Source organism: Vombatus ursinus, unplaced genomic scaffold, assembly GCF_900497805.2.
Source record: "Vombatus ursinus unplaced genomic scaffold, bare-nosed wombat genome assembly UNPS02014773.1, whole genome shotgun sequence".
Taxonomy (NCBI): Eukaryota; Metazoa; Chordata; class Mammalia; order Diprotodontia; family Vombatidae; genus Vombatus; species Vombatus ursinus.
The window spans coordinates 13659498-13728214 of NW_020954551.1; the positions used below are offsets into that span (position 1 = coordinate 13659498).

The 68717-nt window shown below is 39.2% G+C and overlaps 1 long non-coding RNA gene across 2 annotated transcripts; it reads right to left on the reverse strand.

Moving 5' to 3' along the window:
* Positions 1 to 27915: 27915 nt before the first annotated feature.
* Positions 27916 to 59246, reverse strand: LOC114044278. Of its 2 annotated transcripts, XR_003569206.1 has the most exons (4): positions 58885 to 59246; positions 45542 to 45673; positions 34536 to 34729; positions 27916 to 28422 (listed from the first exon to the last, which is right to left on the reverse strand). It is a non-coding gene; the product is annotated as an uncharacterized LOC114044278 (long non-coding RNA). The 2 variants fall into 2 exon arrangements; XR_003569205.1 differs by lacking the exon at positions 45542 to 45673.
* Between the last annotated feature and the right edge of the window lie 9471 nt (positions 59247 to 68717).

Here is a 68717-nt window from a genome sequence, read left to right on the forward strand (position 1 = left end):
GTATGTTAACCATTACTGTTGCATATAACAAATAGTCAATGGAAATTCCATGTATTCAAATGAGAGAGGAAAGAGCAAGACCAGAGAGAAATGAGGAAATGGGGATTTTCAAGAAATGGGAGTGGAGATGACATTAAGATAGGAGTAAGAATGTGACTGATGTGGGAGGCAAAAAGAGTGTTAGATTGAAAAATACAGTAGCTGGGGTCACAGTCCCAGCTCTATTACTTCCTATCTGTGCAACAAAGGGTTCATTAGAGTCTTAAATTTATGATCTGGTGAACTTTGAGAGCTAAATTCTCCTCAGGAGAGCTTCAGGGATGTATTAGGTCTTCAATCTCATTTCCTTTCTTAATTCCTCTGAATTTCCCAGCCATTGGTCATCTCTACAACAAGCCATCAGCACTCTGGCCATTAAATGCAGCTTTCCCCTTCTCCTCTCATGGGAAACTTGAACTCAACCCTTGTTACTCTAGGATCTGATGGATGAGTTTTAGGTCCAGAATCAGGTCTCAATGTCACTTTCTAACCATCTACACAGTATGCTGTTGAGTAAATACCATACCTATCTGTTCTCTAATTTCCAGCTCTCTTTTGTATGTTGTCTTACCCAATTAGAGTGCAACCTTCTTGAGGTCAAGGACTGTCTTGCTTTCTTGTATTTGTATTACCAGTGCTTGGCACAAGGTAAAAGCTTGATAAATGTTCATTCTCTCTCTCTCTCTCTCTCTCTCTCTCTCTCTCTCTCTCTCCATATATATATATATATATATATGTGTGTGTGTGTGTGTGTGTGTGTACACATATACATACACACACACACATATATATAGTCATCCTCATCCTCATCTATTTATCTACTATCTGACTTATACATGTCTATTAAATCACTTGAAAAGTGTTCAGTCGATAAATCCCTTATGTAGCAAATGGCCACATTACAACACAGTGAGCTAATCTTACTGAGTTGTATATCTGAAGATGGCACCTATTTCCCCAGAACATAATTTTTTTTGGAAAAGGAAATGATTTTTCAATCCTCAAATACAAAATCAGAAACCTACCTTATTGCCTATTTCCCTGCTAATTCTAATCCCAAGATTTAATGAGAAATAAGAGTTTTATTAGGCTGGAGCAGTTGGGCAATGTTTATTCATCTGAAACAGTCTGAGAAATGTAAATGATGAAACAATGGGCATGGTAGATTTGGGAAAATAAACAGGCACAGGGGGGGCGGATTTTTCAATCGGGCCATAAAACTTACCAAATGTGGGGCTGGGAAAATGAAAGATCAACAAGACATAATTATATGCCAGTCACAAAGAACTCTGTGAGGCACAGGCCCCAGCTCTCCAGGGCTATGCGAGGAGAACCTTCAGTGCTAATAATTAAGAAACCCGGCACTTGTTTTTTTATAAATATTTCATGACATGTCATCGGCTTCCAGGAGGAGCCATAATGCAGTACAGCCACTGCATACTTAGCAGCTGCAGAATGACACCAACCGGGCTAATTATGCTAAGATCTTACAAATTTAGAACCGAAGGCAGTAGAAGCTGACAGGCCATGTCAAGGGCTATGAATCTCGGTTAGACATGAAACTCCAGGAGTCAGCAATGTCAGCCTGCTATGAGGTAACCACCTCTTGGTCCACTCCCCATGGAGTGGCACCTTGGCCAAGGGGCTTTAGCAAACACTTTCTGGCCAGAGTAGCATTTGGGGCCTTTCAAAAATGAAGAGGTCCATGATGAAAGGCATTTAAATCCATACCCTCTCCCCAGATCAGTGAGGCATGGAAATAAATCATCTAATTAAGTTATTAAATCTAATGAAAGTGTTGAATGAAGGGCCATTGCCAGACAGGGCACTCAGGGATGCCCAGTTAGAAGTCCTCTCCTCCCCCAACTACTTGGAGATATTGAAGCAAAAGATTAGTCTGAGGATTCAGTGCTGTATGTTATTGCTCTGACTTTTCTGGAGCAGAGAGAGATGAAAACTTTTCATTTTGCCTCCTTAATCAGCTGCCCAGACCTTTTTCTTATATTGAATCCATGGGAGTGGGGAGTAGAAGCCCCAAGTTCTCTGTCTTTGGTTGACAGAGATGTCAGTCAATTTCTGACTAGTCAGTGATGAGAGAAAAAAATACTCATACTCATTTTTGGGTGGCATCATGTTTATTGATAGCTCAGCCACCTGGACATGGGTAAAAAGGAAAAGAGGAAGTAATTTCTTCCCTCTATATTTTTATATGACTCACAACTATTTATAAAAACCTTATTGATACAACAAAATCCCTGAACACAGTGCTGATCCATTGCCTACTGCATTCTCTGAAAAGGAACCTTACCTGAACATCATCTACTCCAATACATTTGTAAGTACATAGGGTCATAGATTTAGAGCTAGGAAGGTCCTTAGACTTCAATTTGTCCAATCTCCTCATTTTATAGATGAGGAAACTGAGGCCAAGAGATATTAAATGGCTTGCCCATAGTCAAATAATAAATAGGAGATCCAGGATTTGGACCAAGGATTTCTGACTCAAAGCACTTTCCACTGAGCCATACTTTTCAATTTTACAGATGAGGAAACTGAGGTCAAGACAAATGAAGTTACTTGGCCAAGGTCACACAGATAGTAATCATTGGATCTTGGGATTTAAAAGTCACTATTTAAAGTCTTGGGGTTGAGACTGGGGTAGAAATAAGTATAAACTATGTCCCTGACCTCCAGCTGCCTATGCTTCTGTTGGGAAGATGAGACTTACCTTGTGAAAAGTTTAATAACAATATAAAATATAAGAAAATAGAGTAAGACAACAGAAGAGTTATAACAAGAAGATACACAATTACCAAGTGTGTGGTTTAAAGTGTATATGAGAAGAACTAGGAGGATGGAGTTGGAAGGAGAGAATGAATGCCACTTACCTGCATGACTTTGACAATCATTATACTTTTGTTTCAATCTCTTCAGTTATGCCTTGGGCTAAACACTATGCTAAGTATTGCATCGGACAGAAAAATACCAAAGGGATGACTCCTGTCTTCAAAGAGCTTTCGTTTGAGTGGAGGGGACAACATATATAAGGAAATGATGCCCAAGGAAAGGAGTTGTGGTCCAAGAAGTTATAAAGAAGATGAAAGGAACAATAAGACAGTCTATTGACACACCCTGTTGAGAGGCAATCATGGTAGTGTTTGATTACAGTTCTTAGAATAGGAAGTATAAAGAAGGGAATGATTATGGAAGGCAGCAGGGCAGACAACTGTCCAATGAAGAAATGCTGCTCGGTCCCAGGGAATGACTGGGAAAATGTCTTATTGAGTTGAGTACTCAGGGAAAGAACTAAATTTGGAGGGAAAAACCACAAACCCTCTCTATGTGGAGTCAAATATCCATTGTTTCCTCCCCTGTACGTGTATCCAATTTGTCTTTTAGCTCTTTCTCAGAACATTATAGCCCGTATAATTCTGTGAAAATATAATTTCCCTAGGTTTCCTCTTCCTCAAATCTATTTTTGAATATTTTTGGCTCCCTTGTTTTTGTTTCTCACACATAGGCTCAGATCCCACATAAACAAGGTCAGTTTTGTCTTTATCGTGGCCTCTCTTCCCCCCTATCCTCTTTATCCCTTTCTAAATTTAGTCTTCTCATTTCTTCAAGAATCTCCCTCTTTCAGGACTCCTTCTTCCCCCTCCCTCCCCAAGTGCTGTCTTCTTGTTTACCAAGCCTCACTGACATACTCTGCTTAGGTACAGGGGTCTTATAACAGAATGCTTGGAAACAGACTGTCTCCAATGCTACCTCCTTGGCATTCTTTTCAGGCTAGGCCTGAAAGCTGCCATGCTTACCTCTCTTTGGGACAATCTATCCTTGCATATACTAGGGTAAGGTAAGGATAATTTCCTTGCTGCCCGGTTTTTGTTTTTGTTCTTTTTTTTTTTTTTTTGGTGAGTTGACTTGGGATCTCAAGGATGAGTGGGAGACAAAACCCCCCCAAAAACCCAAAACAAAAAACAAAAAAACAGGACCAAGTAGTATTGATTAAAGCTATTTTGTAATCCAAAAAATACTGCAATGGGTCTTTGATCTCATCCATATGAGTACTTCCTCCAGTGGTGAAAATGAGATAATAGAAGCAAAAGGTTTTATGTGTTTTAAAGTGATATGTAAACATTAATTATTATTATATAGAAGTTAAGTAAATAAGAATGAATGGACCAAGAAAGATATAGAGGTATAAGAAGGGAAATGAAAAGTTATGATTATCTTTTATTGCATTTTTTTTTCTTTTGGTCTATACCTGAGATTTCAAAAATGTAGAGAACTGTCAAGATGGAAATTCCTTCCACTAATGCTTACCACCATATTATCTATATCTGATAATCTTAGAAAATTACCTAGCACCGGCTTCAAACTTAAACAGAAATGGATCCCGACAAGTGACATATTGACTTAGAAAACTACAAATTAACATTATCTATGTTGTATTAGATTTTTACTTATTTTGCTAAACACTTGCCAATTTCATTTTAATTTGCTTTTCTGCTTGACAGGCTGCTCGCTTGACACCTCTGAACAGCATGGAGAAGATAAATGACTTCCCCACTGTCATATTACTAGGAGCTTGTCAGCCCTAAGATTTGGGCCAAGGTCTTGCTAACTCCAAGGCTGGCTCTATGTCCGTTTTACCATATTGCCAGCTTCTTATCACTGAAAGACAAGTGTTAAAATTAATTTCAATTAAACAGATATAAAGTAGGTTTAATTAGTTGTATTGAAGTTCAAAATTAAATCATTGTAAGCAATAACCATCAACTATATTATAAAATGTTAGGCAAATTAATTGAGGGAGCCTATTTTTTGTCATTTTTTATGGTTTTATTTTTTATATCATGATAATACTTCCATATTTTACTTCAACCTGCAAGCAGGGAAATTTTGCTTTTGATTTTAATACTTTCTTTGAATGTTGACTGGAAGTTACTTTGCACAGGCAGAATGACCAGTATCCTATATCTAAGAAATGAATAATCCTTGTTGGATGCCAATTTAAGGCCATATTTCAATTATCCATTTTTTTCTGGCAAAAATCGCAGTATTCTAGAGCTTATCATGACATAGTACTGTTTGATGGGAAAGGTGCCTCCTTAGACATAGAAGTCCTAGGCAAATCTCCATCACCATCATCATCATCATCATCATCATCATCATCATCATCATCATCATCATCGTAGCTATCACATGTATAGCACTCATTATTTGCCAAGCACTGTGTTAAGTACTTTAAACAAATTATCTCATTTGATCCTCACAACAACCCTGGGAGGTATGTGTTATACTTATCCCCATTTTATAGTTGAGGAAACTGAGGCAAACAGAGGTTAAGTGATTTGCCCAGGATCACACAGCTAGTAAGTGTGTGAGGCTGGATTTGAATTCAGGTCTTTCTGATTCCAGACCCAGTGCTCTATCTACTGAGTCACGTAGCTGAGTCTGACATAGGAAAAATGCTTCATATCAGGAGAATGGAATAGCCAGAGTCCCAGTGACAGAAAAACAAAACCAAACAAGTTATTAAGGAGTAGGGGTTATGAAGTTAGGGGGCACACTGAGCAATAAAGTTTGATCAGAGAAGAGGAAGCAGACACATAAAGATTTTCTCTTAGTCTGTCTAGCGATAGGATTGCTGTGTTATGGCTCATTTGGGATAGAGGAGTGGGAGAAGAACAGGCTATAACAAGGTCATGAAAACTTTCCCCCAAGAGTCCTTTAAAGTTTGTGAGAAATCCATTAGGATTTCATTTTCCCAATCCTGGAGTCTTTGCCATGGGGCCATCTAATAGGTGAATTGGCCCAAGGAGCCATTTGGGGCACTAAATAACTAAATATCTGTAGTTGGGATTCATAGACTCATGAAGTCTCAGCGTCAAAGCAGACCATCTAGTCCTATCCATACAGAGCAGGAATCCCCGCTACATTATACCTAATGTGTCCTTGTCCAGTCTTTGTCTGATGACCTCCAGTGGAGAGAACCTATCACCTGAGGGATGCCCATGTCTCTTTGGAATAACTATAATTGCTTTTCCTTAGATTAAGCCAAAATTTGCCTCTTTGCAACATCTACCATTGGTGCCTCATTCTGTCCGTTAGGGTTAAGCAGATTAGGCCAGCTCCTGTTCTACACAACAGCCCTTCAAATACCTGGAGAAAGTGATCATGTCCTCTCACTGCTCTCTGCCCCATCGTAAGCACCCCCAGTTCAGCACAAATAACCCTCTGTTAAATTCTACTCTATCACAAACAGTGTCATTGGGAGGTTTCAGCTTAGTAAATGCCTTTCTCATTGTTGATACTAGATATGGCATTTGACAGAATTCACTCATTATTTCAGTGAAATACCTGGTTTGAATGTTTTTTTTTATCCAAAAATTGACTCAATTGGACTTGGGTACGTAATTCAATTGAGTACAGTTCAATTCAAAAGGCATTTATTTGTTACCTGCTTTATTCTATTCAGTGTGCCAGGCTATGGATACCAAGGGAAGAAATGAAAATCAATGAGTTTACATTAGGACGCATGGTAGTAGAGCTTTGGGCTTAGACTCAGAAAAGCATTTTGTTCTCAAATCCTGCCTCAGACCCTTACGAGCTTTGCGATCCTGCATGAATCATTTATCTCTCTGAGCCTCAGTTTCTTCATCTGTAAAACAGAGATAATAATGTCTACCTCACAGGGTTTTGGGGGAACAAATGAGGTTATGTACATGTCATTCTTTGCAAACCTTAAGGTGCTACATAAATGCAAATTGTTGCTATTACTAGCGGCAAACAATAGGCATATGAGTGCACAAACATAAAATACATAAAAAGTAAATCCAATGTAACTGGGGAAATGCTTAGAACACTGACTTTTCCAATCCTCCCTTCATGCTAATGCTTTCCTTCTGTTGCTGATCTCCAATTTATCCTGTGTAGCTTGTTTGTGCATAGTTGTTTGTATGTCGTATTCCCCACCGGATTGTAAGCTCCTTCAGGGCAGGGACTTGGCACATAGTAGGTGTTTAATAAGTGCTAGTTGACTGATTGACTGATTGATTACTGGGGGCATCAGGAGGAACCTCATGTAGGAGATGGCTCTTGAGCTGAGCCCTGAAGGAACTGAGAGATTCTAAGGAGCAAAGATGAGAAGAAAGTGCATTTCAGGAGCTGGGGGCAGCCTATGAAAAGATATAGGCTGGGGATAGAATGTGTGATTCCTATGTCCATAAGCCTTGAGAAATGGGTCTTCTGAAACACCATTAATAATAATAACAAACATTTTTAAAAGAGTACTTTAAAGATTTGGAAGTGCTTTCCTCACAACAATATTGTCTGGCAGTTAGTACAATATTATTGTCCCCATTTTTCAGAGCCTTGAAGAAATGAAGTGACTTGTCCAGGATCACACAGATAGTAAGGGGTTAGAGGTGGGATATGAACCCAGGTCTTCCACTCTAAGTCCAGCTCGATCAACATTGTGGCTGGCAACTTGCTATCCATTCAGCCTCCATCTTCATGGTTCTACCTGTTCTAAGCAAAGAGAAACTAGATAAAGAATGGCATGGAAGGAAATGCACATTTTAAAGGGTAAACTGTGTACCTTCTCAGGCCTCAGTTTTCTCATCTGTAAAACAAAAGGGCTAGTCTAGATAGCCCCTGAGGTCTCTTCTAGTACTAATTTATGATGTTTTGGTATTTAGGAGACAGTGTTGTATATGGTTGGAAGAGCAGTGGAAAGAGGACCTGTGTTCAAATTCTGCCTTTGATGTTTATCACCAGTGTGACCAGAAACAAGTTGCTTAACCATGCTTGGTCTCATTTTCCTCAGTTGTAGAGTCAGGGTTGGGACTACATAGCCTTTGGGGTCCCTTCCACCTCTGAGATCCATGGTTAGCCCTCTGAGAGTTTATACTGACTAGCCAATGCCAATGTCTCAGATGGCTCATCTCAACTCAGACTCCCGACCCAGTAGAAAGATGGGACATGTTCTGCTTCTTCTGGGCCAGCCTCCTGACTTTCATCAAGCCTGCCCTGATTTCCTTTTTAGCCTTCATATCAGGGCTGCTGTTCACAGGGGAAAACCGATTGCAGATGAAAAACAATATCTAGTTGCAATGAGAGATTGGGGCTGATTAGCCTGAAAATATTTGTCCTCAAAATACAGCTTGTTCTATAGAAATGAAAGAGAAAATTCCTGGCTGGCCTCTGTGGAAGTTCTCTTGGCTTTCATTTGTAGAAAATTTATGGAGGATTTTGTAAGGGTTTGCAGCACCAGGTCGGTTCCCATCTCCTACTGGTGTCTGTGCTTTAATGGGCATTCAGGGCAGGAGGGGCTCCTGCATCCCTTCAATTATGTCTTCCCTGTGACATGTTCACTACCTATATAAATGGGCCAGCAATGGTCTTGAAAAAGCCAGAACTCTGCAGAAATGCCAGGATTCAATGACACTATCTGTCCACCTAACCTGAGAGTCTGGGAAGTGTCCATGTAATGAGATGAAGAAATAACATTGCTCAGAGGATATTACCCAATCTGCGATTAAAACTGTAGCTTTGGCTGGGCATCATGGTGCATGCCTGCAATCCCCACTTGCTAAGAAAGCCTGAGACTGGGCTTGATTGTGAGAGTTCTGAACTGGGACACCTTCCAACTTGAGCAGGGTGAAAACCAGCTGATTGTGTTTCCACACTAATTCTGTGTGTAATACAGTGAGCCTCCAAGAGTGGAGGGACAGCAAGCTATCTGCCCAGGTCAGGAAAAGATACAGCTTAACATTTCCTTATCAATTGATATTGGTTTAGGTCCATGAGCAGTTACTACATTCCAGTTCAAGTGAGATGGGGAGAGAGAGAGATAGAGAGGGAAATAGAGAGACAGAGAGACAGAGAGACAGACAGAGACAGAGACAGACAGACAGACAGATAGACAGACACAGAGAGAAAGAAAGAGAGAAAGAAAGAAAGAAAGAAAGAAAGAAAGAAAGAAAGAAAGAAAGAAAAAGAGCAGAAGAAGGGGAAAATGGAGGAAAAAATGAAGAGAGAAGGGAAAGGGGAAAAGAAGGAAAGATGGAGGGAGGAGAAAGGATTGAAAGAAGGCAGGAAGGGGAGAGGGAGAGAAGGAAAATAATTGTAGTTTCTGTTTATTTTCTTTTTAAATATATTTTTATTCATTTTGTTAAATATTTCTCAATTACATATAAAATTTTAATGTTCTTATTTAAAAATTTTGAGTTTCAAATTCTCTCCTCTCCCCTTCCCCCTCACTCCTCCATGAGAAGGCAAGCAATTTGATATTGATTATACATGTGAAGCCATGCGAAACACATTTCCATATTAGACATGTTGCAAAAGAAAACAGACTGAAAAAAAAACCCTCAAGAAGAATAAAGTAAAAAAGGTACGCTTCAATATGTTCATAAATTTTCCCCCCTTTGGAGGTGGATAGCATTTTTCATCATGGATACTTTGGAATTATTTGGATCATTGTCTTGATCAGAGTAGCTAAGTCTTTTCACAGTTGATCATCCTTACGATGTTACTGTTACTTTGTATAATGTTCTCCTGGTTCTGCTCATTTCACTTTGCATGAATTTATATGTCATTCTCAGTTTTTCTTAAACCATCCTGCTCATCATTTCTTATAACACAATAGTATTCCATCATAATCATATACCGCAACCTGTTCAGTCATTCTCCAATTGATGGTTATCCCCTCAATATCCAATTCTTTGCCACCACAAAAAGCTGCTATAGATATTTAAATATAAAATTTTTTGTACAAATAGGTCATTTTCTTTCTCTTTGGGATGTAGACCCAGTAATGGTATTGCTGTATTAAAAAGTATGCAGTTTTATAGTCATTTAGGCATAGTTTCAAATTGTTTTACAAAATGGTTGGACAAGTTCACAATTCCATCAACCATGCATTAATGTGCTGGTTTTTCTGCATCCCCTCCAACATTTGTCATTTTTTCTTTCTGTCATGTTAGCCAATCTGATAGTTGTGAGGTGGTATTTCAGAGTTAATTCATATTTCTCTAAACAGTAGTGATTTAGAACCTTTTTACGTGACTATTGATAGCTTTTATTTCTTCTTCTGAAAACTGCTTGTTCATATTATTTGACCATTTATCGGATGAGAAATGGCTCTTATTTTTATAAATTTGGCTCAGTTCATTATATGTTTGAGAAACAAGGCATTTATCAGAGTTGTAAATTTTTTTTCCAGTTTCCTATTTTCCTTCTAATTTTGGCTGCATTAGTTGTGTATGGATGTGTGTGTGCAAAATATTTTTAATTTCATGTAATCACAATGATTAATTTTTACTTCCTGTGGTCCTCTCTATCTCTTCTTTGGTCAGAAACCTGTTCCTTATCCATAGATCTGACAGGTACATTTTTCCATGCTCCCCTAATTTACTTACAGTATCATTCTTTACACCCAAATCATTTATCCATTTTAACCTCATCTCGATATGTGGTGTGAGATGTTGGTCTATGTATAGGTTCTGCCAAACTGCTTTCCAGTTTCCCCAGCAGTGTTTGTCACACTGTGAATTTTTACCCTAAAATCTTGGATCTCAGGTTTATGAAATACTAGATACTATGGTCATTTCCTACTGTGCATTGAGTACCTAATCTCTTCCACTGACCCACTACTATTATTTCTTAGCCAGTATCAGATTGTTTTGATGATTACTGCTTTGTAATATAAATTGAAATCTGGTATTGCTGGGTCACCTTCCTTCACATTTTTATTGATTCCCTTGATATTCACTTTTATCATTTAATTAAATTGAATGAAATTATTGATTTTTTTCTATTATTTGTTCTTTGGTCCACTTGTCCTTTAGTATTAGATAATTTAGTTTCCAATCAATTTTTAATCTATGATTCCACAACCCTTTACCGAATGCAATTTTTATTTCATTATGGTCTGAAAAGGATGCATTCTTTTCTGCATTTGGTTGTGGGATTTTTATGCCCTAATACATGATCAATTTGTATGTAGGTTCCACATACAGTTGGGTAAAAGGTATACTCTTTTCTATTGCCATTTAGTTTTCTCCAGAGGTCTATCATATTTAACTTTTCTAAGATTCTATTCATCTCCTTAACTTCTTTCTTGTTTATTTTATGATTAGATTTATCTAGTTCCGAGAGGGGAAAATTGAGGTCCCCCACTAGTGTAGTTTTACTGTTTATTTTTTCCTTTAATTCATTTAATTTTTCTTTTAAGAATTCACATGTTGTGCCATTTGGTGCATATATGTTCAGTATTTATATTACTTCATTGTCTATGGTGCCTTGTAGCAAGACATAGTTTCCCTGGTTGTCCTTTTTAATTAGATCTATTTTTGCTTTTGCTTTGTTTGAGATTATGATTGTTACCCCTGCCTTTTTTACTTCAGTTGAAGCATAACAGATTTTGCTCTAGCCCCTTTTTTTAACTCTGTGTATCTCTCTGTTTAGAGTATGTTTCTTATAAACAGCATATTGTTGGATTCTTATTTCCAATCCATTCTGCTATCCACTTCCATTCATCCCATTCAAGTTCACAGTTATGATTACTAACTGTACCTTTTCCTTCATCCTATTTTCTTCTGTTCCTCTCTCTCTCTCTCTCTCTCTCTCTCTCTCTCTCTCTCTCTCTCTCTCTCTCTCTCTTTCTCCTGTCTCTCCTCTAAAGTCTGTTTTGCTTCTGACCACTGCCTTATTTTATCTGTCCTCCCTTTTATCACCCCTCATTTCTATCATCCCCTTCCTCTCCTACTTCCCTGTTGTGTTAGGTAAGATAGATTTCTATGACCTCTTGAGTATGTATATACATTTTCCCGCTTTCAACCAATTTAGATGTGAGTGAGAGTCAAGTGTTGCCTATCCCCTATCATTTTTCTTCCACTGTGAAAGCTCTTTCTTGCTTGCCTGTTTTATATGACTTTTATTCCTCCAAGTCCCAGATGGGGAAGGTGAGAGTTTTACTGTGATTCACAATGCTCAGTCCATATCTGGGATGTACTGTTCAGTTCTGAGTGCCGTGTTTTAGATGCTCAGGAGAGAGCAACCAGGATCACTGGCTTTAGAGTTAGAGAACATGAATTCAAATTCCTCTTCTACCCAAAGGGTGACCTCATTAGACCAAGACTCTAGCCTTCTGGTTGTTCTCTCTGACTAAGTTTTGACATTATCCATCCATTCTGGAGCCAGAATGATCTGAAACAAGTCACAGAAGATGGGAAGGAGTAGCAGTAATGGGGTCATTTCCCATTTGGTGCCAACTCTGTTCTTCTGATGTTTAAAATGATATCATAGACATCATCATCATTATCATTATCATCATCATCGTTAACATTTATATAACACCTACTAAGTGCCAGGCACTGTGCTAAGCATTTTACAAATAATATTGAAGACTTAGTCTTCAATTAATTTCATTTGGTCAATTTGATCCTGAGACAGTATTAACATTGAATCTCCAAGGTTCTAAGGATGACAAGCCTTTCATTGTTGCCTAAAGATCAGATAACAATGGATATTATAGTATCTGCCAAAAAGCAAAGTAATGGACACGTTTTTAAACAATTTGAGGATTCCTTTGTATCAGAGTTATAACTAGCAATGTTGTGCCACAGGCAAAACTTTCCCTAAATTTGGTTTGGCAATGGGATAGAGGAAACCTGAAGATGCCATGAAGCCAGGCTAGAGAGTGGTACGTCTGGTGTGTCTACTGATTAGGTGGGACATCAGTGATGAAGCTGTTATCCAGTAGCTTTGTATTTTAACTAAGTATTCTAAATTTGGTTGTTTCTTTCTTGCTAAAGGAACAAAAGAATTGACATTAAACACCCTTCTCTAAATTTCAGTTCACTGGAGCAAAACCTTGGTCACCCACTCCAATTGCAATTCTAGCTAGAAGAAAATTGAAGGCTGAAACATCTGTCCCCAGTTAGTGGTATACTATATGTAACACCACAGCCTACCTGTTTGAATAATATTGCAGGAAACAAGCATGGATTAAGGAGCAGTGGATCCAAGAAGTCAATGGCAGAGTCCTTTTGTTTTTAAATGTCTTATTATTTATTATCAAATGAGAAAACCTATATAAAGCACTTTGTAAATTTTCATACTAGTAGTTGCTATTACTATCTTTTGTTTTTTACACCAGAATTATTTCCCCTTGACCCTGTCCCTCCTTACTGAATTCCTCCTCATAACTAAGAAAAACAGTTAAACAAAGGTAGTCTGTACAGTTCATCTGACAACGTTTGACACGTTGCAATATGTCAAGCCCATGTCTACTGGGCGGCAGGTATGCTGTTTCTATATCAGTTTGCTAAGATCATGATTATGCATTACAACTCATCAGAATCCAGCTGTCTTTTAGTGTTGGGTTCATTTACTTTATTGTAGTCATTGGGCATATTGTTCTCCTGGTTCTTCTTTCTTACTTGCTGCCATTTCATCCAAGTCTTCCCATGTTTCTCTGAATTCTTATTTGTTGTTTCTTATGGCATAATAAAATTTCATTACATTCATTACCACAGTTTTTCAGCTAGTCAACATTCAATGGGTACCTAATTTGCTTCCAGCTTTCTATTACCACAGAGTGCTGCTATGCATATTTTGTTATATATATGTTAAGCACTAGATGGCATTTATAGCCATTCACTGGAGGGAAGGGGGCCCATATAAACATTGGTGGTTTGTTCATGCCCCAGTGGGCAGAAATGCTCTTCAAGTGCTGTACTCTTTACTTTAACGCTTTTATCTTTTAGTTTGACCTCTTTGTTTGGGTGGTACTGAATCATTATCAAGGAGTGTGTGCCTTTGTGGATTTGTACAATTAGGCTTTACCTCTGACCCTTCACCCACTGGTGAGCCCTGCCTTTCTTGAAGTTGCAATACTTAAGTGACTGCTTTCTATAATGGAGCTGACCTATCTGGAAGCCGATAGGTAAGCTAAGTTACCATGTGAAGCATTGGTCTTAGTGTAGAAGTCCTAAGCAAATAAACAGTATGTTATAACAATATATAAAACATAATACATAATAAAACAATAAAACATCTAGCAAGCAGCTAGAGCCCCCAATCTCTTAAACCCCAGAAGCTGCCTTAGATCTAAAATTGACCTGGACCCAGGAATTGTAGAGTATGCAGTGTTTGAATTTGTTTGTACCCACTATGAGAAGGTAAAGGATTATAGATGACACAGTCTCCAGGTCCAGGAAGTTTGGCTCACACTCTCAGTGGGACCATTCATCAGAAGGAGAGGCAGGCAATCTGGAGGAAATATTGGGCCTCATGGAGGAACCTGGACTTTGGGATCCTGGGCAAATGGGAAGTTAGAGGAGTTGGTGCTTCTCTTGGTCACTGGTAAGGATGTCTGGTACCTTTTGGCCTCTGTTAATTCACTGCAGAACATGGAAGTAAATGATCTGTGCAGCCAGGACCAGGAAAGAACCATGCTACTTCTATTGGTCCTGGTATCCATCCTCCTCTGACCTTGGGCATAGCACCCTTCTGCCACAATAGCATCACATCACTTCTTTTCTTGCTTCCCAAGACCCTAATCCAGTCCACCCCGCCACCACCCTGGCCAAGGGAAAGGGACAGAGAGTATTATATCTAGGACAATTCTTTCTATCTCTGGGAGAGAATTTGGGTCCATACCTAGACTAGTAAACTACCTAGTGATAACTCTCTGATCTCCAAACTGCTCCAATGTAACTCCACCAATGTAAAACACAAGTAATTTGCCTTAACCAAATAGAAAATATTCACATCAGTAAGATGAATGTACATAGTTATTTAGATATTCTCTCCCCTATTGAAATGTAAACTCAAGGACAGGGACTGCTCAGCCTTTCTTAGCATCTTCAGTGCTTAGAATAGTGCCTGGCACATAGTAGTCACTTAACCAATGCTTTCTGATTGACTGATTGAGTGATTGCCAATGGTTCAGCCCATACAGTGCAGTGCCCCAGGCACAGTGTAGTGCCTGTCAAGCTTGAATTCTCCTTTCATGCACAGAAGAAGAGAGCTCTTCAGGGACTGTCATACATATGTGGGGTCTAAGGCATTCTTTCTCCCTATGCCCAGGGAGTCAATACTTACCAAAAACCAAACCCAAACAAAACATCTTAATGAACTGAGTTCTTTAAATTTGGGGAAAAAAGAAATCTTGCAGCCTTCACAGAGGCTGGAGTCATATCCAGGCTCCTCCTTGAATGGTATCCATTCAGTCATGAGTGACCACAGGTTTAATCACATAGCATTGCCATTGGAATGGCCCAGGAGTGACTGAGCAGACAAATAAAGGTGGGGGTGGGGGGAGAACAGATCTTTAAAAGCATGAGGCCCAATATAAAACCAACTGAAATGCCAAGGGATCTTCCTTGGGATCAACAGAGCGATTCAGCTAGATAGTGATTCATGGCAGGGGCTAGTCTCTCTTCTGCCATATAAACATTTGATACTGCATGGAAGAATTCTTTACTATCTGTTCTCAGCAGCTGGCACAAAGATGTAGTACAGAAAGGGAGCATAATTTGTTCATAAAAATGTTGTAATAAGTGTTGGTATATAACTGAAATGCCGAGTTTTTTTTTTCCTGTTGTTGTTTTTTGTTTTTACTATAGGCACCCACTCCTTTTACAACCAGTTAATATTTTTCTGAACTTCACAGTTACCTTCTACTCAGGTACCTCTGCAATATTTTCTCTTCCTTGTTTCCTTCCTTCCTCCTTATCTTCCTTCCTTACTCCCTCCCTTCTCTCTCTCTCTCCCTTTCTCCCTCTCTCCCTCTCTTTCTGTTAGTGCCACAAGAATCAAGGTGACAGATAGTATGTGAGGCCATCTTTCTTGTCTGGCAAATTGTCTAGTGGTGGCCATAACCTCTGAGCAGCTCCACTGTATAACATAAGTAGCCTGTCTTAACCAAACAGAATTTAAATATGCTTTCAATAATGTGATATCTGCAGGCACTTGGGCCCAAACAAAAGAAAATATATTTCCATGACATTTTTCCCCTTGCTCTGCTGGGATAGAGGCTGGCATTCATATTAGGCAGCCCACATACTGACATGCTTACAGTGATGTTATATAGCTTTGCAACAGGAATATCTTGAGATATTTGAACTGCAATAATAAATATGGCTGCTCCATGGGGAGGAGAGAAGCTGCAAGAAAATTCCCCCACAATGATTAAAAACTGAAGCAAGCTAATGGTGTACAGTAGTTAGGCATGGAATGTGACAGGGATTTATGATTTCAATTAATGCTGGAGAGCAATTTTAGAAAGCTATTAGCAAGCAACTGGCATTCCCAAAGATGGCTCATTTGTGTATTGCTCAAGATTAGTTGAGTCTTTTAGTTGTTTACAAACACACATGGTAGATTTTATTGAATCTGAGGAAGTGATTGTAACTTTACCTATTCAGAGATTTTCAGGAGAAAGACAGGCTGGCGCTTTGTAGGGTATTTTTTTGGTATTATTATTATTCCTGTGTGTAAGCAAAGGATGGGGGGAAAAAACCTTATTTGCAACACTTCATTCAGTTGGAAAAAATATTTTCCCCTACCTGTTTCCAACTTTGATGTGTGCTTTTAAATGAATAATTCCCCCATCCAGTGTACTATTCACATTTAAGAATTTTCAATGGCTCAAACAAATACTCAAAGTTCTGTCTCCTAGAATATGATATATATTTTAAAAATTCAACCAAATGGAATTCTTGGCACTGAAACTTATTCATCTTTAAAGCAGACATGTTCATATTTTTCTTTATCAATGCTATTAAAGCTTTATACAGGTACAAAAAACTTCCTTGAGCACATTCCAATGATGTGTGCATCACCGAGCCTCAAAAGTTACTGCCAAGCAAAAGAAACGGTGGGCACTGCCAACTCTAGTGCCAACTGAGACAAATGTCACCTCCTCTTACAGAGCTAGATCTTGCTTCAGCCAGAGTAGATGAGATGGAATGGGATAAAAGGTCATGTATCTTTCTGATGACACTTGCATGTTTCTGTTTAGCAGTCTGGCTATGAGCTAATCAATTCCAAGGAGAGGCTTGGGAGAGGGAGTTGAGGAGACATTTATAGTTTTAGTGTTATAAAATAACCATAAAACCTCATTTGCAATAATAAGATTATACTTTAAATAATAATAAGGAGAAAATGCTATTGTTTAGACCAATAACCAATGGTTATCAACTTTGATTCTGGAGAAGAAATAATAAAACAGATTTTGCTTGATAGAAAAGTGGGGAATTACAACTGCAGAATGTTGCATATCCTATCAAATGTTTTACTAATTTTCATTTTGTTAGCTGTTTTCCTTTATAACCAGGGAGGATAGAGTATAGATGGGAAGACATATCAGAATATAGCTATGGCATTTAAAAGCACATCAATGAAACTTTAGAATAGTTAAATAAATCTCTAAAAGAAAGTAACAATAGATTTCTCACACTGTTTTGTAGAAGAGAAAGAAGACAACTAGTTTTTGAGCTTGGGCAAGTCCCTTCTCATCTTGGGACCTGAGTTTTCTGTTTGGTAAGTAAAGGGATTTGCCTGGGTGTGCTTTAAGGTCCAATATTTCTTTTATTCTATAGCTTTAAGCATTAGGATATCAATAAGAATTCTAAAATCAAAATTATTAGAATTATAAATGACCTACTCAAATATATTCATCATATTAAAAAAGGAAAATGAAATTGACAAGAGAACCAAACTTTCCCTTTCAAGCCATCTTTGTGTTATCCAATAGACTGTTTATTAAATAATACTACTTGAATACTATTACTTCATAGGAATTAAAAGACAACAGCAGGTCCTTTATTACAAGTCATTGCTCTCTCTTTAGTAGTAACAGGTATGCAAAGAGGCAAGAAAATGACATCTGGGCTCTTCTGCATCTAGACCTTTCTACAGGCTGTGTCCCACCCCTGAAATACTTTCTTCTCTGCCTGAAGGATTCTCTCATCTTGAGTCCCATCCAAGACTTCACTCAAGTAAAATCTTCCACAAGAAATTTTTGTTGATTCCCGTAGTTGTCAATGCCCTCCCCCCACTCCCTGAAATTACTTTGTGTAACCTTGGATATGTCACTTAAACTCTTATATCCCCCAGTCAACTTTGACTACAATTTGCCAAGAACATGCTGACTTTTTTTGGCAAAGGGAATTTCCTTACCAGAGTTTTATCTAATACCAGTGAAATCACAATTTTAGTCTTTACCCTTTTCCATTACTTTGGTTATGTGGGAGAAGGTTGGTCTGTGACTAACTCCTCCAGTCCAGGATGTAATCACACACACACACACACACACACACACACACACACACACACACACACGATTAACTAAGGCATTAAAATAGGTGTACAGACTTGTCGTTCTTATTACCCTTTATACAGCATGAACAAATCGGGAGATTCTGATCATTGGATGGGAAAAGATTAGTTATCGCCCTTGGTGATCCTTAAAAATTAACTTGCTAATTCTACAGTCTAAGCAGGAGTCCAGTGCTTAAAATACTGCCTGATGCATAGTAGGTGCTTAATAAATGGTGATTGATTGGGGAAGAGCCCAGCCCCTGAGATGGAATTGCTTTTATCTCTTTGGCAGAATGAGGGGATTTCTCTACGTGACTGTGCCTGCTATGCCCTCCCTTTGACCATGGCACTTTGCTTTTTAGTTAATCGATTGGTCAGTGCTTTCAGCATGAGGCAATTCAAGAGACACACAGTTGAAGAGATGGTTGAGATGCTTCTAGTTTGGAGCAGAGACACATTTGATGGAGACACAGATATAGAGAAACGCAATATTCAAGGGAGGAAAGCTTCAAGTAATGAGGCCAGACTTCTGGCAGCATAAGAAAGAACTGGTTCTGGTGGTCAAAAGTTGAGCTATGAAGAGGAGCATCCCCAGGACATGTGGCTGAACACAGCAAAGACTGCCTAAAGGGTAGCATTGTGAGGAGTCCACAAGCAGAGCATGGACACTAGGGGCCTGCAGTACCCAAGATATGAATGGCCTTGGTCACATGTGTTTCCTACACAGATGTCTTACTACCAGTATCCTCTAAACTTCTACTCCCCCAAAAAACACTGTGTTTATTTGTGGGACAATGAGGTTTATGAGAGAAATATTTTGTAGTCACTGTCCTTACTGTTCTAATTTTATAAATGTATTTGTTTTTTGCTAATTGTATCTTGTAAGTTTTACCTTCATGGAATTTAAAGGTAGCTTTGGGAGGCTCATATACCGTAATGTTCCTTATGGTCCATGTGTCTTATGGAAGCTATGAAAGCAGTTAGCCTCCCCCTCTCCAAGGGGACCCAACTGGCAAACCTTTGAGGGCTAAATTGGGCAGGCAACCAAGAGAAACTATTACCCTGTAGGAACTTGTCTTTCTTTGCTGGAAGGGTTGTTCTGCTGGGCCCCAGAGATTTGCTCCCTCCTGCAGCTCAGCCTTTGATTGTCAGGACTAGTGCTCATTGAAATCATTAGTTATCCATCCTTAATGCTGTCAAGAATTTTCCTCCAAACTGCTTCCTAACTTGAATGCTGCTCCTTTCTGTGTCTGTCTGTCCATAGAAAATATATGTCTCTGCTCTTTGCTGGACATGTATCTACTGTGAGACTGTGCCTTGAATTACCCACTGAAGGGACTTGCTCTCTGTAAACAGCCTCTTGCCAGATGTCATATCTATACTAGATGAGGGGTTATACAGACACACACACACACGTTTATAAACATACCTATATCTTTGTGTGTATACATATGTATGCATCTACATATACATGTGGTCATGACATCATACTCCTCTCTGGCTTTTCACGACACTGCTTTTTCTTGGTTCTCCTTTTACCTGTCTGATCATTCTTCTCTGCTTCCCTTGCTGAATCATCATTCCTGTTACATCACCAAACTCTGGGTGTACCCCAGTGCTCTCTCTTGGGCCCATTTCTTTGTATTCTTCTTGGTTACATCATCAGCTCCCATGGGCTAAATTATTATCTCTATGCATAAGACCCACAGATCTCCATATGGATGAATGAAAAACCTGTATTAAAGGTTTACTATGTGCCAGGAGCTGTGCTAAGTGAAGATACAAATATAAGCAAGCAGGGCTGTCTAAGTCCTCAGGGAACTTACATTCTAGCAGAAAATGAGATTATGTAAGACAGGGGTAGGGAACATTTGTTTTGTGAAGTTTGATTTCATTCAAAGGGCAGCACGAGGACTTAGAGGGCCATATGTGGCCTCCAGGCCCCAGGTTCCCCATCCCAGATATAAGAAATTGGTTTGGACAGAGACAAATGTTTTGGACATGGAAAAGATAGTGATTGGAATCACAGGGCAATTGATTGACAGGTCCAATCAGGGAATGGCAGTATTGCTTTGATTAGTGTTTTCAGAATGAGAATCTGAAAGCAGGAAGAGAAAGAAGAGAGAAGGCTATGTCTGAGGTGACAGGGTATGAAGATTGCCCAGAAGTAACATGGTGGATCTGGGTGTGGCCTGCATATGACGAATGTTCACCAACCAAAAGCCCAGCATTACTGCTTGAGTTTTTGAACTCCAAAACTGCATCAACAACTGCCCTGGGGACATTTTGAATGGGAAGTCCCATAGGCATTTCAAATGCAAGGTGTCCAAATTTGAATTTGCTGTGTCCCCCACCCTAACACCCTCTTTTTTCAATTTTTTCTATTTGTGTGAAGGGTACACTTTCCACGTGTATGTGACTATGTGACGCTGGACAAGTCACTTAACCCTGTTTGCCTCAGTCTCTTCATCTGTAAAATGAACTGGAGAAGGAAAAGGCAAACCACTCCAGTATCTTTGCCAAGAAAACCCCAAATGGGGTAACAGAATTGGACATGATTGGAAAATGACTAAACAACTACTATAATTCCAGTAATCCATGTTTGCCACCTCTGTGCCAGCCACAACTACTCACACTGTACAGTCAATCTATTGTCAAAATATGCCATTTTTGCTTTCACATCTCTCACATCCATCCCCTTCCTTTCACTCACACTGCTACTATACTCATTCAGGTCTTCACTCTCTCCCACCTGGACCATATTGCAATAGCTTTCTAATTACTCTTCCTGCCTCAGGTTTCTTCCCATTCCATCCATTCTTCATACAGATGCCAAAGTAGCTTTTCTAAAACTCAGGTCTGACTATATCTCATCTTCTACTCAATGAACTCAAGTGGGTGCCCTTTATCTCTAGGAAAATCAAGCCATCTGACATTTTAAATGCTTTACAACCTGACACCAACCTACCTCATCAGTCTTATTAGACGTTATTCCCCTAGGTGAATACTGGTCTTTTTACTGTTCATAATACATCCCATCTTCTATCTCAGCACATTCCACTGACTGCCCCCAATGTCTGGAATGTGCCCCATCCTTACCTCCAGCTTGTAGAATCCCTGGTTTCCTCTACATGAGGCCTTTCCTGATCTCCACAGCTTACAATGCCTCCCCTGGGAAGTACCTTGTCTATGTATGTGCATATAGCCTCCAGTAGTTAGACTATAAACTCCTTGAGGGCAGGGACTATTTCATTTTTGTTTTTGTATACCCAGCACCTAACAGTGGCTGGCACATAGTAGGCATTTAATAAGTATGTGTTTGAGTAGGAGGTGCTAAGGGTACATCAAGGAGAAACTTCAAGTAATTTGGGCAGGACATAATTAATAGGAAGATCAGCAATTTCATTATTGGGAAGGTAACAAAGGGTTATGAGAAGCAATTTACCATAGTAGGTAGAGAGTGGGGTTTGGAGTTGGACCTTGGTTCAAATCATACCTCTGATACTTACTAGCTATGTGGCTCTGGCAAAGTCACAGCTTCTACGTACCTTAGGTAATTCCCTAGAAATTAACATTTGGAATTTGGATCAAGGTTCAAATTTTGTGGATCTGTCTATTACTATCTAAGTGACATTAGAAAAGTCACTTAACTTCTCTGGACCTCAGTTTCCTATCTGTAAAATGTGCAGGCTGAGCTGGATGACCTCTAAGGACCCTTCCAGTTCCAAAACTACTATCCTGTTATCTTTATGTCATAAAAGACAGTGATCTTGGCTGGTGAAGGACATTTTCTATGTTACCTCTCACAAGATCTCAGGTCCTTCAAGTGTTTCAAAAAGAGTGAAGAAGTTAGAGTCGTAGGATTTGATGATGAAGATGAGAAGGGAAGAAGAAGGAATCAACTGATTTTCTCATTTCTGGTTTGTGAATAGAGCTTATATGATCTGATTATTCATCAGATGCTCTCCCCATCAAGCCAGCTTCACAGAATCATGAGTGGAAGTGAAACTGGCTAGTCTACTCTCCCGCACTGGGCCAAAATGCTCTTCATAACATCCCCAGTCAATGGCTTGTCCAGCTGCTGACTTCTGTCAGATCAACTTAAATAGTGACTCTTATTTAATACAGTCCTTTCCTCCTAGGGAAAAAAATTCCATCCCAATAACAGCCACTCTTGGAAGATTATATCTTTAATAAGACTATTGAAAGTGGAACAATTCTGGGAGATGGTTTGTGGCCTATGATGGTCTTTCATGATGGATACCATATGCTACTTTGGACCTGGACAAACTTTTTCTATTGGATGGTAATAGTTTAAAGGGAGATTGTATTTGAGGAAGGGGAAAATCTCTGGTGCTCTCCCTTTTACAAGGAGACTATGCCTTTGTTGTTGTTTTTCATCCTTACTTCTGTTTTGCCAACTACATAGATTAATCCTCCCCTCCCATAGTCCTTTCCTCATTAGAAGGGCTCAGCTATCCAAATTGTGGTGACTAACCTAGTTATGAATTGTTGCCTCACCCTTCATTTTTGTCATATTTCAGTGGCCTGCCCAAATGGCCAAGCCCGTGCTGTTTCTGCCAGTCATATCAGTGCCACTGTTAATAGAGGGGTAGAAATGGAGAATGTCCATCTGACATTCACATGTCCCCCAGTGACACTGAGAAAAACAAACTTAAGCCAGCCACAGAAACCACGGTGATTCAGGGAGGAAAAAAAAAAGCCCTCACACCATTATGGGTTGGCTTTCAGAAAGTGCTACTGAAGAGGTCCAGAGGTTTGGGGTGCTCGGAACCCCAAGATCATGATGCCGGGCCCTGCCTGAATGAATTCAACTCAAATCTTCTTCCAGCTAGGGAAAAAGTTTATTAGAGATAAATCACAAGGCTAGGTGACACCCATAAGGACAAGTGGGCATGAGAAAAACTCAGCCTCTACGCATGAGAGATTCTCAGCCTTTGAATGGGGGCCAGGGTGGATCTTATATACACTAAAGTAACTTTGGTTGGCTAGAGGAGGGGCTAGGAAAAGGCTCTAGCTGAGAATTCCTATTGGAAGGTCTAAGAGATTGAATAAATGATGGGAATAGATGATGAAGGGAACTGGAAGGAGGAAGTTTGAAAGGCATCTGCATAAGATCAAAAGATGGGGCTAGAGCGTTCAAAGGGAGATAAGGGGAGTCGATAAGGAATCTAAAAGTTTAAGGGTGTTCCGGGGTCTGTAAACAAATAGGAGCCAAATTCCTTTTGGCAGAAAGGGACAAAGGTCTCGGCTTCTGAGACTGAATGATGGGCCCATGGGACCTCATCACTACTGGAGGGAATAGATACTAAGTCAAATCTCTCTACAACAAATGCTGAAACAACATAAAGGTCACTCTAAGAGATATATCTCCAATCCCCACCAAACCCCTAGAAGGAGCCTTTTGTCAGTTCAGTTACAATAAAATTCTCTCTGGGAAATAATCCACTGGTATCACATGATTTCTGCTTTGATTGTCCTTATAACAGCCACTAGTCAAAAGGAAAAAAAATAATAATGCTGAATCCTCATTTGTAGGCAGAAGACAGAATTCAATTTGGCATAAATTTATGAAGTGTATGTTACATGCAAAGCACCTTGGAAGGAAGGAAGGAAGGTGGGAGGGAGGAAAGAAAGGAAGGAGGAAGAAGGAAGGGACAGAGGGATGAATAAAGGAAGAGAGGAAGGAAAGAAGAAAAGAAGAAGGAAGGGAGGGAGGGAGGGAGGAAGGAAGAAAGGGAGAGAAGGAGGAAGAAAGAAAGAGATGGAAGGAGGAAAGGAAGAAGGGAGGAAGGAAGGAAAGAAGAAAAAGGAAGGAAAGAAGGAAGGAAGAAAAAGGAAGGGAGACAGGGAGGAGGAAGGAATGAAGGGAAGGAGCAAGGAAGAAGGAGATGGAGGGAGGAAAGTAAGAAAAGAAAAAGGAAAGGAAAAAGGAAGGAAAGAAAGAAGGAAGGAACAAAGGAAGAAAGGAAGGAAAAACAAAGAAAGGAAGGAAAGGAGGAAAGGAAGAAGAGGAAGGAAGGAAAGAAGGACCAAAGGAAGAAAGGAAGGAAAAAAAAACAAAAGAAGAAAGGAAATTAGTATTTATTAAACACCTATTGTGTGCAAGGCATTGTGCTAAGCACTTTACAAATGTTATCTCCTTTGATCCTCACAACAACCTTGTGAGGTAGGTGCTATTATTATTCCCATTTTACAATTGAAGAAGCTGAGGCAGTCAGAGGTTAGGTGACTTGCCCAGAGTCATATGGCTAGGAAGTATATCTGAAGTCAAATTTAAACTCCAGGTCTTCCAGATTCCAGGCTCTATCCACTTCCCCACCTAGCTGCTTTGTGGAGACAGAAACAAATCTCTGCGCTCCAGGGCCTTACATTCTACTGAGGAATGCTGCATGGTTAAAGGAGGCAACTTAAAGGGTGCTGGATGGGGAACTGAGCACCTGGATTCAAATCCTCCATCTGCCACTTGTTAATTATGTAACCTTGAGCAGATGAATTAATCTTTCTGGGTCCCAGAAGTTTGGACTCAATGGCTTTGAGGATCCTCTCATGTCTGGGTTGATGATCATACATAAAGTATGAAAAATCATTATCTTGGAGATCCAGAACTTCTCCCATCCCCCTCTGTTCCAAAGTTCACTTTCTTCTTCAGAAGGAATTAAGATCTAATCTAAATGGGTGGATTCCTACTCAACGTGTTGCCTAGTCTGGTCAGAGAAAAATGTTAATTCCTCCGTATTGTCAAAAAATGTGATATGGAAATTGATGTCTCTTTGACCAAGATTAAGTAACTTAAGTCATGTACTCCAGACCCCCATTTTGATGTAGCCCACCTCCCAGTGTATTGACCAATCAGAGTTGATTGGCACCTCTTGGGAACAACTCCTCTTCAAAGGGCATATAACTCTGTACTCTCAGCCCCCAAATTGAGGCAACTCTGGACAGTAACTACCATGCAATGCATGTCGCTATCTTGTGAGGGAAATTAAAACGCGGGCACACAGCCTAATTTCATTTGTTTTTCTTAGAACAAACTCTGTGGAAGGTTATCAAAAGTGATAAGTGAAAAAATAAATAATGGCTCAATTTATATTGGGCTTTAAGGTATAGATAGCATTTTACATACATTATCTTATTTTATCCTTTTAATGACTTCTGTGAAATAGGTACTATTATCACCCCTTTCTTAAGATAAGAAAACTGAGACTCAGATATTCCCTTGGCTTATAAATGCCTAAATGAGATATGGACCCAAGACTCCCCAACTTCATGTTCAATGTTCTGTCCACTACCTTGAAATAATACCTAATAATTAATGTATGATAACATTACCAAATAAATTTATTAAGTGATTTTTAACATCAATATATATGATAATAAAATAATATATATATTATAGTACATTAATTATCTCCTTTGAATCTCACAATAGTTTTATAAGTTTCATTATTTCCCCCATTTTATAGATGAGGAAACTGAGACTCAGAGAGCTTGTATGTGTTTTTAAAAGGCATTTCAATAGTGATAGAGAGTAGTTATAACTGGAGGGATTAAGAAAGGCCTTAGGCAAGAGACGACTAATAACTGAGCAGGGTTTTGAAGGAAGAAGATGTGTAAATGTTATGATTAATAACCAATGTTGGCAATAACCCTCTTTAACAGGCCAGAAGTTATGGTGGACAAAGCAACAACTTGGGTTCAAATGTCACCTCTGACACTTGTTGTCTAGAAGACCATGGGGGAATATCACTCACAGTGTAATCCCCTGTAAAACGTGGATAATGACATCCACTTCACAGTGTGCTTACAAAGAGCAAGCAGGATAATGGCTGTGAGGGGCCTTGCAAAGCTTAAGACCATATGTCTGTATCCATACACACAACATCTGAAAGATGTATATGGGGAGAAGAGAGACAGACAGAGACAGAGAGACAGAGAGACAAAGACAGAGGAGAGAGAGAGACAGACAGACAGAGAATGAGACTGTGTTTTCATTGATGTATGATTAAAATCAGCAACTAGTCTATAACTTTTAGGCCTTCAGTTATCTATAGGTATTGGAAAGTCAAGCACCTTTCTCACTGTTGCTTGGACAATGTATAGTAGAGTTAGGATCTGAATTCAGGTCATCCTGATTCCCAAGCTGTCTCTCTAATCCTTATGCCACATTTCCCAAAATATTATACATAAACATCAAGTAGTTTTCCTATCCAGCAATAACACTGAGCAAACATAATTCTACATCTACCATTAAATTGAGCTGGTAAGAGAAATATGCTAGAGAATTTAGGGTAGGGAGCACAGTTTCAATTTCTGTGCTGATTGGTTGCATTAAAAAAACAAACAACTATAGATTAAGCTCCTACTGCATATTATTAGCAAGGCATTGGAGAGATATAACATTTAGATGAGACAAAGTTCTTTCTTTCAAAGAGCTTACATTCCACAGGGGAAGAAATAAGTAATTATGAAATACATTTAAAGTGTATCAATCTACTCTCTGTTGGTCTGTAATTACTATCTGGAACTACTTCTCCAACTCCCACTGAAATTGGTGTTCTAGGTTTCTAAAGCTTGGTTGACTAGAAATTTCTAGTACTGTTACTCATGAGTCCCCATGTAATATGCTCCCCAATATCAACCAACCAGTTGACATCCATTAGCTTTTATAAAAAAACATATTTACTGAGAAGGTATAGCATGGGCAATTGTCATAAAACATCCCCCAAATCTAGGGGTGTGCTTTTTTCTTGAACATATAAGGTCTTTGGGGGAAGTGGGCTCAAACATGAAGAGCACATAAGGCCAATGTGTGAATTCACAATTAGTGAGAATAAAAAGGCTAAAAGGATTAAAAATCTAGTAGATTCTTTAGGGCATCTGGATTCAAAGAAAATGGAGGAGGAATGAAGGACTATGGGTGTGGAACATTTACTATATAGTTGGAATTGGTTGAAATATATTGGTTAATTTTGCTGAACTGCTTTTTTCCTTTTCTTTTCATTTTTTCTTCTTAACTCTTCCCTTCCTTTTATTCCCCTTCAATCCCTCTCTCCTTTTCATCCATTCTTCCTTCTTTCTTTCTTTCCTCCCTTCCTTCCTCCCTTTCTTCCATTATGAGGATGACTTGCTGGGTGGGTGGGTGTAAGGGAACCAATGAGTGTGACATAAAAATGGGAAGACTTAAGGAAATAAATTTTTTGAAATACAACTACATGTAAAAGTATAAAATAAAGGAATCATATCAAATAAATCAGTAAGAATTTATGATATGACTGTTATGTACCAGATATCATGCTAAGGTAGAGATATAAAGAAAGACAAAAACACAAAAAGAGTCCCTGCCTTAAAGGAGACTACATTCTAATGAAAAAACCAAAATGCAAATGAAATACAGATACATACAGAGAAGAAAGGTACAATACAATACAATACAATACGATGCAATGCAATATGATATAATACAATACAAGGCAACGCAATACAATGACATGCAATGCAACTCTCAATGCAACACAAAACAATACAATACACTACAGCACAATACAAATACAAATACAAAATAAAATAGAGGAGGAAGTTGGAAAACAAAGACTTTGGCCCGAGAGCTTACACAACTTCTCTTCTTTCTGGATACTTGAAGTAACACATCAGAACCCACCTTTTAGCAGAGGCTTTTCCTTCCCTCAGTCTACCCCACCCCAAGATGCTACAATCTTCTCCTTTAAGGTCATCTTGAATCTACTTTTTATATCTCTTGCATATACATGGGTTTGCACATGTGATGTCTCCCATTACACCGTGAGCTCCTTGAAGGCAGGGACTTTTTTTTTGGTTTTTATTTTTTTTATTTTTATTTTTTACCTTTTTAAAATAGCTCCAGAACTCAGGACAGTGGCTAACATATAGGAAGCTTAAGAAATTCTTGTTGATTGATTGACTAATTGAAGGTAGCTTTGAGCCAGAAGAATACATGTAAATCCAGGATGACCTGCTAGTAATTTTGACTTCAAAAGCAGATTCCTAGGAGAAAAGAAAAATCCAGAACTCATGAAGCAATAAACATAACCTCTTCTTTGGCAAGACTTTGCACTACCTAGTTGAATTGCTCATGCAACTATGTTGTCAGGTTACTTGGGGCTAGGGAATATGAGGAAGAGTATTAGTAATGTTGACCTTATTAGGGATTAGTGTGACCCATCACCAACAGCTCAGAAAGTCTCCCTGTCTAGCTTTTAGCAGAGAAGCCAATGGGATCCATCTAATTTGGGTGACTAGTAAACTGTAATCTGCAGGGCATCTTGGGAGGATTTTGCTTCTTTTTCTATTGAATCTGTGCAGAAATTAGTGGCATTTTCCTTTTCTGGGAACTATGCTCTCTTTTTTCCTTTTACAATGTATTAGGCCTTCTCTTTTCCAGATAGTTTGTTATAAATTGCATAACAAAACAATCAGGCCAGGAAACTGATCCATTAAAAAAAATAACAACACACACATACAAACACACACACACACACACACACACACTATTGCATGCACACACACACACACAAGGCTGCTCTACTTCATCTTTGTGACACAGGCCCAAATGCAATTCTTGGGCACAGCATGGCACTGAAATGAAAGATCATGGCACAGCTATCAATTTGTCCTCCTGTTGGGTTCTGGACACAGCCATAACTGGGAAGGTTTTGCCAGGTTCATCAGGGAAGGAAACTTCTTCTCCAAATGAACCAACCACCTGTATTAGACTGAGGAGGTGAGACTGTTTCTTGGCCACTTGTAAGTAAAAATCAAGGAGTCAGCTTGAATTTATTTGCCTTTGTCTTTTCTGTGTAATGGAATTTCATTGTCCCTAAGTGATTGTGCAACCCAACTTTATCACCTGGAACCATCTTTAATTCAGCAGCACTGACCATCAGTCAGGAGCTACCACCAGGGCTGGAGTAAATAAACCAGGGAGGGCATTTGCTCCTGAAACACAGTTGATGGATATTCTGGAATTTTTGCTTTGAATAAGTTTCAGGAGATGAGAATTTAGTATATAGTTCTTTGTGCTTTTCTAAAAGATACTAATAGCGCAGTGGACAGAGCACCAGCCCTGAAGTCAGGAGGTCCTGAGTTCAAATACGGCCTTAGACCAAACACTTGACACTTAACTAGCTGTGTGACCCTGGCCAAGTCACTTAACCCCAATTGCCTAAAAAAAAAATAAAAGGTACTAATAAAAAAGGCCTAGCCATAATGAATACAAGGATCCATGGGTTCCAGTTTCCAGGAAGCAGGGAAGAGGAGACTTGGGGGGGAGCTACAGATCTCATCATGCAAGAATGATTGGGGCCACTATAGATTTCATCTCAACCTGATAGGATGCTGACTTGAATGAAGTTCCTGGATGTTTTTGCTTTTCTTTGTAATTCCAGTGCTTAGCATAGTGCCCAGCAAATAATAAGCACTTAACAAATACTTTTTAACTTGGCTGAAGGTTAAATTTCAATCTTTCACAAATGTATGATTTAATCAACTCCTTTCACCAACACTGATATGATTTAGATGGTCTTCAAGAGTTACTGGTACTAAAAAAGACATCCCCCTATGGCCAATTTAGTTGATCAATTTCCTTGAATTTAGTGAAGTTGGTACTTGGACCACATACATATATTCCATCAACAGAACCATATCAAAAGTTTTTTTTTTTTGTGGTCAGGAAACCATCATTTTAAAAAATATTTTGGGGGGGGGCGGAGCCAAGACGGCAGAGTGAAAGCAGTGACTTCATTGAACTCTCCCCCAAACCCCACCAAATATCTGTAAAAAATGGCTCTAAACAAATTCTAAAGCAGCAGAACCCACAGAAAGACAGAGCAAAACAAATTTCCAGCCCAAGACAACCTGGGTGATTGATCAGAAAGGTATATCGTGCTGGGCGGGGAGGGGAGCGCAGTTTGGTGTGGGCGTGCAGGCTGCAGTGACCCTGAATCTCAGGTAGCTGTGGCAGTTTCCAGACTTCTCAACCCACAAACTCCAAAGACAACTTGGAAGGTCAGTGGGAAAAGTCTGTGACTGCAGTGAGAGAAGGACCTAGGTCTCAGCCGCAAGTCCAGAGCATGGCCTGTGGGGCAGAGCTGCCTCCTGAGCTCTTGGCCCACAGACTGAGGGGGAATTGAGTGGCTGATCAGAGGGGGATTGCAGGGATCTCTTTACCAGTGCTGAGGCAGGAATCTCTTGCTTTACTGGTGCTTGGATCTGGATCACAGTTCTGAAGGGCAGTCCTGGGGCAAGGAGGAGCACCGACTTGGTGGAGCTTGTTGTGGTGGTGGAGAGGAAACACCTCGCCCCTTTTCATACCACCCTGGAAGAACTGAAAATTTACAGGTACCTAGAAGTACCTCGGAAAACAGCTGTACAAACCCCTGAAGCCTGGGACAGTACATTCTCCACATTGGAAGCAGACTCTTACCTTAACAAAGAGTTTAAAACTCAAGTAATTGGTTGGGACCATAAGTAAGCAGTGCAAAAAGAGTCAGACTATATTATCTTATTTTGGTGACAAAGAAGATCAAAACTACAACCAGAAGAAGACAACAAAGTCAAAGCTCCTACATCCAAAGTCTCCAAGAAAAATACAAATCAGTCCCAGGCCTTGGAAGAGCTCAAAAGGGATTTTGAGAAGCAAGTAAGAGAAGTAGAGGAAAAACTGGGAAGAGAAATGGGAGTGATGCAAGAAAATTATGAAAAACAAGTCAACAGCTTGCTAAAGGAGACACACAAAAAAATACTGAAGAAAATAACACCTTAAAAAATAGCCTAACCCAAATGGCAAAAGAGGTCCAAAAAGCCAATGAGGAGAAGAATGCCCTAAAAAGCAAAATTAGCCAAATGGAAAAGGAAGTCCAAAAGATTACTGAAGAAAATACTTCCTTAAAAATTAGAATAAAGCAATTGGAAGCTAGTGACTTTATGAGAAATCAAGACACTATAACACAAATCCAAAAGAATGAAAAATTAGAAAACAATGTGAAATATCTCATTGGAAAAACAACTGACCTGGAAAATCGATCCAGGAGACAGAACTTAAAAATTATTGGACTATCTGAAAGCCATGATCAAAAAAAGAGCCTGAACATCATCTTTCAAGAAATTATCAAGGAAAACTGTCCTGATATTCTAGAACCAGAGGGCAAAATAGAAATTGAAAGAATCCACCGATCTCCTCCTGAAACAGATCCCCAAAGGAAAACTCCTAGGAATATTGTAGCCAAATTCCAGAGTTCCCAGGTTAAGGAGAAAATATTGCAAGCAGCCAGAAAGAAACATTTCAAGTATTGTGGAAACACAATCAGAATAACCCAAGATTTAGTAACTTCTACATTAAGGGACCACAGGGCATGTAATATAATATTCCAGAGGGCAAAGGAACTAGGATTAGAACCAAGAATCACCTACCTGGCAAAACTGAGTATAATCCTTCAGGGGAAAAAATGGTCATTCAGTGAAATAGAGGACTTTCAAGCATTCTTGATGAAAAGACCAGAGCTGAATAGAAAATTTGACTTTCAAATACAAGACTCAAGTGGAACATGAAGAGGTAAATAGGAAAGAGAAAACATAAGAGACTTATTAAGGTTGAACTGTTTACATTCCTGCATGGAAAGATGATATTTGTAACTCATGAGACCTTTGTCAGTATTAGGGTAGTTGGAGGGAAAAATTATATGTATGTATATATATATATATATATAGATAGATATAGATATAGATGGATAGATAGATAGATAGAGAGCACAGGGTGAGTTGAAGATGAAGGTGTCATAGCTGGAGAATAAAATTAAGGGGTGAGAGAGGATTATACTAGGACAAGGAGAAAGGGAGAGATAGAATGGGGTAAATTATCTCACAAAAAAAAACAGAAAAGAAAAGACTCTTACAGTGCAGGGGAAATGGGGGAAGGTGAGAGGGATTGAGTGAATCTTATTCTCATAGGATTTGACTTAATGAGGGAGTAACATACACAGTCAATTAGGTATGGAAATCTGTCTTACCCTACGGGAAAATAGGGGGGGAAGGGGACAAGAGAGTAGGGGATGATAGAGAGGAGGGCAGATTGGGAAAGGGGGTAATCAGAAGCAAATACTTCTGAGGAGGTACAGAGTCAAAAGAAAGAATAGAATAAATGGGGGGGCAGGATAGGATTAAGGGAACTAGAGTTAGTTTTTCACAGCATGTCTACTATGGAAGTGTTTTGCATAACTGCACATGTATATGCTATATTGAGTTGCTTGCCTTTTCAATGAAGGTGGGTGGGGAGGGAGGAAGGAAGAAAATTTGGAACCCAAAGTTTTAAAAACAAATGTTTAAAAAAAATGTTTTCACATGCAACTGGGAAATAAGAAATATAGGAAATGGGGTACAGAAATCTATCCTGCCCTACAGGAAAAGAGAAGGGGAATGGGATAAGAGAAAGAGGGGAGAGATAGCAGGGAAAGCAGACTAGGGGAAGGGGTATTCAGAATGCATGCCATCTTGGGGTGGGGGGAGGGCTGAGATGGGGTGAAAATTTGGAACTCAAAATCTTGTGGATGTAAATGTTGAAAACTAAAAATAAATAAATTTATTAATAAAAAATAGTATTTTGATTTTTCCCCAAATTACATGATGTAAAAATAATTTTAACTTTTTTTTTAAGTTTTGATTTCTGAAATTCGCTCCTCTCTCCTTCCCTTCTCCTTTCCCTGTAAGAGTAAGCAGTCTGATATAGGTTATATTTGTGTGCAATCATGTAAAACTTTTCCATATTTTGTGCAAGAAGACTCAAACAAAAAGGAAAAGAAGGAAAGAAGAAATAAAATAAAGAAAACAAAGAAGGAAAGAAGGAAGGAAGGAAGGAAGGAAAGAAGGAAGGAAGGAAGGAAGGAAGGAAGGAAGGAAGGAAGGAAGGAAGGATGCTTTAGTCTGTATTCAGACAACATCAGTTCTTTCTCTGGAGGCGGATAGCATTTTTCATCATTAGTCCCCTGAGCTTGTCTTGGATCATTGTATTGCTGATAATAGCTAAGTCATTCACAATTCTTCATTGTCCGATATTGTTGTTACTATGTACAATATTCTCCTGGTTCTGCTCACTTCACTTTGTATCAGTTCATGCAACTCTTTCCAGGAATAAGCAAAGCTTTTTAGCTTGGAAGGACCAGTCAAGGTTTACTTTCCCTTGCCATAGATAATTTCTAAGTCAAAAAGAAGTTGAAAAGTTTGACATGCTACAGATTCCTATGGTCTTATGCATTTCTTTCTTTTTTTTTTGTGAGGCAATCGGGGTTAAGTGACTTGCCCAAGGTCACACAGTTAGTACATGTCAAATGTTTGGTCTAAGGCTGGATTTGAACTCAGGTCCTCCTGACTTCAGGGCTGGTGCTCTATCCACTGCCCCACCTAGCTGCCCCAGTCTTATGCATTTCTTTAGTAGTAAGGAATACTGGATCTGGAATGCAGAAGAGATGAATAAATATTGGAGAAGCATATATGAAAGACAGCAGGCTTCCACTAGCTACTCTGACTTAGATGACAGAACAACTAGAGAAGAAAATAAGGAGAAAAGAACAAGAAGGATTTTGATTTAGTAGTAATCAAGGAATCAAAGGTATCAAACTTAAAAATGAGATCATAGATTTAGAACTGGAAGGAACCTTAGAGGCCATCTGGTCCAATCATTTCATTTTCATAGGTGAGGAAATTGAGACCCCAAGAATTTTAGTGATTTACCCAAGCTAGGAAATGACAAAGGCAAGATTTGAACCCTGGTCTTCTGACCATAAAGCCACTGTTCTTGCCACTTTACAAAGATGATAGATTGAAACACACAAGTTGGGGGAAGGATATTCAACTTTCATCATGGAGTCATTGAACATCCAGCTTTAGGTGAGACTTATCAAAAAGGTCTGTTTTCTTCATGAAAACTTAAGTCAAACATAGTGTTTTTAACAGAGATATTCTGGCTCCAACTTGTGATTCTCTATCTTCATTTTGAGAGAACCTAACATTTCTCCAGGTATCTGAAGGAAATTTACCACTGCTAACCTCCCCCACCTCCAAAAAAAGAAACCAACCTACCACGAACTTCAAATAAAATAAACATTTACCACACAATGCTGGAGGGAAGAATGAAGTTGTGATATTGAACCAATCCTACTAGCATGTCATGGAGAGGAGATGGTGAGGCCCTTCTCCTGCTTCTCTTCATCTTTATCATTTTCCAATGAACTTAGTGTCCATCTGTGCAGAATAGCATACCCAATTTGTTCCATAGTCACATCCCCTTCCATCTTGAAGCAGACTGAAAAAATGAATAACTTTCTTTGAAATACATCAATTTTTACTAAGACTAGTTACATTGATCTAACAAAGTGATAGGTAAGGGACAGTTCTGGTTTGAGAGTAGTTGTATTTTGTTTTATTGTTGTTCTAGACAAGTGATTTCAGTATAAGGCCATCCTAGAGTTACAACTCCCTCCACCAATACAGATCAGTAACTCTTCTGAAACCTAGGTTCCTAGATAGTTGGAAGGAGTGGGGAGACCTTGTCCTATATACCTTGTCCAAGGTCATGTAGCTATTGTGTGTCAATGCCAAAACTTGAACCCAGGCCTTCTGGACTCCAAAAGAGCTTTCTATGCATTAAACCTCTTGAGGAAATTTGGCACAGACTAAATACAGAAGTGTGCAAGTCAAGAGAGTTGTGAATGTTACAATGGCTACTTTGTTAATTCAATGGATCTGTGATCTCCTGGGTGTGGGTAGTCTTGCCTTGAGAACAAGGACTAGATCTTACCTTACTATTTATAATCCCAGTGTATTATATGTAGTAAATGCTTAATAAATGCTCGATTTGTTTGTTCATTAATTCATTCATTCATGTAGATATCAACTCATCCATGCCTTGTTATTCTCCAGTCATCACACATTTGTCTTCTCATAAATCTCCCAGAGGTGTTTAACCAAGGGAAGCTGGGGCTGGGAGGTAGTAACCTTTCTCTAATTCCCTTGACAACATTTGGGTAGGAGTAGGCCGGCCATGTGAATGGTCCACCAACCGTGATTCCTTGGTCATACACAAAGGGCCTACCTCCTCAGATATATCTCTCACATCACATTTTTCTCACAACCACTCCTATGGAATTCTCAGAGATTTCTCACATTCCCTCCTCTCTTTTCATTCTTCTTTGGCTTGCTATAAACGATTGTTACACATTTATGGTGTCTTTTGGTCCTGGGAGTCCACTTGTGTTTAACATTCTGGCCTATTACCAAACCAAGTACATAAGCACATATGTACACACACACACACACACACACACACACACACACACACACACACACACTGATATTTTTGACTTTCATTCTTGTTCATTTCATTCAAATGAAATGTGGAAAAAGTCAGTCACAAAACCAAAGAAAACAACAGGCTTTGAGGAACCTTGAAAAAGTAGAAGAAAGTTCTGAAAAGCAGAAGGGAGCATGGGTATGTAATGTTCCAAGCTCTTCTAAAGCATACCTAGATTCAGTCCCCACTTGAAGACATCTTCTGCCTGGGAATACCTGATCTACCCAGGCAGTCCATATACATTTTAGAAAGCTATACCAATAACAACAACAATATCAAATATCAACAAAAGAATAAGAACAATTCACATTTATATAACATTTGAAGGTTTGGGAAGTGTCTTACATCCATTGTCTCATTTGAGCATCACAAAAACCCTAGAAGGAGGTGCTATTATTATTTCCATTTTATAGATGAGAAAACTGAGCCTCAGAAAATGGAAGTGACTTATCCAGGGTCACACCATTATTAAATATCTGATGGAGAATTGAATCTCAAGGTCCTCCTGCCTCTAAGTGGAATATTTTAGCCTCTGAGCTCCATCTCCAACTCAGATTAATAAAAAAAAAATCCCCTTAAATTGAAGTGAAATCTGGCCCTTCTTTGTTTCCAGTGCTGTCCTCTTGGGTTATGCAAGATAGTTTAATCTTTTTTATATGACAGCCCTCCAAATAGTAGAAGTCAGAAAGCATGTACTCCTCAAATCTTGTCTTCTCCAGGATAAATATGTCTGGTTCATGGAATGATAAATTTAGGGCTGGAAGGGACCTTAGGCACCATCTAGTTCAACTCTCTTTTCACTGATGAAACTGAAGTTCCAAGAAGTTAAATGACTTGCCCAAAGTCACAAAGGCATTGAGTGATGGGACCAAGGCCTGAATCAAGGTCCTCTTTCCCAGAATCCTGCACATTTTTCAGTGTGGTATGTTGTTGCTTCGACAGAGCTGCCTGGCATGATCTCTAGTCCTTTCACCATTTTGGGTGACCTCTGCTAGATGTTCTCCAAATGCTCATTGTTCTTCCTAAAATGTTGGGCTCCAAACTAGACACAATAGTCTAGATGGGGTCTGAGCAAAGGGCAATATAATGAGATTTTTAAAAAGATTAACCTATATTGGATTACTTGCTGTCTCAGAGAGGGGGGAGAGATAGAATTTGGAACTCAAAACTTGAAAAAAAATATAAAAAATTATTTTAACATGTAATTGAGGAAAACAAAATATTATTAAAAATTAATGATCACTAATACATGCAACAATGCATGCATTTATAAAGTGTGCTTTTATAATGTATGTATTTATATAGTACCATATTAATAAGAATGCCATTATGTAATTATTTATGAGGGACATAGTTTTCTCTTTATTATACCTAAATTAATGTGATATATTCTGTGTTATTTGAGGGTCTTATATTTTGAAGAAAAAACTCTTCATGGATTTTCTATTCCCTATCTAAGCCCTGAGCCTTACATTGACTTCATTGAGATCATAAATTTGAAAATACTTTGAAAAGTTCAAGGGCAGGTAAGGCACTATTATTATTGTTATTATTGCATTCAAATATTTACCAGGGCTATCATGGAAGCTCAACTGTAAAATGCAATTTTCTTGGTATCATTTGGCTAAACCCTCATTTTAAATCTTCTCAATTCATCTTTTGCAGTGTTTTAGAACTGTCCCTCCTTCTCTATATCTACTGCTAACAAAAGAGGCCATATCTCATAATCTCCTGCCTGCACTGCTATGCCTCTGGTCTCTCTTGAATCTTACCTATCCTAATCCACTTCTATTTGAATATTTTTTTTTTCTTAATCGGTTTTTCACCACATTACTCCATGGCTCAAATACTGATAGTTCCTTTTTATATATTGCTTCCTGTCTAAACTCATTTATTCTTGACTCTCAAAACCCTCCCAAATCTAACTACACTTCATCTATATACTGTTACATCTCCAGTACTCTCCACCATGAATCTTCCACTTCAATCAGGCCAATCATGTTTCAATCTCTCTCCTCTACCAGCCATATTACCTCCTCTGTTCTTTTGCTCATGCTGTTTCTCCACATCTAAAATCCTATCACCCATAACTCCATATTCATTCTTCAATGCTATGCTACTTTCTGCATTTAGCTTTCTCTGACAATTTCAGCCCATTAGCCTCTCCCTTCTCTACCTTTCTGTGTATTTACTGCATTCGTCCCATGATGTAGTGCTTTATCATATCCTGGTTGGTTCCTTTATGGGTTCAGATTCTGTATGTAAGAGGTAAAGGAAGGTCTCCAACCTATTGGGTGAATGCTGTAAATGAATGCCACTGGGGGGGGTGGAAATTAGAAAAAATTCACCTGGGATAAGAAGGTTGAGGTATGTTCTGATTGGCTACATTGGAAGGAGTAAAACAAAATTGAACCTGAAAACAAGACCACAAATACAATGTTCTTGCGTGTGATCCATGAGTTGAATTGGCTGTGTTTCTCTCACTGCATCTGTGTTGTAGGGGCAGCTAGGTGACCCAGTGGATAGAGTGCTGGTCCTGGAGTCGGGAAGACTCCTTCCTGACTCTGGCCTCAGACACTAGCTGTATGACGCTGGACAAGTCATTTAACCCTATTTACCTCAGTTTCCTCGTCTGTAAAATGAGCTGGAGAAGGAAATGGCAAACCACTCCAGTATCTCTGCCAAGAAAACCCTAAATGTGGCAATGAAAAGTCAGACATGACTGAAAATGACTGAACAACAACAATCTGTTCTGCATGAATTCACTGGTATAATTATCCATCTAATTGTGGAGAAAAAGATATTTTTAACAAATAGAAATGCTCTTACTTTTCACCTCCACCTCAGAATCCTTGCTTTCTTTCAAAGAACACCTCTTAAAGGAGCCCAAGCCCAACAAGTTCTTGCACTCCCTCTTGAAATGACTGCTTTATTTCATATGTAAGCTCCTTGAGGTCAGGGATGATTTTGCTTCAGTCTTTGTGTCCCTAGAACCCAATACAGTCCCTGGCACACAGTAGGTACTTAATAAATGCTTGTTGATGTGAACCTTTAGCTAGCTCCACTGATTAAGGATTGGGAAAAGGGGGAACAAGGTCAAGAATGATCTTTTTTCTTGCAAATCACACCAGGGCCATTCATAAAAATAACTAATATTTATATATTACTTACAACTGGCTAGGCACTATGCTAAGCAGTCTACAATTATTATCTCCTTTGATCCCCACAACAACCCTGTGAGGTAGGCACTATTATTATCATCCCCATTTTACAGATGAGGAAACTAAGGCAGACAGAGGTTCAGTGATTTGTCCAGAGTTGCACAGATCATAAGTGTGTGAGGCTGGATCTGAAATCAGACCTTCCTGCCTCCAGGCCCAGAGCTCTCTCCACTGAGCCACCTAGCTGCCTTCACCCCCTTCCTTTATCTTCTCTCCTCTGTAGCAATGATCAAAACCCTCCATCACATTTATTGAGTGCATATGATGGCACTTCACTCTATGCCAAGTGTTGTCAGATACAAAAGAAATAGAAAACAGTCCTTCATCTCCAGAAGTTTCTGCTCTAGTTGGGGACAACATTCTTAGTAAAGAATCAGAGAATATAACCAAGTGCTAATTTATGTTGAGTATTTTAAGGACCCAGCTTTACTGTCACACAGTTTGTTTTTTAATTGTTGAGCCCACATCAGTTTTGGCTGCAGTTTCTTTTAAAGGACATTAATTTGAATACATATGCGCACACATATACATATACACACACATATATGTATATATATATTATTCAGAAAGGAGAAGAAGCTGGAGCAGTTAGGTAAAATCTCATGGAAGAGGTTAGACTTGGGAGAAAGCGTTGGGTTTGAGTTAAATGACTGGGCATTCAGAATGGCGACAATGGCAAAGGTAAAGGTGAGGTGGAGGTGGGAATCAGCACGATGTGTGAAAACAGAAAGGATACAGGCTGAAATAGAGAGATACTGAGTTGGAGCAATACTGAAGGAAGGAAACATGTATTTATTAAATGTCTATTATGCCAGGAATTGCTAGGTGGTGCAGTGGAGAGAGCATTGGGCTTAGAATCAAGAAGACTCATCTTCATGAGTTCAAATATGGCCTCAGACACTTACTACTTGTGTGACCCTGGGCAACTCATTTAACCCTGTTTGCTTCCTCATAAAATGAGTTGGTATCTTTGCCAAGAAAACCTCAAATGAGGTCACAAAGAGTCTGAAATTGACTTAACAACAACAAAATGTGACAGGCATTGTGCTAAGCACCTTACAGGTACCTGCTATTATCATTCCTACTTTCCAATTGGGGAAACTGAGGCAGATGGAGGTTAAGTGACTTGCCCAGGGTCACATAACTAGTAAATGCCTGAGGATGAATTTGATTTGAAGTTGGTCTTCCTGATTCCAGACCCAGCATTCTTTCCACTATGCCACCTAGTGCAGGAGTGGGGAACCTGCAGTCTCAAGGCCACATGTGGCCCTGTAGGTCCTCAAGTGTGGCCCTTTGACTGAATCCAAACTTTACAGAACAAATCCACTTAATAAAAGGATTTGTTCTGTAAAACTTGGACTCAGTCAAAAGGCCACACTCAAGGACCTAGAAGGCCACATGTATCCTTGAGGCAGCAGGTTCCCCACCCCTGAGTCCTAGTCAGACATTGCATGGTTAGTTTGGGGACAGTGGATCAGAAGGTCTCTCCACAATTCCTCTCCACCAATTCTAAAATATCAAGTAGAGAAGAAAAGACGTGGTCAGGGGTTGAAGCTGGAAGAGGCTGTTTGGTCTCCTTTTAAAAACTCTCTCTTAAGCCCTGATTGACTTATTCATTTCACTACTGGAGACAAAGGCCAAAATAAAGTTAAAGAAATGGGCTTCTGAAACCCTTAGCTCAGTTCATAAAAAAGCATTTATGAAGTGCCTACTGTATACCAGACACTGTGCTAGGTGCTGGGGATTCAAAGAAAGGAAAAAGACAGTTCCTGCTCCCAAAGTGCTTACAGTCTAATGGATGAGGCTAGGAAGAAAATGGGGAAGCCCAGAAGTGACACAAAGTGCCTGGATTGCAGAAAGAACGCTGAGTATGAATGAAGGACAAATGGGAGCTACAAAGCCAATGGATTCTTGTTATCAAATCTTAGGGCAGAAAAACTGTGTGATAGTTCAGGCTGACCTACATATCTCCAAGCAGTAGTTATCAGCTCAACTGCATTATTAGATCCTTTTTCATGTGAAGCCTCTACTTGATTATCAATTTCACATGTGTTGTTGTAACACTTATAACTGGTGCTATAATTACCCACGCTGTATGAGAAGTTACATCAGTTTACATTAGCACCTGATTGTCCAATTCATCATTGCCAAATGTCTATAAAAATAAACTAGAAGTTGGAAAGCTATCATTGACTCAGCCTCCTTTTTAATTACCTTTCTGGAGAGGTGCAATCGGTCACAGTTATTATTATACAGTTTAGAATCTGCCACTTAACAATCTTCTGTCCTCGAGTTTGTCAAATGAATAGCATCATCAAAGGAAAGAAGTACAATATGCTTCAGTTCAAGATATATACAGTATATCGAGAACAATTTGCCTGATTTATTAAGTCTAAAATTCTCAAAGTAGCAACTTTTCATGGACAACTAGCAGTCATTTTGCATAAATTACACAGCCCCAGAGTTATAAACATTCCCTTTCACTTGATATCTTGTAAGTACTCGCTCTAAGTAAATGGTCTGGTCTCTTTATAACTGTCATCAGAAAAAAATGTTTGCTTCCGCTAAGGGGAATTTAAAATTAAAACTCTAAACTACTGATTTCCCTTTCCTTCTATTTAGTGGCAAGATTCCTTCTTAGCACTGTCTACTGTTAACCACACCTTTAAAAGAAAGCTGTTTCAGCTCCCCAAGGTTTAGAAGGTGTCTTCAATTCGGTTGGAAATTATCAAGATGTCCTTTCCCGAGACAATGTCCCTACTGTCTAATAGTTAGCCAATCACAATTAATTTACTCAAGGACCATAATTTTGGAAGTGAATTTGACAGACTGTTCTAGCTTCTATAACAATCATTCCTAACTCTGGTAGGATGAAAATATATAGGGAGAGATGATTTTTTTTCCAATAGAATTTCAAATTACAATGAATTCTTCAGATTGATTGATTTTTAAGACCATTGTATATAATACAGCAAATAGTTCACCATGAGTTATAGAAACTCCTCAACTATTCCATTAGAAACACTCTATGTTTGACTGGTAGAGGATGTGGCCTCAAATCAACATGGAAACCTGGCAAAATATGAAAAGATGGGACCCATTTAAAATTATTATTACCTACGAGGCATATCATGTTAGCTGACAAAAGAATATGATCGACTTACATTTCTTCTCCATGAAAGAGACTCAAGCACTGGTTTGAGTAAATCGACAAATATCAGAATATTTAAGCTAGATAGGAAGCAAGGCATGATGGCTAGAGTGCTAGACTGGAAGCCAGGAAAGCCCAAATGGCCTCTTCTCTTACTGGCCATACAACCACAGAAAGGTCACTGGACCTCTCTGAACCTCAGATAATTCCCTGAGACTATACGTTATTAAAAGGTTGGCTTCATTTTGGTTAATAGAGAGATGTCCCACACCAGAAAATCATAGGTCATCATGACATTGCCATTCAGTAGGCAAAAACCTGTAATGTTCCCATCACTACTACCATCAAGCCTGTTAGACGTCAAGGGTCAGCATTCACAGCCAAATTTCTCACAACGTCTTGGATTTTTCAAAATGACCATTGTGGCACAGTTGGGCTAGACCATTCTGTTTCTAAGGGGAGGTAAACTGAAAGCAGCTAGCAAGTCTTAGAATTGCTCTATATAGCTTCCACTATTCCCTTGAAAGGTCTAATAGAGGATAGAACTTGGAGTACTAAGTAGAAATTGCCTATTGGCAAACTTAGGCCTGATCAATTAATCAAGATTTATTAGGAGGGGCAGCTAGGTGGCCTGGTGGATAGAGCACCGGCCCTGGATTCAGGAGGACCTGAGTTCAAATCCAGCCTCAGACACATAACACTCACTAACTGTGTGACACTGGGCAAGTCACTTAACCCCATTGCCTGACCAAAAAAACAAAAACAAAAACAAAAAACAAACAAACAAAAAGATTTATTAGGTACAGACTATGTGACAGATATAATGCTAGGTGCTGAGGACACAGACAAAAAAAAAATCAAACAGCCCCTCACCTTAAGGAGCTTAATTTCTAGATATATGAATAGAAGTTGGACTTGTGATATCATTGTCATAAGGAACTGTCAGGTGAAGAGATCCTACCAGTGCAGGTTGGCATTGCATAATTTATAAAGTTATAATTTATAGCCTCAGAGATTTGCATAAGCCACTGAGGCAAAATGACTTAGTTGCATTCATGAGGCCAGTATGTGTTAGAAGTGGGACTTGAACTCAGGTCTTCTTGGTTTTGAGGTCTGTTTTCTATCCACTATGTAATGCTGCCTCTAATATGTAAATAATTCATATGTGTATATGTGTGTATACATATATACACACATATACATATATATCACATATATGTATTTATATTTGTGTGTATATACTCACAGATAGATAAAGATATAGATATATGGATGGATGGATGGCTGGCTGGTTGGCTGGATGGATGGATAGAAAAGGGAAAACTACCTAATAATGAGAGCTCCACAAAAGCTATACAAAAGTGAAATGTGTTGCTTCTGGAGGAAATGGTTCTTCCTCTTTCAAACAAAAGCTATGCCACAGAAATTTTTTTTTTTTAAGACATGAGTTCGATTAAAATTTAAGGCTTCTGTATCTGGGGCCTATGAACTTTTTAAAACATGGTTTTGTAACTATATTTTAATATAATTTGTATCCTTTGCAATCCTAGGTATTTTATTTTATGCATTTAAAACCATTATTCTGAAGAGTGGGCCATTCACCAGCTTACCTAAGGGGACCATGCCAACCAAAAGGCTAAAAACTGCTAGGATTTGAAGGCCGTCTATGTTCCTTCCAACTCTGGAATTCTGGGGTTCTGTGACCCGGTCTCCAATATCCCCAACCCTTCATCCAATCCCTCATTACAATTCAATTCACCTTGATTAATCTTTATTGAGTGTCTTGCACCGCCCAAGGCATTTATCAGGACCATAATATAATATAATTTCTGTTTTAGAAGCACTGCCACGATGTGATGCAAAAAAAAAAAAAAATCAAGCATCAAAAATTTCATGAAGCAACCAAGAATTCATACCTTGCTAAGGGCCCCATCCAGCCACCTAAGCTAGCACGTGGCATTTTAGTCGACTCTAATGGGATTTGCTGAATCTCATTAATATTAATTTGGCCATCAATATGAATACGTGGATGAGTGAAATCCATGTGCTGATTGAATGAGGGAAAGTCGACACCATAAATTCACTGGGCATTCTCTACTGGGCAGGCGACCCTTTTCTAAGGCAGGCGCTTCAGCCAAAAAAAAAAGGCCTTTTGTTTGCTTACTAAAGAATAAATCTGCCAAACCAGCCTGGCTTTAAATTACTGTTGCATCTCAGGTGGAAGGCTGCCATGTGATTTAAATTCCAATAGACCTATACCTTCCTATATTTCTTATTTGTGAGTTGCCACCTTACAGATAAAGGGTTGGACACCATCATTTCAATAAATATTTTCAGCTGAGACAGTTTTGTCCTGTTTCTACAACCCAGTTGTTTTCTTTTCTTTCCTTTTTTTTAAAAAGGCCTGACATACCCTGAGATCCAATGAGGGATTTTGAGAGGGGGAAAAAAGGCTCTTCATTTCAAAGGCAGCCAGTAGGTTTGAACAGTGAGCAAACAAGACCTCCAAATAGACTGCCATCTTCAGAACTCCAAAGGGAGTCTGGGTGAGTGACAACTCTGGTATGTCTGTTTGTTAGAAGGGAAAGAATTCTGAAACTTCCTTTTGTAGGAGCACACAGAAAATAAAGTAATATTTACGCCATCCGTGCGGTCACCTATCTCTAAGCAAGCATTCTTTATGCATACATAGATATATACATACATACACACATACATACATATATGTATACTATATATATGTGTATTTTTAAAATCGGCATCACTGAATCCTTTCATCAGTGGGGCATTTTCTCTTCTCCTCTCAGAGAGAGGGATAATTACTGAGTGTATTCAGTAAGTTGAAGTCCATCTTTAGGGTAGAAATAGCACTTAGACACAGCTCAAGTCCAATTGGATGCACCATCCTGGCTACGAGGGAATGGCTATCATGCGACTTTTAATCTCGTATGAAACAAAAAGATTAAACCGTCAATATTAGGTTGAGTTGCCGTGACGGCTTCGCTGAGAGATCCCAGGCCTTGAAACAGCATCTAATGATATGTATGCAAGGAATGGATTTTTCCTTATAATGCATGTAATTAGAGCACAGAACAAAATGTTCTCTTCAAATTCATGACATGCCCAGCTAATAAAGCAGGAGAGGATGAGGCCCTTGCTATTTATTTGCATGAAAAAGCTTCAATATAGGATATACTTTAGAGAAATTAGTTTTTAATCTAGGTGACTAGATGAGATTTTGACCCTGAACTGTTTTTCGAGTTGACCTGAGAGAATTTATGCAGAAATAAGACTCTAATGCCTATAAACCAGACAGGCACCGCTTTTTTCATTAATTTCTGAGTGTCTCATATAGTCAAGAGGAGCAGAAAATTGTTCTCTTTAAAAGCTCACCTTACGAGAATTTGTTTTCTGAAACATAATCAAGGAAAACTGATGGGGAGCTCAGCAAGAGTGTATTCTTTTTAAATTTGGACATTCCAGAAGTTAGATACAGTGAAGCAGCAGCTATGGCTCTCTGTTGACCTGTATAAAAGAGAAATTTATGGCTGTAGATGTGTACGAATATATTAGGAAGCAAAGCTTGCTGCTACAGCCCCAGTACCTTCCACTGGGCTGGATCGTACATGGACCACCCAACAGGTCCTTCAAACAAAACATCATCATGCATTTAGGCATGATGGCCAACACTTGTGCCATGCCATGTGTAATGGGCCATTTGGATTTCAAGCCTATCCAATTCAGCAAGCATTTAAGTGCCTCCTATATTCAGGACGTGTCTATAGGAGCTAGAGATAAAAAGACAACAGAACCAAACACCACTCTTAAGGAACTAGATTCTACTGTAAGAATTTAGACAAATACACCTACAGGATATCGTTTGCAGAGGGTGAGAACTCAAGCACCTTGGTGGAACAGGAAAGGCTTCCCATAAAAGGTGGAATCTGAACTGAACATGAAAAATACTAGGGATTCTAAGAGGAGGAAGTCAGGATGGAGTCATTTCAGGCATGGCGCACAACCTATGCAAAGGAGCAGGCAGGAGATGGAGTGCAGTGTGAAAGATAGTTGATGAGATAGTTATGACAAACATAGAAAATGTCATTTAGTCAATCAGTTAGCAGCTATTAAGCACCAGTATGTGCCAGGCACTGTGCTAGGTGCTAGAGATACAATAAAAGGCAACAAACAGTCTACTGAATCAGATAACATGCAGATGACTATGTATAAGCAAGATATGTCCAGGATAAATTGGAGATAATGTCAGAGGGAAGGCACTAAGAGTCTGGCCGGTTAAAGTTTTTTTTTTTTTTTTTTCAGAAGGTGAGACTTTAGCTGAGATTTGAGAATAGCCAGAGGGGGAAAAAATGTAAGTGCAGTAAAATGGCATAAATCTGGAAAGGAAGAGAAGAGACAGATTATGGAGAACTTTAAGAGAGAGAAAGAGAGCTCACTTCCCCTCACCAAAAATTTATCAGGGTATCATTTATTAGTTATGAAATAAAGGATACAGAAAGATATGTGCCAGTTTATACCACACTCCTCTAGGGTTCCTTTTGTCTTTATGTGAGACATGGAATTGGTCACAATGTTGCAGGTGGAGGGGAACTCAGAGGGCATTTGGTCCTCTCCATATTTGACAAAACAAGCAAATAAGCAAGCACCTCTATCTTGTATCTGACAAATGTCAGCCAGTCTTTTCTTGAAGACCTCCAGTGTGTGGGTAGAGGTGAGAGCTGGTACCTACAACACTTCCAAGGTAGCACATTCCATTTTTTTCTCATCATTAACAAGTTTGTTCATACCTCCAAACTACAACTGTGCCTTTCCAACTCATACTAGCTGCTTCTCATGCTGTCTTCTGATGCCATGTAGAGCCAGTCCCATGAGATAGTCCTTCAAATCCTGGAAGACCTCTGCCATTGCCATACTAAGTCTCTGGGCCAAATACATTCAGCTTTGTCTGCCGATCCCCATATGGCATAATCTTGAGGCCTTCACCATCCTCGTTGTCACCTAGAGATGTTCTCTAGCTCAATAATATCCTTCTTAAGAAGACCACCAAAAACTAAATGCCATAATTCCCTGTGGTCCTTAGGATAGACAGCAGTGAGGGGGCTAACTCAAAAGGAAAACTGAGATGAGTTACAAGAGTTCAGCTCTGCACACACTACCTGTCTCACATTGGAAGTCTTTTAAACTCTCCTTTTCTACAATTTCCTCACTTGTAAAATGAGGGCATTAGATTAATCTTTTCTGGATTTGGATTTGGGGCTACCATGATCATATGATCCTAAGATGAAGGTGTTGAGTAAACCCTCTGAAAGATTTTTGGAAAAACTTGGACGAGAATTCAACCAGATAAGAAGGCACAGATGAGATTATGATTTGCACTGATGGAGAGAATACCCTCACTAATAACATAATCCATCAAAGCCAATCTATGAAATATTCAGGGGTAGAGAACCTATGGCCCTAGAGGCCACATGTGGCCTCTAGGTCCTCAAGTGTGGCCCTTTGACTGAATCCTCAGGGTGTGGCCTCAGGGGTCACAGGTTCCCCACCCCTGATAGGTCATAAGTAATTTATGTATTAAACATGAACTAGCTATAGCTAGACTTTCCCTTCTGGGAGTTATAAAAACTCTTTTGATCTTTCAAATAGAATAGAAACTCCTTGAGGGTGTGGGCTGTTTTGGTTTTTGTGTTTGTCTCTCCAAGTCCTGTAAAGTGGATGGAGAGTTGGCCTTGGAGCCAGGAAGATATGGGTTCAAGCCCCATCTCTGACATATTGACTGTGTCAATATGGTTAAGTCAATTAACTCTCAGCACCCTAGGGACCTCTCCGAGAAAGTGACAACTTGTACTGGTAGAGGAAGATTATTCACCTCAGTGTCTCCCATGCCACTGAAATCATTGGTCCACTCTTTATCTCTAGCACCCTGTACTTAGTAGGTTTTTCAACAAATATTTTTGAATGAATGAGTCTAATGAATATTCATGTAATAAAAATAGCACTTTACTCTCTTCATTTAATGACAGGCATTGGTCATTCACTCCTCAAGACCAGTTAGTTGCTTTTCTTTGGCCATGTATGTATAAGAAAAAAGAAAAAAAAAACAAGCATTGCAGTTTGAAATAAAGGGAAAATTGTTGGCATAATTGAAATCTTTACAACTGAAGCTATTGTTGGAGTGTTGAAAGAAACTATTCTTCTCCAATCTATTAGGAAAGTGTTTTCTTAGATACAAGTCATATCTTTAACGAACAAGAATATCTTAATGGACCACTTTACATTTAATTTATCTTCTATTCTTATTATTCAACTAAGCCTAATGGAAATTTGGCAAGCAGCTAGAGAGCATGATAAAAATGAATTCACTTTTTCTTCAGCCACCTAAAGCTCCTGGAATGAACATACTGTAAACAGTAGGCATGTAATAAACATATTTATTGATTGAATGACTGAATCAGTGGTTATATCATATTCCATCACAGAATTTTTGATTTGAATGGAATTTTAGAAGTCATCTGGTCCAACTCATTCCTAAACACCAAAATGTAAGAGGAAGCAGAGTGGTTTGGGGGAAGAGAATTGGATTTGGAGTCGAAGAACACATGCTAAAGATTCTGGTTCTGTCACTCATAGCTTGTGTGACCTTAGGCATGTCACTTATCCTCCTTGGCTCTATTATTGTTTTGGCCTAGAAAATGAGAGGGTTGGACTAAATGAGGTCTAATGATGTATCTTCCAGGGCTAATTCTGTGGTCTTCACAAGGCCTTTTATTATCTTGCTATGTGTCCTCCTAACGCTCTATGGATTGTTAATGTCCTAAAAACAAGATGCCAAGAAGTGACTGAGCATGATACTCCAGGTATGCTCTGACAAAGGCAGACTACAGTGGGAGTATCACCTTCCTAGGCCTGTAGCCAGACTGTATCACGCTAACAATGGTGAGATGTACAGAGAATGACATAAAACCTGTCATTACGGTCCTCAACACCATGCCTTTCTTAATGCAACCTCAAGTTGAATTTGATTTTTCGGCTGTTGTAAACTGTTGAGTCATATTGAACTTCTACTAAAACTCTCAAATCTTTTTTTTTTTCTGATGAGTCACAGTATTTCATGTGTCCCCCATCTTGTATTGGCATAGTTTACTTTTTGAGTCCCCATACAAGACTTTATATGGTTCCCTTTATTGAATCTGGACTAATGTTCTCACCCATTGAAATGTTTTTTTTTTTTTAAAATGCTGCTGAACTAGCTATCTCTCCCAGATGCGCATGACTCCACCTTTCTCTTTATTCAGTCATTGAGAAAAACCTAAAACAATGCAAAGTCAAGTACAGATCATTGGGAGATTCACTAGAAAACATTAATGCCTCCATTTTCATGAAGTACACAGTATTATGTTTATTACTTGGAATATAAATGAATGGAAGAAAGAAAGAAAGGAAGGATGGAAGGAAGGAAGGAAGGAGGAAAGGAAGGAGGGAAAGAAGGAAGGGAAAGAAGGAAGGGAAAGAAGGAAGGAGGGAAGAAAGGAGGGAAGAAAGGAGGGAAGGAAAGAAGAAATTAGAGAGGGAAGGAGAGAAGGAAGAAAAGAATAGAACATTTATTAAGCTCTTACTATATGCAAAGACCTGTGCTAAGTGCTGGTGATACAAATAGAAAAGTAAAACTATCCTTGATCCCAAGGAAATGACATTTTAATAGGGGGTGACAGCACATTTGGAAGGTTTCAGCATCAATTGAAATATAAAGAACCCAGGGTCCTAAAGTTCCCACGGAGAAGCAGCTGCATCTTTTTCGATGCCATTGCCATTGATAATCATATCCACGTCTGAGAGTGTCCATTTCACAGTGCTAAGGACTTTGGTGCCTGAAACTTGGACACAAGACAAAAAAAAAATAGACTTCCATTCTACTTGGGACAGTGCATGCAAGAGTAAGGAACTGTAATACAAGCTTAGGAGTGTTTGAACAACAGAGATATTCAAAATGCTCTAAGGATATTTACAAAGGGAGAAATGTTTTGGGAGCAGAATCTGGCCACAGGAGTTGGCTTTGTACACAGTGGAAGAGTTTCCTCCTATGTAGCTACTGGGGAGCCATAACCCAAGTGAATCATAGAGCAGCTATCAGGGAAAGTGCACGTCTCCACCTGCTCATATGCCACAATGTCACAAAGCCACACAGGCATGTATATGTATGTACACACACATAATGTATATGCCCCAGATTGTAGCTTGCCATATGAGGATTGTATTATGTAAGTGGGGAAGTTAATTTGAAGAAAGAGAAGTCGTCTATAGCTGCTGGCAGCTAGGTGGTGCAGTGGATAGAGTTTTGGGCCTGGAGTCAGGAAGACCTGAGTTCAAATCCTGCCTCAGACACTTACTACATGTAAGAACCTGGGCAAGTCACTTAACCTCTGTTTGCCTTAGTTTCCCTAACTGTAAAATAGGGATAATAAAAGCACCCACCTCCAGGGTTGTAGTTAGAATCAAATAAGATATTAATTGCAAAGTACTTATCACAGTGCCTAGAGCATAGTAAGTGGTTTATAAATGTTAGTGATGATAATGATGATAAATGATGATGAGGATAAGGGAACAGAAGAGGGATTAGGCTTGTTCTGCTTGGCTTCCAAGGATAGAGATAGGGGAAATTGATGGAAGTTGCAAAGAGGAAGATTTGGTCTTAATGTAAGGAAAATCTTCCGAATAATAAGCACTGTTTACCGGTGGAAATGGAGGCCTTGGGAGGTAGTGTTTTCTTCTCATTGAAGGTCTTTAACCAAAAGCTGGATGTCTGTATCTTACCCTACAGGAATGTAGTGCAGAAGGGTATAAGAGAGGGTGGGGTGATAGAAGGGACGGCATATGGGGGTAGGGGGTAATCAGAAGCAAACATGTTTGGGGAGGGACAGGGACAAAGGAGGGAACAGAATAAATGGGGCCCTGGATAAACTGGAGGGAAATATAGTTACTCTTTCACAACATGCCTATTATGAAAGTGTTTTGTATAACTACACATGCATAACCTATAAAACAAAACAAAACAAACAAAAAAAAGTTGGATGTCCACTTGTCTCCAATGTTGCAGAGAGGATTCTTATTTAGATATAGGCTAGATTAAGTGCCCCTTCAAATTCCTCAGTTCTTTGATCTGTATATACGGTAAGAGGTATATCTATATATCTAAATGTGTTGTCACGATGCACATATATTAAACACAAATTTGCCATGGTACCATAGAAAACTCATCTAGTGAGTCTATGATACTCTTTTCAGTAGAACTACACTGCTTGGATTAGGAATAAGCCCTCCATGCAGGTTTACATCATGCATATTTTTCTCCTGGTTCTGTTTTCTTCCCTCTGTATCACATTATACAAGTGTTCCCATATTTCTCTGCGTTTTTTATATTCATTGGATTATATTCATAGGATTTAAAGTTGGGAAGGATCTTAGCTATCATTTAGCCCAACCACAGTATTTTATAGATACAGTAATTGAGGACCAGTTAGTCACCAAACATTTGTTAAGTAATTACTACATGTAAGATACTGTGCTAAGCTAGGAATACAAAGAGAGACAAAACATCGTCCTTACTTCAAGGAGTTCTTATTCTAATGGGAGACAACCTGCAAGTAATTGTGTGCATACAAGATAAATGTTGTTGTTTATCCTTTGTTTTTGAAGGAAACCAACAACATTGGGGTAAAATTGTGGATGATGAATAATGTCTTGACTGGCCTGTGAATTGAATTTAAGTGGGGCAGAGTCACATAAAGCTATCAGCCTCATTCTCTCTTCCAGAGTCATTCAAGTCCAGTGGCAATACAACTGGTGATGACTTAGGATACAGTGGATGACCTTGTCAAACACTGGTATGGTAAAAGAAAGGTAATTACAGAGACAAACCACTTTTGGGGGGGGGTGGAGGTGGGACAAGAAAGGCCTCTTGCATGGCAAAGAGTTGGAAATTGAGAGGATGCCCATCAACTGGGGAATAACTGAACAAGCTGTGGTATATGAATGTAATGGAATACTATTGTGCTATAAGAAATGATGAACAGGTTGACTTCAGAAAAACTTGGAAAGACTCGTATGGTCTGTTGCTGAGTGAAGTGAGCAGAACCAGGAGAACACAGTAACAGCCATGTTGTACGATGACTAATATTGATAGACTTAACCCTTCTCAGTAATACTAGGATCTATGACATCTCCAAAGGCCTCATTATGGAAAATGCTATCCACATCCAAAGAAAGAACTATGGAGTTTGAATGCAGATTGAAGCATACTATTTGCCATTTTTTTTTCTTCTGTTGTGTTTTGTTTCCTCTCTCTGGTGGTTTCTCCTATTGGTTCTAATTCTTACTTACAACATCACTAATGTGAAAATATGTTTAATAGGAATATAAATGTATAGCCTGTATCAGATTGTGCTCTGTCTTGGTGAGGAAGGTAGGAAGGGAGGAAGAGAAAAAATTAAAACTCAAAAGCTTATGGAAGTGATGGTTGATAAATCAAAATAAATTAATTTAAAAAAATAAATAAAATCTTTGTTAATCAACGTGAGCAAAGAAGAAAATAAAACTATTATGTTTTGTTAAAAAATAAAAGGACTCTTGAAGAAGGTGGGATTCGAGGTGAATCTTGAAGGAAACCAAAAAGGAAGGAATCTTGAAGGAAACCAGAAGACAGAGGCAAAGAGAGAAAATGTTAGAGGCATGGGAGAGTGCCATTGCAAAGACAAGGAGTTGGAAACTAGAATGCCATGTCTGAAGAATAACAACAAACTGGTGGAGTTGGATCAGAGAGTTTATAGAAATAAGGCAAAAGATAGGAAATTAAGAGAGAGGAAGGGTGTGAAAGGCTTTAAAAGTCAAAGAGAGCATTTTACATTTGATTCTTGAAGTAATAGGGAGCAATGGAAGTTTAGTGTGTGTGTGTGTCTGTGTGTGTATTTATGTATGTAAGTGTGTGTGTAAGGGGTTGGGGCCTGACATGGTCAGATCAAGCATTTAAGAAAAAAAATCGCTTTGGTAGCTGAGTAGAGGATGAATTGGAATGGTGAAACGCTTAAGATAGGGAGATCAATTAGAAGGTTATTGCAATAATCCAGGTGAAAGCTGATAAGGATATACTAGAATGGTGGCTATGGGAGTAGAGCAAAGGAGATATATAGGAAAGAGGTCAAGATTTGGTACTGATTAGATATATGGAGAATGAGGACTTGAGAATGACTCTGATACTTGAAGACTGAGGAACAGGAAGGATGATGGTGCCCTCAGTAGTAATAGGGATATTAGGAAGAGAAGAGAGTTTGGGAGAAGAAATAATGAGTTGGAAATGTTCAATCTGAAATGCTTATAGGACATCGAGTTGGAGATGTACAAAAGGTAATAGTCTGCAGCACTGGAGCTCAGGGGAGAGAAGAGGCCTGGCTTATAGATCTACATAGAGATCCCATTGAACCATGGGCTAAGAATGGAAGCTAATGAGATCAAGTGAGGTAGTATAGAGAGAAGAGAGTAGAACGCCCAGGACAGAGTCTTGAGTGACATCCAAATCAATGAAACAATCATTAACAAGCATTTGTTGGCATTGTATGCCAGGCACTCTACCATGTGCTAGGGATACAAAGAAAAGCAAAACCACAAAACAGCCTTTGCCTTCAAGGAGCTTACATATGAATGGGTCCATAGTTTATGTGGTCAAAGCTCAAGATCAAACAGATGGTACTTCATTTTCCTTGCTAAATGATAAGCTTTTAGAAAGCAGAGGGCATGGGTTCTTAAATTCGGAGCTGGAGGAGACCTCAAAGGTCATATAATCGAAGTCCTCGGGAAACTGAAGTCCAGAAGATTGTGACCTGCCCAAGGTCACACGGGTGACAAGTAACAGAACTGAAAGTCGAACGCAGGTCCTCCTAACTCCAGTTCCCTCTCCATTGGACCAGATTGCCTCTCAACTCTCCAAGGCTTCTGTATCTTAATATTCTCAGTCCTCAGTATGGTGTTCTGGACTTCATAGTTCTTTAATAAACATTCGTTGAATTCTGTAATTCAACCTGATTGAAAGCTGATAATTGAGTTAGGGTGCAGAATGAGATGAGATGTAAATCTTTGCATACAGCCAAAGAAAGAATTTGTTTTGCTTGATGAATCATCTTTGTCAGAAGGAATGTTTTTCCTTTTTTTTTTTTCTCCTCAATGGAGTAAGGGAGGAGGAAGAGAAAATAGGTTTCTATCGGTTACTTTTTTTAATTGAGAAGATGGAGACAGGCACTTCAGATGTGAAATGTTCCCTCACTTTCAGATGAGGTCGCTGAATTATTAGTTTTGCTTCATTGTTTTCCTTTGTGACAGAGAGCACTCAAGGAGTAGAAGCAATCTGCAAATGTTTTTCATGTAAAAACAAAGCATCAATACAACAAAACAAAAATTAAACCTATTGGTTGAATTTGAAGTACACTTTTACACCTTGACTTTCTGTCAAAATATGCTCTCTGATAGCAATGTTAGAACATCATTTTTAGGGCCCCCAATTAAGGTCATAATGAAGAATGGATGTTTGTTGTGTTTTATAGCTCATTTTCACAGGCCTTATGGAGGAGTGGGATTGCCTTTGAAGACAGCTATATCCTTGACATTTAAATGATTGTATTTCTACAAGTAGACTGAGAAATGCAGGAAATGATCTGACGCCCAGGGCAAGTGACACGCAAGTCAGATGAATGCCAAGCCCTAGTGAGAAAATCATATCAAGGAAGAAGTCAGGCAAAAAGAAAATGGTGAAAGGAAGATGTATTGAATAGAGCAAAGGAAAGCAATAAAGCACTGAAAAAGCCCATCTCCACAGAGGACACCAAGAAGCTACTATGCGTCCTGAGACAATGCACAGAGGAAGAGAGAGACAGAGAGACAGAGACAGAAAGACAGAAAGAGAGAACAGGAAAGAAACAATGACTTATAATAACAGCTCACATTTAAATAGCACTAAAATTTGCAAAGTGCTTTATAAATATTATCTCATGTGATCCTAACAACAACCTTGAGATAGGTGCTCTTATTATCCTCATTTTACAAGTGCTGCTAGCAATTAAGTGACTTCTCTGAGTCAAACAGCTAAGAGGTATCTGAGGTGTATTAGAACCCAAGGCTTCCTGACTCCAGGCCCAACACTCCAACCACTAGCCATGTCCATTGGCTGGGATACTTAGGCTTAAAAAAAGGTAGAATACATCAGAAATGCCCATTTGGTACCATCAGACATTAGTGAGGGAATGAATAGACAGGGCTGTAAGAATAGGAGAGAGATTTTTCAGGAGGATTTTGAACAAACTTTCAAAGAAATATCATCTGCTATTTCTACAAATACTGGTTTTGGAAGGCACCACTCTAGATTTCCATATATGGAGTTGTCATGCCAGGACAGTACAGTTCTTAAAGAAGGGCATAGATACCACGAAGGAGATTTAGCTAATTTGAAAACACACTTGAGTAACTTATACTTAGTGTGAAGGAATGTGCTCCCTTACATTTGCTAAATAGTTCATATGGTATATAATCTATGGGGGTTCTATATGAAAAAGTAAGTCAGCTGTCTAGACATCCCCTAATCTGAAGCTCAGGAGATTTAATAGAATCAGATGAGGTGGAATAACCTTCCCTTAGGCCTCTCAGATCAGAGAGATCTGATCTCCACCTGGCCCAACCCAACAGAACAAAGGGGAGCTGACCGTAGTAGTGGACTCTGAAAAGGAGTTCAGAGAGAAGGGCTTCCCTCAAGAAGGGAGTTTTTGTTTCAAAGGAGAAGTCTGCCTCAAGAGGAAGAGAGCTTTGGACTGCTGCCCCCCCCCCAAAAAAAATAAAAGAGACAAACTGAGGAGTTCACTAATGGGATTTCTGACTTTGTAAATGAATAAAGTAGAAAATCAATAGTACCATGAGCTATGTTTTGCCTTTCTTTATAACCCCAGTGCTGAGTGTGGTGCCTGGCACACAGTTGGTACTTAATAATTGCTAGTTGACTGATTGAGCTAACAGATGGAATTTGGATTATTGAGAGGCATTGTAGGATCAGTGGATAGAGTGCTGGACTTTCAGTCATCAGATACCTGAGTTCAAATCTCACCTCTTACATTTACTGCTTGTGTGGCCCTAGGCAAGTCAATAAATTGCTCTCCATTTCAACATCCTCATCTCTGCAATGGGGACAATAATACCTATAGTCATAATAACAACTCATTTGTATGTCACACTTTAAGGTTTGAAAAGCATTTTCTATACAACATCTCATTTTATTCTCCCAGCAGCCTTGGGAGGTCTGGGAAAGCTGAATAATGGGATTTCATTAGTGTAAGGAGCTACTAGGAATGAAACTCTCTGCCTAAGCAGATCCAGGAATAACCTAATCATTTGTGGTCTTAAATCAAAGTTCTGTAAACTTGTTCTTTTTTTTATATAGTAAGCTTATAAATCTGGGATCTGTAAACTCATATTTTTTTTTAATAGCTTAACAATTCAATTTCAATATAATTAGTTTCTTTTATAATTCCATGTATTTTATTTTGTGTATTTAAAATCATTCTGAGACAAGGTCCATAGGCTTCACTAGATTGCCAAAGGGGTCCAAGAATTAAGAACTCTTGGTTGAGTGATAGCTAGGGCAAGGAAAGACAATTTGTTTTGTTTTGTTTTGATTTTGTTGTTGTTATTTTTTGGGGGGGGAATTGATGTTTATAGGGAGAAGAAACAGTGTCAATGGCGAGGGGGGAGTTGAAGATATATGACAGAGAGAGGATCAGTAGTGAATGGAGTTAGTCTTGGAAAGGAGGAGGGCCACTTCATCTCCCAAGACAGAGGGAAGAGTGGGCAGCTGAAGATCTATCTATATTTCCCTCTACACCTTCAGTGATATCTTATGCACAGTAATTGTTTAATAAGTATTTGTTAATTAATAAAGGATAATGACCAACTGTCCTCCATTAAAGCTGCAATAAGGAAGCCTGCTCTAAGATTATGAGTTACAAGTGATTTTCTGGATGGCATTGGTGAAGGGAATTTCCATGCCATACTGACATCAAATGCATCACAGATCTGGACAAAAGAATAAAACAAAATGACTCAAATCCTCTAATACTTCATAGGGTTCTTATGAGGCTCACATAATGTCGGTAAAACACTTTTTAAACCTATATAAATATCCATGATTATAACCCAAGGGACAATGGTTTGACCCACATACAGCATAACTCAATTTGTGCAAAGTGAAGTACTTTGTAATATGATCTTACTTTATTTGAAGACGAAACCAAATATTTTCTAAAATTGCCTTCTAACTTGGAAGGGAAAAAAAAACGCACTCCTCTTACCTTAATGACTAAAACTTCCTGTTTGTAGGAATAGACTGTGGATTCTTGAGGATTTATTAATATGACCTGTACATTCTCCATGTCTGCAGTTCTGTGATGGTCTAATTATTATGCAGACTCATGTTTAGCGCCTGAAGAGTAGGGAAACTGGTTGGAAAATATATGCCTGTGCTTCATCGTCTCATTATGCCCCATGCTCTTTCACTTGGTAAAATCATCTGTGACAAGCCACTTTCCTGGGTGAAGTGCTCAAAAGACACTATGAGACTCAGGACTGGATGAAAGGTATTTGACGTCAAGTGCATTTGACATCCACGGGTTTGATATGTTCTCTCTTTCCAAATGATGCCAAAAGAAGACCAAAAAAAAAAAAAAGACCTGCATATGAGACTGAAATATGGAATGAGCCCCAAGATCTACTTTCCTCTATCCTCCAGATAATTGTGGGGAGTAGTAGCAAGGTGACCTTCATTCCCACCGTAGCTCATTGGCAGGAGCACACAATTCAGACTTGCCCTCCTCTGAAGGTGAGACAAAGTCTCTGTGATGTTTTTGAAATAAAGTAATTATGACCCCCTTGTATGCTGGGCAGGTAGGCTCTGTGGCTGCTTTATTTGTGCCTAAGTGTGATTGTCCTCCCATTTCCCATCTCATTATTGTCTCCTGTGCTCGGTGTCTCACTCATCAGTAACTGCATACTAAGTAGTTGTAATAAGAAAGAAGGGCTGTAATGACTAATGAAATCCATGGAAACACAATCACGTTTCTTGATGGTTCTCTCATTTTAAAGGAAAGTTTTTTGTCCAGGGAAGAATAATTTATTGTTAAGAAAACACCACTATTTATTTTCATTATCGCATTTTTAGCAAAGAATCATTAAGAGGCGGGTAAGCTGACATTTACAAATTCATATTTCAAACAGGGATATTTGTGTACTCCATAGATCTTGTCTCCTGTCTCATCTTCCTCTTAAAAGAGTTTGACTTATTGTTATTAGGTAAAAGCTGGGGTGGGCCATTAATTGATTGCAATTAATTTAGAGTTAAGCCTAAACATTATTAATAGAATTAGAAAATATTATGGGTATAAAGGCTAAACATAGAGCTTTGCCTCTGTCATCAAATTACCTCTTTGAAAACTGTCTAGCAGACAGTGACACCAAGAATTCAAGATTGGCATTTGGCTACTGAGTTCTAACCAATTTCAAAAGAATTTTCTATTATTTGTGTTTGGAGCAGGGATATATAGGTAAGGATAGGGGTCTTCACTTTTCCTACCTACTGCCTCCGTCCACCCCCTCTCAATCATCCCAAAGCTAGGAGTAAAAATCACTTGCCAACTTACCTTTCATTAGGGTCCTGGGCAAATTCTGGAGTCAGCTTCCCATTCATTGCAACCCATTTTTAGGATTCTGAATGACTATTTGATGGTCCTTCCAAGATTAGCAGCAAGGTATAGTAGACAGAGTGCTAGGCTTGTAGTCACAAAGACACAGATTCAAATCCTGATCCATTCACGGGCTCTGACAGTTAGAAGTTGTGCAGCGATGGACAAGCCTCTCTGAGCTTCAGTTTCTTCATTTGTAAAATGGAAATGGTAGCTGCTGAGGTAACTCTTTTATATGAGATAATGTATATAAAACACTTTGCAAACTTAAAAAATCTACAGAAATGTCAGGCTCTCCAAAAACAAAAGAAGTATGTATGTTAAACTCGAGCCCTGAAAAGGACTTCAATATCCGGGTTGGTGCTTCCTAGAGCTCCCTAAGCTCCCAATTCCTTGTTGTCCTTAAAACCCATGACTTCTTCCTTTATTCCTCCTCAGTCACACCTAGGAACCGTCACACACTGGATCTCACTAATAGGCATGACAGCGCCACCTCCTCCTGATATTCCTCTATCTCACCACAACCTCCTGTCATTCCATCTCTTCCTATGCCTTGTTCTGTCTCAATCTTTTCTTCACTCTTATCCAGATCTCTAATTTCTCCAACTTTCAGTATTTTCTCAGGCTATTAACCCAGTTCGGACTTCACTTTCCTCCTTTTCCAATACTGACTCTATATAACTATATAGTTAGCTAATTCAAATCTACATTGCCCTTTAATATTGTATCGATCACCCCTTTTCTCTTCATTCCTCACCAAAACAGAGTTGGATTGCTTTTGACATTGAACTCCTCTGCTTCTACTCACAGTCTACTCAATACATCTGGAGAAGTCACACAATTGTGTTGACCTATTTCATTATAAATTCAGTTGATCCAGCTTCAACGAGGCCCCACAGTTGGGCAATCCTTTTATTCCATCCAAAATGATTCCCCATCTCATTCCCCACAGTGGCCTTTCTGGACCTTCTCTTCTCTCCTCAAGCCTCTCACACCTTCCCTCTTACCACCATCACCCCTCAGCTGAGGACCTCAATTCTTACTTCAATGAGAAAAGAGAGGCCATTCAATGTAACGTCTCCTGTTGTTCACCTCAGAATGCCTTGTGATCATCTCCTACTCTGTCCTTATTTCCAATAGACTCTGACAATTATGTGGCCCTTATCCTTGTCAAGGGCAACACCTCTATCCCTCTATTTGTACCCTTGATCCCATAACCTCCTATCTTCTCCAGTAGATTTCCTTATCATTTGCCCTCCCTTCCACCTTCTCTCTGTCTCTGTATCTCTCTCTCTCTCTGTCTCTCTCCCTCACACACAAACATAAATCTTCAACCTTTCATTATTTATTGGTTCCTTCCCTATTACCTTCAGCTATACCCATGTCTTCTCCATCCTTAAGTTTTCATCATTCAATTCTATGCAATCCATCTTCCACCCTTTTCACTTGACTGAAACTGCTCTCTCCAAGTTTCCAGTGACCTCCTTGTTGCCCAATCTGATGTGTGTTTTCTAACGTCCTTGTACTTCTCTGCCTATCTGCTACATTTGATCCTTCTACTTCCACAACTCCCCTCACATCTGATCTCTGTTATCTATTCACACAAATACTACTCAGTCAAGGCCCTCTTCACCTCTTCCCTACATTACTGAATCAGCCTCCTAATTGATCTCCTTGACCCAAATTTCTCTCTCAGGAATCTAATCTATCCTTCATATCCCTGCCAAAGTTATTTTCCTTAAGCACAGATCTGATCATATCACTCCCCCACTTAATAAACTCCAATGGCTCCCTATTACCCCTTGGATAAATGATCAACCCTACTACTTAGCTTTTAAAGCACTGCAAACCTTCCCCTATCCTATCTTTCTAGCCTCATTGTACATTACTCACTTTGTCACATGCTATGATCGAGCCAAGCTAACCTTCTCTGTGTTCCTCACACAGAATACTCTATTTCCAATTCTGAGACCTTTGCACTGGCCATCTCTGGTGTCTGGAATGCACCAGCCCCCTCCACCACATGGAATCTCTTTCTCCCAGATGCAATGAAAGCACTAATTTCTACATGAAGTGTTTCCCAATTGCCCCAAATGCTACTTCCCTCATTCTAAAACTCCCTTGTATTTAACTTTGTTGTTGCTTAGTTGTGTCTGACTCTCCATGACCCCATTTGGGTTTTTCTTGGCAGAGACACCAGAGTGATCTGCCATTTCCTTCTTTAGCTCATTTTACAGTGGGTGTGGTCTTTGCTCCTTTCAGTCAACCAGTTCAACCAGTCCAACCAGTCCAAAAACAGGCATTTATTAAAAGTCTACTAGGTGAATGAAACGATAGAGAATTAGAGAACAAAGATTAGAAATGGTCATTCTGGGAAAACCAAGATGGAGGAGGGGATGTAAATGATATGGACAGGGTGAACATCAAATGTTCATGAAATCCTAAGGTCATGGTATGTTCTTTGGGGAGCATCCAGCTATTTTTACTAATCTCTAAAGGAAATTTTGTACTTCTTTCTATCACTTTAAAGGCATTCTTTGGAGAAGAGGTCCATAATCTTTACCAGATTGTCCATGGGGCAAAATCCAGGAAAGCAACCCCTCTACAGAAGGGACCAGCTATACCCATCAACTGCTAACCAACTGCCACCTATGGGGCAGACAAAGCGGCCTGGCTGAAACTGAAGTGCATCTTGAGGGAAAGACAGGAGGTAGCATGTGCCCTGTGGGTTAAACCATTGCAACTACCTCAACTAACATCTTCCCTCAAACTCCAGTAGAGATAGTCCAGGAATCTGAACCAAAGAGTCAAACAACCATTTCTCACTCTCTTCCCACCACCAACTCTGTTTGCCTTAACCTATCTTTCCAGCCCAATTACATTTTACAACTCTTTCTTACTTAATAGTCTCACTAAAATGATCTTCTTTTTATAACTCACATATGACATTCTTTATTCCTTCTCCATGCCTTTGCACTGGCCATGCCCTGTGCCTGGAATGCATTCCCTCCTTACATTTGCCTCATATAATCTCTCTCTCTCCTCTGAAGGCCGTATCTCAAGCACCATCTTCTATGTGAACCCTTTCCTGATTTCCTCAACCACCATTTCTTTCCCATTCAAATTATATTGCATTGAACTGCATTTTATTTACTTATACTTATTGTCTTTATATTAATTCCACATATACTCATATTCTTGTTGATACTGCTACTAGGCTATTAACTCCCTGTGGGTAGGGATCGTTTCATTCACTTAGTAGGCTTTTAATAAATGCTTGTTGATGGACTGGTTAACTGAAAGCAGCAGAGACCACACCCATCATGAGATGACTTCTGGAGACCTGGTCAGGGTGAAGCCTACCTGGGACACAGGCACTAAAGGAAAGTTACCTTCCCCTTTTAACTAACTCTTCTCGCTAGGTACTGGAGGAGTACAATTGCTATTAATACCTTCTGCATTTTGGCACTGTGGTACAGAGTGCCTCTCACCCTGCCTTTGTTTTGCTTCTGTTTTATATTCATAGAAGTGATTGATTTCACAGGTCTCCCAACTTCTGGTTTAGTGTTCCTTCAACTATGCCATGCTGTCTTTACAATGAAACTTGATTTCTCAAGTTAGCCACATGCAATCATCATATTTTCCCTTGGATTATTCCCCATTGAGATTTGCAGCAAAATCTTAGTTATCCTAAATCCTCACCACACCCATCACGAAACCACTTCTGGAGGCCAGGTCAGGGTGAAGCCTACCTGGGACCCAGGCATTAAATGAAAGTTACCTTCCTCTGTAATCCTCCCTCCTATCCCCTTAGTTATTTTATTTGCCTGTCTCTGAACTTCCTCTGGTTCTGTTATAGTTTTCATTGTGTGATGAGGGCCAAGGGAGGGGGGAAAAGCTCACATTTATATAAAATGTGGAGATTTGCCAAAGGCTTCATTTTGTTATTGGATCCTCAAAACAACTCATGAAGGACTTCTACGAGAGAATCAGAGAGGTGCAAATGATTCACCCCGGGTCATAAACCTAGGAATTGTCTCAGATTTGAACCATATTTTTCCTGACTCCAAGTCCAGAGCTCTGCCCACTCCTTTACCTGGCCTCTCTCATAAAGAAGAAGACACACACATGGAAAATGAAATGAGAGGGTTAGACAATCAAATTCTCCATTCATAGTCTTAATATCCCTTGAAACATCTCATTACGAACCTGAAAAAAGACTGAGTAGGTAGACTTGTTCAATCAAACATGAGTAGTTCCCAGAACCAATGGAGATTTGTGGCCCCAACCCAGGTCATTACTTTTGTTTGGATAAAAGCCTTGGTTGGGCTTTTGAAAGTTATTGTTTTTAAAGTCAAAGGACTGAAAGACATGCTAACAAATTCAGCCAGACAAGTTCAACAGCAAAACAGTCTAGAGGTTTCAGTCTGGCTAAGAGATATCTCTTATAATGAAGCATGAGAATCATTCAGAATAAATGGGCTTGCCGACGGCATGAAGAGTGGATATTGATCGATCTCTCATTTGCCAGCATTTCATACTGTAGTAGGATAATAGAAAACAGTTCTGAATTTCATATGTGGCACTCCTGTTAATATTAGGGGCCTTGAGCCCTGGAGGGGAAAATCTTGGAATCTTGATTGTGGGAATAGTACATGCAACACCTATACAGAAGAAAAAACAAAACAAAACACACACACACACACACACACACACACACACACATGCACACACACACGCACACACACACAAACAGCTCTGGGCAGTAAAATATGCTCTTTATTATAAGCTATGATAGCTGTCAACTAATTAGGACTAATGTACCCTTTCAGAAATAAGATATGGAGGAAGCTTTGAATCTTCAAAGGGTGCCAGAGAAAAGGAGATGATGGCATCTGATCAATTCAGCAATTTTGCAAAGGGTGATGTCTGAGCTTAAGGAGATAGCCCCTTCTTGATCTATTGGAGAATGGGGTGAGAACTGTCATGATAGAAGTGAAGCTTAAATTTTTCTTGACTCTTGAAACAACTTCAGTTGCTCAGAACAAGCAGTATGGCATAGCGATGGATATGGAGTTGGGAATAGATCTGCAAATATTTTTTTAAGCACTTCCTTTGCAGAAGGTAATGTGCTTAGCACTAGAAATATAAGGATAAAAGTAAAACAATCGCAGCCCTCAAGAACTTACATTCTATCCAGGGAAGACAATATATGTTTGTATCTATGTACACATATGTATAATATATTCAACATATATCTATATATTATACACATATATGCATTTGTCATTCAGTCATTTCAGTCATGTCTGACCCTTCGTGATTCTATTTGGAGTTTCTTGGCAAAGATACAGGAGTGATTTGCATTTCCTTCTCCAGTAGACTGATTTTGTCAGGCAATCAGAGATTAAGTGACATGCCCAGGATCACACAACTAGGAAGTGTTTAAGGCTAGATTTGAACTCAGGTCTTTCTGATTCCAGGCCCAGTACTCTATTCACTGAGCCACCAGCTGCCTCATATATACACACATATACACATGTGTGCATAAAATAGGTAATATGTGGGAAGGAAAGCATTAGAAGCTGGAAGAATCCAGAAAGGCTTCATGTAGAAGGTGGCTTTTGAGCTGAGCCTTCAAGGAGGCTAAGGCTTCTAAGATGCAGAGATGAAAAGAGAAAGCTTGGCTCCATGTCCTTCCTCCAGACACATCCTGGCTGTGTGATCCTGGACAAGTCATTTGCTCTTTCTTAGACTCAATTTCTTCATCTATAAAATGGAGATAATAATACCCCTGGTACTTATCTCAAGAATTTTTGTGAGGCTGCAGTGAGATAATATGTGCTCTATAAGTCAGGTGTTATAAATTCAGTACTCAAGAGGTAGCTGAAAAGAAATCATAGTGAGATCTGACTCAGTCATTAGCCAATTCAGGCCAGGTCTACATTTAAGAAGAAAGCAGGTGAAATGGGGACAGTTTAGAAAATCCAGATGAGTCACTTAACTAATAATCATCTCTTGAGTTTTCATAAGGCTTTGTACTTTTAAAGCCCTTCCACATCCATTAGATCAGTTGCTCAAAACTATCCCTCTGTAAGGGAAGTAGGGCAGATAGCACTATTTCTATTTTGTAGATGAGGAAGCTTAGGTGATGGTTATTTGACCTGCTCAAGGTCACTCAGCCAAGAAGCAACAGAGCTGAAATCAGAACCCATGTTTCCTGATCCTTAGTCTCACAATCTTTTCACTACATAGGATGAGATGGTTCATATCTGAATTAAATGGATTTTCAGTCTAGGCTCTCCAAATCTCGAGGGTTTTTACAAAGTAATATCCAGATGTGGGAAATAATCAAGAGATGGGAGAACATGAACACATCCCCTTCTCTTGGCAGTGAAGCAGCATCTACTAGGGTGGAATGTTGTTTATATTGGCAGCCACTGTATCATATTAGATAGTTTTGCTTAACTGATTTTCTTCGCTACAAAGGAAAGATTCAGTTTCGACGGGGGTGAGGGGAGACTTTTGAAAAAATAATTGTACTATCAAAATAATAGTCAAATCAGATCAGCAAGCATTGATTAAGTACCTGCTGTGTGCCGGACACTGTGTTAAGTGCTAGGGATGCAAAGAAGAACAAAAGAAAGGCCCTGGTCTCAAGGAGATTATAATCTAAGAGGGGAGACAATATGCAAACAACTATGTACAAACATATACATATATATATATACACATATATATGTATGTATGTATATATATGACCATATGGACACCCCCTGCCCCGTATTTTCACTCTTTGTTACATAGGCCTATTTATGTTAAAATCCCTGAATGAGCTCCCCCGTATTCTTATTATGTTCCATTTTTATCATTCTTGTGATATATTTAGTACAAACTTTTCCAACCAGGCATCTCATGTAGTTTCTCTGAGAACATTTCTTTTCATTTGAGAACAAAATCTATGGGAATATCAAACCCGTATTTGCATTTGAAGCATGTTTTTATAGACCAATGTTTTTCCCAGTATAACTCGGGCTCCAAGACACAGGTTTTATTCACCCAGTCTCGTGAACAATGATCTATCCACCTGAGTCAGTAATATTAAGTTAAATTTATGGTGGCAACTTTTCAGCATATTTCCGATTTGGGGCTGCATCCTTCTTCCACAGCCTGCAAATGAGCAACAGTTTTAGTTATAAATGTTTCCCAGTGAACCAGCACTCCTGATGATAGAATTGAAACTTATTTTATTTCTTACAGAATTCTGACGTGATAGTCACCAATCATCATGACACGGTACTAAGAAACTCCATTTGGCTCTGTGACTGGTGTTTTGTCATGCTACAGTGAACAGTGAGGACTTAGAGGCTCTCAGATCAGGTAACTTTTTCCAGTAGATGAGAGGCGTGGGGCCAGCAAACATGCTTTTGGTTGCCTGGGAATCAAAGGTATTTCCCTTTGCCATTAAAATTCGATGAACAGGGACATTATCAAAAGGCATCTTGCTCAAACCAATCTCCCCCTTCTCTGCTTTCCAACACTTGTGGTTTATAGCACATGCTTTAGTTTATGCCTCATTGTTTCTATGCTGACTTGCCAATTTCAAATACACAGATGGTTTTATGATGTCATTAATATGAATGCCTTTTCTAACTATGTAGATTGTAACCCAACCATGCCTATCCTTCCATCATATGAGACTCTTCTATGTGGCTCCAAAAGTTTTGTCACTAGGATTGCCTGAACATCCTGGGGATCTTTCTTACTTCCCACTGACATAATGAGGGGAGAACCCATGCAAAAGCATGAAAAGAGGAAATGGAACATCAAGTTCAGTGAACAGGAAGTGGGACAATTTGACTGGATTGTAGATTGTGGAAAGGAAGCGTCATGTGAAATGTCTGGAAAAGTAGGATAAACTGTTCACATTGAGGAATTCATGGGTTATTTTTTCCCTAGTGTTAACAGAAAACTGCTAAAAATTCTTATGCAAAAGAATGATGTAGTCAGACATGTGATTTAGGAAGATGGTAGCAATGTACTCTTGTATTTTGGAATGGCAAGAGAATGGGAGCAAGGAAACAAATTAGAATGATACTATTATAGTCAGGGCAAGAGATGATCAAAGCCTGAACTGGAGAAGGGAACAAATCAGAAATACTATGGGGATGAAATCAACAAGACTTGGCAGCTTCTTGCACAGGAAGAATGAGGGAGAAGAGTCAAGGAGGATTCTAAGGAGAATATATAGAATTGCCAGCCCTTTTTCTACTCCTTTCATATGTTCTATACATGCCCACAACTACATGATCATGAACCTGAGAAGGTTGGTCATAGCCTCAAGAAAAATGGAGGGGACAGCTAGGTGGCGCAGTGGATAGAGCACCAGCCCTGAAGTCAGGAGGACCTGAGTTCAAATCTGGCCTCAGACACTTGACACTTACTGGCTGTGTGGCCCTGGGCAAGTCATTTAACCCCAATTGCCTAAAAAATAAATGAAAAAAAAAAGAGAAATGGAGGAGTTCAGAGTAGGGGCAGATTCAGGGGAGAAGATCATGAGGTCTCTTTTGGACCTGTTGAGATATTCAAGTGATGTCCAGCAGGACATCTTTTAGGAGAAGATTAAGTTTGAATATATGGATTTGGGATTCATTTGCATAGAGGAAGGTGGCAGGTATTACACTGGAATCCACAAATTTTTCAAAGAACCATAGCAACGTGTCCAACACATTGGCTAATCCCTTATGGAAGATTTGCTGAAAGACGTAGATTAAAATCAATAAGGTTGAGACAGCATGAGTGAGTGGGGAGCTGATCTGTTTGAGAGAATACCCACACAGTGAGAGAACAGAACCACACAGGTATTTAAGGATGTGCTCAAATCATCTTGCCAAGTAAACTGTCAGCTAATTGAGGGTGGTAGCCACACTGCAGTGTTCCTCTTTCATAAACCCCACAATCTTTAACAACATGCCAGGGACATTTAGGGACTAAATAAATGCTTTTGATGGATTGAATTCAAGTCCAAGGCATTTCAGTTATGAGGAAATTACTCTCAGAGTTAGCAACAATGAAGGGAAGGGAGTACACATTTATATAATACCTACTACGTGCCAGGCACTGTGCTAACTGTTTTAAAAATATTATCTCATTTACAACATTCTCCATACATCTATCCAATACAGATAAAGATTCTGAATGGTCAACTTTTTCTGCCATGTCATCAAAGGGTATTTGGTACCTATACCTTTATCACTTAGTGGCATCAACCACTGGTAAAAACTGATTGACTATGTCTTCACATGAGTGTCTTGTGTATAATTGGCCAACTCAACAAACTAAATATATAAGTAATAACCAACATGCAGATAAATTCAATCATAGCTTTAATTTCTATGAGATGTTAAAGAGTTGTTATCTTCTTGATTAACCTTAGGCAGATAGAAACAATATTGATCTATATTACAGTGGACTTAGAGCCAGAAAGATACATGTTCAAATCCTGCCTCAGTCACTTAATTATGTAACTCAGGGCAATTCATTTAACATGTAGCTTCCTCAGTTTCTTCATCTGTGAAATGAAAATAACCTCCCATGGTTATTGTGATGATGATGACATAATATTTTAAGCATTTTTAAAAATCTTTAAAAATCCTATGCAAATATCATCATCATCACCATTATTATTATTATCAGTAGTACTAGTAGTAGTACTAGTGGTAGTAGTGGTGGTGGTGGTGGTAGTAGTAGTAGTAGTAGTAGTAGTAGTAGTAGTAGTAGTAGTAGTAGTA